The 61,038-nt window shown below is 31.1% G+C and overlaps 7 protein-coding genes, 1 long non-coding RNA gene and 1 pseudogene across 11 annotated transcripts; 6 read left to right on the forward strand and 3 right to left on the reverse strand.

The window, feature by feature from the left end:
• Positions 1–6,743: 6,743 nt before the first annotated feature.
• On the reverse strand, positions 6,744–7,316 carry LOC102660618 (uncharacterized). The gene is made up of 2 exons (XR_001385656.2): positions 7,180–7,316; positions 6,744–7,103 (listed from the first exon to the last, which is right to left on the reverse strand). It is a non-coding gene; the product is annotated as an uncharacterized lncRNA (long non-coding RNA).
• A 7,101-nt stretch (positions 7,317–14,417) lies between these two features.
• On the forward strand, positions 14,418–20,054 carry LOC100804810 (agamous-like MADS-box protein MADS2). The gene is made up of 8 exons (XM_003549530.5): positions 14,418–14,798; positions 17,965–18,043; positions 18,120–18,178; positions 18,318–18,417; positions 18,673–18,714; positions 18,800–18,841; positions 19,623–19,762; positions 19,897–20,054. The coding sequence occupies exons 1-8, from the start codon at positions 14,614–14,616 to the stop codon at positions 19,979–19,981; spliced, it is 732 nt and encodes a 243-aa protein (XP_003549578.1). The 5' UTR covers positions 14,418–14,613; the 3' UTR covers positions 19,982–20,054.
• Positions 20,055–22,013: 1,959 nt separating this feature from the next.
• On the forward strand, positions 22,014–26,221 carry LOC100812661 (protein GAMETE EXPRESSED 1). Of its 3 annotated transcripts, none has more exons than XM_006600540.3 (7): positions 22,014–22,297; positions 23,715–24,232; positions 24,344–24,931; positions 25,010–25,136; positions 25,212–25,398; positions 25,476–25,623; positions 25,703–26,221. In XM_006600540.3, exons 3-7 carry the CDS (start codon positions 24,780–24,782, stop codon positions 25,947–25,949), a joined length of 861 nt encoding a protein of 286 aa, XP_006600603.1. In that variant the 5' UTR covers positions 22,014–22,297; positions 23,715–24,232; positions 24,344–24,779; the 3' UTR covers positions 25,950–26,221. The 3 variants fall into 3 exon arrangements, with proteins under 3 accessions (XP_006600603.1, XP_040867039.1, XP_040867040.1); XM_041011106.1 differs by lacking the exon at positions 22,014–22,297 and adding an exon at positions 22,965–23,394 and having other exon boundaries at positions 25,703–26,198; XM_041011105.1 differs by lacking the exons at positions 22,014–22,297; positions 25,010–25,136; positions 25,212–25,398; positions 25,476–25,623; positions 25,703–26,221 and adding an exon at positions 22,953–23,394 and having other exon boundaries at positions 24,344–24,777.
• Positions 26,222–27,374: 1,153 nt separating this feature from the next.
• Positions 27,375–28,889, reverse strand: LOC100813199 (60S ribosomal export protein NMD3-like; annotated as a pseudogene).
• Positions 28,890–31,286: 2,397 nt separating this feature from the next.
• LOC100805348 (truncated transcription factor CAULIFLOWER A) lies at positions 31,287–40,327 on the forward strand. Of its 2 annotated transcripts, none has more exons than XM_041011107.1 (8): positions 31,287–31,658; positions 35,078–35,156; positions 35,898–35,962; positions 36,048–36,147; positions 38,549–38,590; positions 38,961–39,002; positions 39,102–39,211; positions 39,880–40,000. In XM_041011107.1, the coding sequence occupies exons 1-8, from the start codon at positions 31,474–31,476 to the stop codon at positions 39,923–39,925; spliced, it is 669 nt and encodes a 222-aa protein (XP_040867041.1). In that variant the 5' UTR covers positions 31,287–31,473; the 3' UTR covers positions 39,926–40,000. The 2 variants fall into 2 exon arrangements, with proteins under 2 accessions (XP_040867041.1, XP_003549579.1); XM_003549531.5 differs by having other exon boundaries at positions 31,290–31,658; positions 39,973–40,327.
• Positions 40,328–43,768: 3,441 nt separating this feature from the next.
• On the forward strand, positions 43,769–45,267 carry LOC100527308 (adenine nucleotide alpha hydrolases superfamily protein). The gene is given in 3 exon segments (NM_001251002.2): positions 43,769–44,091; positions 44,611–44,696; positions 44,796–45,267. Coding segments are annotated over 3 exon segments (687 nt in total). The 5' UTR covers positions 43,769–43,778; the 3' UTR covers positions 45,084–45,267.
• A 1,224-nt stretch (positions 45,268–46,491) lies between these two features.
• LOC100805886 (hexosyltransferase GAUT11) lies at positions 46,492–50,111 on the forward strand. Its single transcript, XM_003549532.5, has 2 exons — positions 46,492–46,917; positions 48,281–50,111. Exons 1-2 carry the CDS (start codon positions 46,762–46,764, stop codon positions 49,733–49,735), a joined length of 1,611 nt encoding a protein of 536 aa, XP_003549580.1. The 5' UTR covers positions 46,492–46,761; the 3' UTR covers positions 49,736–50,111.
• A 2,041-nt stretch (positions 50,112–52,152) lies between these two features.
• On the forward strand, positions 52,153–54,441 carry LOC102661272 (protein BREAKING OF ASYMMETRY IN THE STOMATAL LINEAGE). Its single transcript, XM_006601359.4, has 4 exons — positions 52,153–52,286; positions 53,329–53,654; positions 53,750–53,907; positions 54,107–54,441. The coding sequence occupies exons 2-4, from the start codon at positions 53,364–53,366 to the stop codon at positions 54,213–54,215; spliced, it is 558 nt and encodes a 185-aa protein (XP_006601422.1). The 5' UTR covers positions 52,153–52,286; positions 53,329–53,363; the 3' UTR covers positions 54,216–54,441.
• A 1,607-nt stretch (positions 54,442–56,048) lies between these two features.
• Positions 56,049–60,028, reverse strand: LOC100806411 (protein MICROTUBULE BINDING PROTEIN 2C-like). The gene is made up of 5 exons (NM_001369215.1): positions 59,823–60,028; positions 59,454–59,537; positions 57,563–57,913; positions 56,814–57,032; positions 56,049–56,454 (listed from the first exon to the last, which is right to left on the reverse strand). Exons 1-5 carry the CDS (start codon positions 59,979–59,981, stop codon positions 56,284–56,286), a joined length of 984 nt encoding a protein of 327 aa, NP_001356144.1. The 5' UTR covers positions 59,982–60,028; the 3' UTR covers positions 56,049–56,283.
• Positions 60,029–61,038: the final 1,010 nt, after the last annotated feature.

Here is a 61,038-nt window from a genome sequence, read left to right on the forward strand (position 1 = left end):
ACAGGTTAAGACAATGTTTTCAACCAATATTTTAATTTCAATTTTTATTTTTCTCTAAATCCTTTTACATTTTTTAATATTCATTTTTTCTTGAAACCTTAGTTTTTCAAATCTTCATTTTTTCTCAAAACTTTTACTAGTTTAGTCCCTATTTTTTATTATTATCGAAATTTTTATTAGAACTATTATCTAAATACTATTGGAATTATCATTGGAGTCAATATTATCAAAATTCATTATAAACCCACAATGAAGGACCTACCAAAATGATAAAAGGCTTTCAAAGAAAGAATTATCCATTTCCTTAAATATATGTGTAAGATTATTTCAACCAAAACAAACACAAATTTTATAATTAATAAATGTGTACCCACTTACATAAGTTATTTATGTTTATTTCAACCGATTATCTAACATATCTCATGAAAACATCTTATAATTTACACAGAATAAATTAATTCAATCTTATTTGCACCTTAATTTTAAAAATAACTTATATATCAAAGTACTTACACTTACGTGATAAGTAATTAAGTATTGAATAAGATCTTATTCAGAAAGATCTTAATTAAATTGTTGATCCAAACCAATCCCTTGACATGTAATCATGACAGTTTGTGTACATGCCGAGGTAATGACCAACTTTGAGTCTTTCCTTGAGCTAACTGTCTAGACGATGCCAGCCATATTGGTCAGAGTCTTGGTATTGCTAAGTCGAGATGAGGCAAGTTGAGAAATCAATCTAAAATTGTTGTATAGTTTATTTTATTAGTCAATATTAGTTATTAATGTTTTTAGAATAAATAATATTTGTATAGTGATTGTTTAGACAATTCTTTTTATAACGCTTATAATAGGAAGATAAAATAATTTGAATTTTTTCAATAAGCTAAAATCAACTTATATATTTCACTTCTATAGAATTTTTCTTAACTACTCCAAAAACTAAAATGAATAAGTTGATTTTAACTTATACAAATAAACTTATACAGGATAAAATCAATTCATTTTACTTTCTTATTTTCTTAAAAATATTTATGGAGTAATTTATCCCAACATAGTCCAAAAAATAAATAATTAACGTTGGGTCCTTGCCAAAATTTTAAAGGTTGTTGTTATGTATTGTATCTTATTTTTAATTCGATATAATATAAAAAAGTTACTTTAGTCATTGCGCTGTAATTAAATTAATATGGAGTTTTTTTTATCAAATATAAAAAATGAATTGAACGTAGATATTTTCTGTTGAGACAAAATTATAAGTGATACTTATTTAATTTGATTTTATATTTTATTGTATTTAAATTCAAGCATATGGTATTATAATAAAAATGGTAATAATAACAATTAAAACAATTATATCTAAGATAAACAAAAAAACACAATTATATAAAAATTGATTTAAAAGTTGAAAACAAATGTCAGCCAAAAAATATATTTCAACCTTCTATAATAAAGAATAAGATCCTCGATGTGACATATTGTGTGTGAAACATTCAATCCTTAAAAGTCTAACAATAATATATTGTGCACGTAACATGTTTTTTTAGGTTGGTTTGATCTCATAAATAAAGTAGATACTAACATTCACAATCAAAATGGTGGGGAACTCTCCAAGGGCGGTAATGTGGGTCTTGACTTGGTGGGTTGGCCTTAAAAAAATGGTGAGACGAACTAAGTAACTTGTTAATTCATATTATTATGTCCTACTTAATCCGTTGGTCTATCATACATATTTTTTTTTAAAAAAATATTGTAAATATTAATAAGTATTATCTAGTCTTTACTTATGAATATGTTTTAAGACACTAATCTTTAAGTTTTGGGTTATTATTTTATATTTTTTTATATTATTAAAAAATCAAAAAATATATTTATTATTATTTTTATATTATTTTATAAATTTAATTCATCTACTACTAATAAATAAATTTGGATAAACAATTAATATATTTTACGTTCTGACTAAGTTTGTTCATTATAGTTAATTTTATGAAATAAAATATTATTATTTTTTTTTTCATTTTTGACAGTTTGATCCACCAATTCACCAAGGGCTGAGTCAAAAGTTTCAATTTTAACGGACTAGTGGGCTAAAATAGGCTCGATTGGCCCGCTCTGCTAATGGTCAGCACTTAGCATGGATATGAATTCAGAATGCTCATAAGTTATGGCATTGCAGAGGCCATGCTAATTAGGATTTCCTCGTCTGCCTAGCAATATTGAAGCTACACGTTTATCTCGATTTTTTTTTCCCATGGTCTGGTGATCCTACAATTCAAACAAGTACAATTTGTTCATAAACATCAACCGTCAAAATTAATACCTACTTTCCAAATTATATATTTTTCAAGATTTCCAATATCTGATATGGGATACCTACTTTCAAATAATTAGCCCTCCAGTACCCAAAATTACAATAAGATGAACTATCTCATTCCTTACAATAAAATGAAGATTCATAATTAGTGGCGAATTCAAGACCCTAAATCAATGAAAACAAATTATAAAAAATAAAATCAGTAACTTCAATTATATAAATATAGATAAAATAAAATATAAAAATATAAGATTTTATTTATAAATTTAATAAATTTTAAAAAATAAAGGGATGCAAGTACACTCCATTTGAATATAGGTCTGCCATTGTCCATAATGAATTTCTAATGAAGCAATGAAGTAATCTTCCCTTGCAATGCTTTGCTTAATACAATTGCTGATTTCATTGGGAGTGAATCCAAATCATTCTGATGCAAACAATACTCAGAGATGTTAATTAAATCTCTCCACTTCGAGTAGTGAATGAATTGAGGAGGAACATGTTGCACTCACAGTCTATGTAATCTACTAAGTTTGCCAATAGTGGGTGATGTAATTCTAAATCAGATGCATGTAAGATCTCTTTTAAATACATAAAATGAAGCGAGATAAACTCGGATCTCTTCAAATACACATTATCAGTATATCTTGAAATCTGCAACACCAAGTGTTTGGATCAGCTACCCTGACCTTATGTTTCTGAAAAATTGAAGTGAGATAAACCAGAGTAACCTCCCTCTACGTTTCTCTCACAGGCAGGACATCATGGACTCTTGAGTCCTTAGTTTTAACCAATTACAAGAAACCTATAATCAAATGTCAAAATCTAAAGGGAATAACTCAATTACACGTCATGCAACACTTTACAAGTCGTATTTAAATCAAAATTATAGCAACGAAATATTGTTGAAATAACAAGTGAGTAAAGAAGTCACACGGAATAAGAATAAAAAAATTAAGCAACATATAAATGTAAAGAATCCAAATTTCCTATTAAAATCTAAAGATTTTGGGTTTGATGTGATTTCAAATTAACTTATGTGCTTTACTGTTAATTGAGATCTCTTGAAACTCTCCATTATGAGACAAAGTTATCTCAACCGTGACAAACCCAACATGTATATGCGTTTCTTTTTGGTAGTTCCTTAAATAACCTATTAGAATAAGAGTTTAAGTTGCGTGAGTTTGCCCAAACAATTGAAATTTTTTGTCAAAAAATTTTGCATTTCCAGGCTATAGTTGAGTAACCTCTTTTCTACGGAGAAAGAATAATTTATCCGTACTGCTATTTTGGAGAATGAATTCCCAATCGAAGTACCTGAAAAAAAAAAGTTTTATTTGTCGAGTGTAATCAAACATGTCCGATAAAACTAATGGAGATGGTGACTCTAGTCCCTTGCATATTATATGCAATTCAAATAAGCAAAATTCAGTTAGAGAAATAAATCAGAGAAGTGAGAATTAAAATTAATTACCGCAAAATAACGAAAATAACAAATTAAGGAAGGTATTTAAGACCACCAAAAGAAATAAAGCAAAAGGAAAACACTATTTTGGTGAATACTTTATGTTTCCAGGTTTATATTACACGTAGAATCAATGTTAGATTATTGCATTGGTGCATTAAAATAGAAAGACTTTAGACAAAAGGGTCTTTTAGTGTGAAGAAAAGGAAAGGAAAACAAAATTACTTAAACAAGACAAAATGCGCTCTTTGTTGGATAACATGTCTGACTAGCTAGCCAAATAATTAAACATACCATTACCTGTGCTTCTTGTCCTATCGATTCCATCTAAGATGTCCTTAACCGTTGTTTCTCCTTTTTAAAACAGATGACAAAAGTATAGCTCCTAAATAGCACTTTTAAGTAGGAAACTAGGTTGCATGTGTTGGTTATAAGTTAGTTTAAAACAGGCATAGTATATATGGTATATATACAAATACAAAGTGAATGATGCTGGATAGACATTCTTGTACTAGTCATATATACAAAAATAAATGTATATGAATGTAAAAATCACTTTACACATGCAAAATATCCCTTTGATCCGGTTTCAAAGGCAAACGATACTAACTATATTTGAATTGCATCATAGAAAAAATAAACTATATTTGAATAGCTTGGGCATAAATAGTACACGTCCTACTTGCAAAAACCTATTGCCTTGGCAACTGGATCGATATCATAATTATCTGCGAGAATTGGGTGCACGTGGACGTGGTGGTATTAAGTATAACTAGTGCCCCATATGTATAAAAATTAAGTGGGTCATTTAATATAGCAATAGCATTTTGTATGTTGAAGATGATCATGAATTGGAAAGAGCTTCACATGGCCGACCCAGATGACGATAATGACAGTAAGTGTAGCCGTATATATCTCTGTCGTCAGTAAGACTGATGAAACTGATAAAAAGCAGTAGCACTATTTTTCTTCATATTGGAGAGAGAGAGATACGGTGTTGTTAATTAGCTGTCGGGGGGACCCCAGTTCTGAAGGTTGTAGATGAAAGGTCTATTCCAAATAGGGACATCCATATGGGGCCCTTCTTTATACGCATGCTCAGACTGAGAGTGCAGATCATTGTTTCAAATTATATGAAATTAAGGATGGAGATGGAGCATTTAGATTTTAGACTCTAGCGCTGAAATATAAAATATCTCACTTCGAAGCATTGGATTAGTTCAAATATTAAAGTCTTAATCATCATGATCAACACTCCTCTCAATATATATATATATATATATATATATATATATATATATACATATTGACCTGAAATAAAGTTACTATGCCACTATGTTATAACATGATAACATTATTTCTACAGATATAACTAATGTCAGTATAACAAGTAAACATTATTTACCCATTGTCTTAAAGTGATTTTTTTATTATGCATGTTTTGCAATTTAATCCTTAAATAAAAATAAGATTTTTATTAAGTTTTAAAATTTAATCGTAAGATCAATATGTTTCCCAGATACTTTGTAAGACTGATAACCTCCTAGGGTTCTAGGATCAATATCCCGTGAGATTGATATTTCTTATGATCGATAACTCCCATGACTAATATAAAAAATGAACTCCTCAACCCAAAGGAGCATCAGTCTTTAGGAACATCAATCTTAGGAAGTATCAGTCTTAAGAATTGTTTTGCAAATTTTTCAACAAGGTGAACTGTTTTTTAATTTTAAGAACTTTTTTAGACACTGTACTTAGCCCAACAGTAAGTCGCATTTACTTTTTATTTTCTTTTAGGATAAGTTTATATATATATATATATATATATATATATATATATATATATATATATATATAATATGATTTATATATGTGAGAGCACTTTTAGGTGAGAAGAACAAATAACATTCATTAAATTATGATTAAAAATAATAAATAGTTGTGATTAAAATATTTAAAATAAAATTTAATATAATCTTTAAATCTCTAAAAAATGTATCAAATAAATAACATTTTAAAATATCTTAATTATAATTAACCTATGCAAACATTGTCGTGATTATTATCAGTATCTCTCTTATCATCACCGTGGTCTCTCTCTATATAAAAGTAGGAATTCTACACTGTACAAGTTGTCCAGCAAAATAATTACATCAAAACAGAACCAGTGTACCTTAAAACAGAACTTGAGTTCCTTGTGTATGATCTATCCATATTTCTACTACTATGGTTCATCCAAAAATCAACTAGCAAATAACTCCGATTTAGGTATGTATGCACCGAATCAAATTCATATACTAGTCATATTTACTTCTTATAACTAATATTTTTGCTGATATAAGTGGATTAATATTTTTGCTGATATAAATGGATCATATATGTAATTGTGGTCCACCTAGAAGCAATTATTCTAATAGATCTCACTTGAAATATTTTCACTACAAGAATTTTAGAAATTAGCTATAAAAAATTAGTAGCTCATTTGTAGTTAACCTCTAGTAAAAAGAATTAACTACAATTTAGCTACAAAATTGCTATAATATTATTGGTAGCATGAAACAAGTAGCTAATTAACTATGAAAAAAGATTCTACTTAATTTGTAGCTAATTTTAAAAAATTATAGTTATTTTCTAGTTAATTTGTAGTAATATATTGTTTAATTTTCTTTGTTCCAACTATGTTACTAGGTTATTTTCATAGTAATTTTGTAGCTAATTTATAGCTAAAATTTTCTATATCTATAGCAATTTAAAAATTATTTCCTAATTAATTTCTAGCTAATTCATAGTTAAATTGAATATACATATATATATATATATATATATATATATATGTATATTTCCTAGTTAATTCCTGACTAATTCATAGTTAAATTATATATATATATATATATATATATATATATATATATATATATATATATATTTATTTAAAAGAAAAATTTATAACATTAACAATAAAAAAGAGAAAATTTTGTAATACTTGAAATGTATCCGTTGAGGCAGAGCCAACAAACTTAAATTTCACTCCCCGGTAACAAAACACCTCCGTTAGAGATATTTAAACACATATTAACATATTCAGAAAAAACCATACAAATAGTTCTTTTACTTGAGTAATTTGTATCGTTTTTTTTGTCATAACATGACCGGTAAGCATGCTCTGATATCATTTCTTCCAACGGTTCCGCGACTTGAATGTCTCCAACTTCTGAAGAGTGAAAGACCCTTCTGCCTCAATCAATTGTTTAGCTTCCTTGGCAATAGGATCATATCTTGGCATATTAACAACTCCAACTTTGCCTCTTCAATCAAACTCTGCATTACATTGCATTATATATATGTAACACTAACTGTCCATAAAATTTGGAGATGCAATTTTGGAGACTTTTACCTCATCAAAATTTGGGAACTCAATCTAAGCAAGATGAGAACATGGTCTTGGTGTCTCCATAAATAATGGAGGTCCTGATGGATATGAATCATCGGGGAATAACCCTGTAGAAGTTGATTCTTTATGCTAGACAATTCATCCTGGTAAATACGAAAAAAAAAATGTTATCTCCACATACTTATACACCAGTACACAGCCTACATATTGAGCCCACAACCCCATACTTTCACTAGTATTATTTTCTAAATGGTCCACATGTTGTGCATACTTCACAAGTATTATTTTCTAAAAGGAAAAATAATATATACTTCAATAATTTCCAAAACAAATGTGTGCGCATGTGTCACTGGAATACATACAGAGAACAAAAATGTAAAAAATTGAACCAAAAGCAACCATTTAACTTCATATGTTCAATCATTATTAAAGACCGGATCAGGCATTCAATTTATTATCTCATAAAGTTCCACATCCTTGCTAATCAGAAGTTCATTGGTGATACTGTAGAAATTATTAGTAAATACCATGTTCATGTATCACACGATAAAATGCATTTAGCACTCGTGGACATTGACTTGATTAATAGCAGCCTGGGAAATAATCTCCAGTCTCCATTAAATCTATCAAGAGACTATATATATGGATGATATATATGCAGAACCTATGTGATATTGATATATTTTTTCTTCGTTTATGAAAAGATGAAAACTTCTGTCAAATTTTTTACTACTGCCACTAATGGAAAGAAGATATAGACTTTCACCAGCATCTATTTGATTTTTCTGCCCAATCCAGTCAACCTAATGTGTAAAAATCATTAAAATATGATAAATAAATGGGGATAAAGTTATATAAAAAAAAAAAACTACTTAAGCATAATGCAGAAACTGTAATAGTACATGTTCAGGATATGCATCATCACCATCAAAATAGAACTCTGGTCTTAGACCTTTGGTTGGATCAAACCCAGGTTTTATCTGTGACACAGTACTTGTGAGTATTATGAGAGCATCTATATCTAAAATTAAGATTTGTTGATACTCCAACATATGTACATAAATCCTGATTCTACTGCCATGGTTACAAAGCAACCAAGGTAAGTAACAAGTTGTAAAAGGAAAGAACTAAGGTAAATACACTCAAGGCAGTTTCACACTTAAGCCAACAACATTCTTCAAATTATAACGAGTTTTCCATTGACAAAACTAAAAAGAAACTAAAAATTATGTATCGGAATCAAATTATAATGCATCTTTGTATCTGAAATATTTGTAACGCATCATCACGTCAGTTTATAGAAATTTGATTGCATGTGGAACTTAGTGAGCAACTTATGCCAATGGTAATCAGTTTTTTTCGTTAAAAAATTGTATCCAATCAAAACTACTTGCCTGCAATTCAAGGGGCAAACAACCATGTAGGGGAAGGATTGTAGCATCAATGCAAGAACCTTCCTCCGGAGCACAAACCTTGTCTACTAACTTAGATACCAACTTCTCTATGTCATCCTTCATGAAGATCATTTGAAACTTATTCAATCATCACATCATATCAGAAACTAAGGAATTTCGGATACAGGTTAATTCTTGAAAACAAATGCGTACGGACACCAAAAAAGGGAAAGAAATCTCAGGAAACTTCAAATAAAAAAAAAGGATTGTTTCCCCTAAATAAGTTATAATCAAAACATGCACTAAGATTTACATTTTGGAGTAGAAAAGTATAGGGTAAATATAACAACAAAATCATGCACCAGATATTAATTGTATAGTTTCAAATGATAAGACTAACTTATTAAACTATCTTCAACCATAAAAAATGACCTGCAACTGGAATTGCCGGCAAGATACAATTGGAGTAAACACTAACCAGCAATCAAATAATCACCACCAAGCAATCATTAAACTAGAAGGAACTTTACCGAGAATTCCGATAAGCTATGCAAACAAAAAACGAAAGATAACCGCATAGTTACGTTGTTATATAGTGTCACCTTACGCCACCAGGGCAACAAACCCAACCTACCAAGATGAAAAGTTAGGCACCAACTGCTTTCACCAGAGTTTAAGTCCTCATACAATTTTTACATCACACTTGGAACAGAGTCTGAATTTGATATTTAAGGATATACTTCCTCTCTAAGGTTGAAAAACATAAAGCAACTCATACTTTAGATATCAACCTCATAAAGTTTCTTTAGACAGCCTGTGGATTCAATGGGGAAGCGCCTCGACAAGAAAAACAACCTACATCATTCTGAGCATGTTAGTGTTCAATGACATAGCAAGGATTGTGCCATTTGAAAGACAACAACTTACCTTCCACCATACAACAAAAATCCAAGAGCAGCAAAGAATGATATAACTGCAAAAGAACATTAAAGCAAAGTTCACAATACTAATTAAACAACGTAATATTGTGGAAATTTAGCCGTTCTTTCCTTCTGGTCAATTTTCAAGACTTAGTCACTTTGGCACTAGACAAGCCACATAATATTGTGGTAATTAACACTTCATGAATAAGTCCCTGTTTATTGAATTGAGAATGAAACACATCAGCTACTGCATCATGATGTTTAAATATGTAAAATGCTCTTTTCCTTTTTCTCAAGCAGTCCTTGATGAGCAGGATCTCAGAGGTTATATATTGACATATGAATAAATTATTAACAGTTTAAGCGATACCTTATAAGATAGCTCCAACTTGTCCTCGTACTTTGTGTTAGCTAATGTATAGTTAATTAGCTACAAATTACCTATGAATTTTATTCCTAGTTAAAATTTCATGTGATATAGCATTTCTTGTGCCTCATTGTACACATGCTTATTTCTTCATATCAATTTTTTTTTAAAAGCTAATAGGAAACTTTCATTAAAGTTCTTCATTATCAGATTGAGTTTAGATCACTCTAACACCATCAAAATCAATAGTCAAAATCGATCTCTCTTTAAAATTAATTAAGTATATACAATTTTTTAATCCCAATTCTCTTATTAATAAATGAATATAGCTGTTATAATTTGTAATTAGTAATTAAATTTATTGAGATTAAAATAAATTTCCTTCATTTGCATAGTTTGGTTTCCCGGCCGGTTCAAATATTTCTCTCCTTCTCCCGTGTTAACATTTTGATAGCCCACCCTAACATCCTAAGGCTAGAAATAGTCTGGTTGAAATTCTTGCTCTTCACTTGTCTACTACACACACGCAAAACCGCTAACATGAAAATGTCAAAAGTAAGTGTAACGTGAATCTTGCTTTGCAATTACGTGGATCAGATTTGTAATACACGTGATGTGAGCTGCTTTGCTCCTACATACACACTTTCAAAATCTTTTGCCTCTTACACTCACAAGTCACAAGCCCTATTTTTTTTTTTTTCATGAATCGAACATAAATACTAGAAAAGTTATTATAACTCACACATTCTAAAATATAAAAAGAACTTACGTGTGAATTATTTTGTTTGATAGGTTTCAAATGTTTTGATGAGGGGCAGTTGGGTGTTAGGATATCCTATCCTTGACATATGTATATTTTGTGATTGTGTAAGGGTGGGTATCATATCCTCTCTCTTAATATTTTTACTATGAAAATTATAAAAATGACCGATATTTGAATAAAAAAAAGATGATAAACATAATGGAAATTGAATCCAAGAGCAATTAAAATATTAAAAAATATAATATTAAATCGTTTTTTAGTTATTTATGAGACTCAATTTTCTTCATATTTGATCTTATTTTTTATTCATATATTTATTGAATTTCATAATTTTTATGTAAGTAAATCTATTGAAATGATTTTTAGGTTTTGAATTAGTAAAAAGAATTCATTTAAAGATACATTCCAAAATTAAAAATAATCATTTTGACTCACTCTAAAAATGTAAAAAATTAAATTAGAGCTTCCAAAACATAAAAAATCAAACATCTAATTTTGCCTAAAAAAAAGGGGTCAATAAAGAAAATTAAAATTAATAATTATTAATTATGTAATTAATAATCTATTTTATTTTATTTTTTGCTTACAGCTTAATAATCGAATATAAAATATTGGTTTCCTCTTGTAAGAAAGCATATCTTTGACATCGCAAAAAGCTAAATCGAAGAGACGAAAGGTAAATAATGAATGGAGTTGGATATTTGATGATGGAGAAGAGAAGACGTTTCCTCGGAGTACAATACAGTGTTCTGTTCCTTAAAAAAGTTATGTGACTGTGAAGCAGTGAAACGATGAGGAATCTATCAATAACCTTCGGTTTATAATCTGTCTTGTTGTTGACACGTGTCGGGTAGCGCTAACTTGTGTCTTGTCGACACAGCCGTTAATAACGTACGGTGCTGTTTTCTCTGTATGACTGTAAGTGTAAGTTATTGGAGCTTTGCCCACTCAAAAGTAGACACGTCGCATCCACTGTGACTTTTGCGATGACAGTTTTAAGATGCCATCCGTCCTTCTGTTTCATTTTTACATATTTTAAGGCAGTTTTTTTTATTTTTAATCTTTGAAAAAAAAACATGTTTTATGTTGTGTAACATTGGTTGGACAGAGATAAGCTACTGAAGACCAAAGTGCAGCTTGCTTGTGACGATTTTAAAGAGAATTATGTTCGTGTTTACAAGGCACCATCACCCCTAAGCCTAATCCATTAATCATTACCAAGGCACCATGGGGGGACATATGAACCAAACCCACAGGAGAAATAAAAAACCTCTCTACCTAAATCTGTAAGAGGGTAAACCTTCTCTATCATTTGAAAAAATAATTACTAATGAAGTCCATGGAGGGTAAACCTCGCCACCAGCACAAGTGTTTTTCTCCCCATAAATATGACTAGCTAAAAAAGGCATAAACCTAGTTAACTGAAAAGACATTTGGTCTAACTGATCACAACTTCTTTCCTCTTGCAATTCGTTCAGCAATTTGTAATCAAAATACCAAACTATCACTCTCACCGCAAAAGTTACAATGTACAAAGGAATTGAATTTTATGTATGTTTAAAAAAGGAAGCGAGATACCTTTCATGATTATCCCATTTCATGTACACATTTATTATTCATAATTTATCATTTACTTACTTTTGAAAATCATTCACAATCACAAGTAATAACTATCTAATTAATATCTAATTTTTTGAGATGATAATTATTACATCTAACTAAAATAAAGACAATTAAGACAAATGGTGCAAAATGTCTTTTTTTCAACTATTATATGTTAACACTAAAACAAATACATGTGTAGAATTATTTTGAATTTCATTTACAATTTTTTATATTCAGTTTTTTACGCCCACTTATATATATTTTTTTCATTTTATCCCATTTAATTATTATTATATTTATAATTTCTTTCTTTTTTTTCTTTCCATTTCTCTTTTCACTTCATACGTATACACCTAAGTTGCCTTAAATTACTATTATATGATAAAATACATTTTTAATCCTTGAATTATTAAAAAAACGAGATTATTCTCTGTATTTTTACTTTGATCAATTTGATCATTGAACTTATGAAAAATAGTGGTTTTCAATTTGCCCCTTCTCACAAACGGTTTTCACCCCAAAGAAGGATGAAAAATCATTATTTTTGTAAAGTTTAGAGATCAAATTAATCAAAGTTAAAGTTTGGGGACTAAAATCAAATTTCACCCAAATTACAAGACTAAAAATCTATTTTATTGATTGAAATTTGTATTCATTTAGTAGAATTTTATTTAAAAATAGTTTACGTACATAAATTTACTAGCCAAAAGTAATAAAAAAAATCACACATAAATTACACCTACTAAATTATTCTATAGAAAATTTACTACTTTAACAATTCATTTATTTATTAGTATGGAATTTGAGTCTTATGAATGAAAAAAAAGTAATTGATTAGACATAAGATTCTACTAAAGTTAAAGCTAATTAGATTTTTTGAGAGAGATTAATGATCAACAAAGTCAATAGATATATTCTATAACAATAACATGATAATAAATAAAAATGAGTGATTGCAAAATTGATTGTAAATGAAATTTGTTTTAAAAATGTTATTTTATTAAAATTAATTTGAAGTAAAGTAATTTATATTCAAATATGTTTGTTCTAAAAGTTACACTTTTTTCACTTTCAACACAAAAGTTACATTTTTTCCACTTCTATTAGAAATTTTGTAATAAAAGAATAAAATTCTCATTCACAATATAAAAAGTTACCTCATGTTTACTTTTATTTAAATTAATTTTGGTTAAAATTAAATTTGAGGTAAAATGATTTATGTTTAAATATTTTATTTTAAAATTAAATTAGTATTATAAATTCAGTATAAAATTTTATATCTAACACAAAAAATTGTTTCAACTCCAAAAAGATCTTTAGGCATATAATCAATACCTCAATATATAACCAAACATACGAACATCCATAATTAAATAAGATGATATTTCAATATGATTTTAAATAATTCAAATCTAAACATACCCTTCCAGTTGCTTTTAGGAGCAAAAGCTAATTTAGTTTGAGACAACGAGACATCATTTTTTTTTGTTGTTGTTGATAAATTGCACGTACGTTTGATTGCCTCCATACTTGAGTTTGTCTGCCTTCAATGCCTATAAAAAAATAGGCTACTTAATGCAATTATGCAACAAATAGCTCAATTAAGCCTCCATACTCTAAAACTTCTTTATTGTCCTGCACCTAAGAAGTAAGAATGCTCCTTTTTTCCCCTTAAAAGAAAATAAAAAAAGAAAGCAAACAATCAAGCTAGAAAAATTGATGTTCTTTCTTTTTGCTAATAAAAAAAGAATGATGTTCTTAACCTGACACCTGTATCTCATGTGTGCCAATGTTAAATCTGGTTGGTGATGAAAGTGAACACAACCCTACTTACTAAATATTTCCTATTCAAGCATAACCAAAGTCCAATGAAATAGTAAATATATGTCATGCAGTTAGACTAATAAAGTTTTGGATGTGGCCAATGTGATGCATCATAATATACTGTGGAATTGTGGGAAGTTAATGACCTAGCTAGATATTTTTTTGGCAACCTATGGACCCCTATATAGTTAGTAGCCTAATAACAATGGCCAAACAAGGATTAAGTTCAACTTTTTGGGGTACTAAGATAAGGTACAAACGAGATATTTGAGAAAGTATGTCAAATTAGTATGCAAGCACAAAAAGTTTCCAATTTTATTGTTTAGCTGATTAAACATATATATTATAGTGGCTATACGGCAGAGAGATGAAAACCAAACATCACAAGGCAACCTTTTTCAGGTTTCATCTTTTATTTCCTCTCTTGCACTATTGTTTTATCCCTTTTGGTACCCTAAGCAAAGAGACCATTTAAAAAAGCACTCTCATCTCTTAACCAATACAGGAAAGGGAGTTTCCAGAGAGTGTGTGTTAAGAGAGGTAGAGAGAGAAACAAAAAAGATGGGAAGAGGGAGAGTTGAACTGAAGAGGATAGAGAACAAAATTAACAGGCAAGTCACATTTGCCAAAAGGAGAAATGGGTTGCTCAAGAAGGCTTATGAGCTCTCAGTACTTTGCGATGCTGAGGTTGCCCTCATCATCTTCTCCAACCGTGGCAAGCTTTATGAGTTCAGCAGCACCTCAAGGTATTTATACATACATATATAAACTCTATTGGATGTGCTTATGTGTGTGTCATGTTTTTTTCGAATGAGTGCATAAGTGCAAACATGTTGGCAATGATTTTTCTTTTACGCACAAGTGTTTTTGTTAATTAATTTGGAGCATTTTTTGTTCAAGATCTGTGCTTCAGTGCTTCTTCTTCTCAACCTCTAACTATTTGCTGATTGATTCAAACTACATATAATTAAGTTTTCATCAGCTTACACCCAAAATTAAAAAGATCTTTTTTTGCCTTCCAATATATTATTCCATCTTTGTTTTTTTTCCTTTTTCCTGACTTGTGGGAAATGTAAAGTTCCCATCTTTCCTCTCTGCTTTCTTTCTACAATTTTATAGGCAACAAACGAAGTTGTTTTATTTAATTCCTATACTTCATGTGAAGATCTGAAACTCTATCTTTTTACCCCTCTATATGAGGAATGAAGGAGTGTCAAAAGTGGGAAAATTTTCGTTTTTGTATCTTTCAGATGTTGTTTTGAAAAAGCTTTGCTGCTTCTTCTATTTCAGATGGGACACACATACCCTCCCGGACTAGGGCAAGATCATTTCTGGAATAGAAGAGTGTAAAAATCATTAATCCTTTGTTTTAAAAAAAATTGTATGAGCTAATGTGAATTTGGCTTCCTAACTGACCTCTTAATTTTTTTTGCCAAAGTTTGTTAAATTTATTTAACTTGGTTCGTTTTGATCATTACATAAAAGAAAAACATGAACTGGCCTAATAATAACCAATTGATTCAATTTTTTTTATTTTTTATTTCTGATTAGAGACAGTGCATTAACCGTCCAGGTCAGGATTTACTGTTGTGATTTGGTGTCAGAGATGGGATGTTTGATACGAAAACCTGTTTTACTTTGCATTACAATTTAAGGATTGCTCAGACCCAGAGAGAAAGAGAGAGAGTGTGTCCTTTAGCTTCTAAGGCTGTAAATCAACGTCTATCCTCAAAACCGTTGTGGAATAGCTGGTTTGATATGCAAAACTAAAAGACAAAAACACTTTTTTTTCTTCTTTCAGAAATTAAATATAGTGGTTAGTGACTTAACATGGTTCAAATGAAAGAATAGAAGATTATATATAATTAATTGAAGCAAATAACGAGTAATCAAACTAAAACTCCTACATTTAATTTATACTGTCTTGATCCCTTTGACTTATCCATTAATCTATACATTTTCTTCCTTCCGCTTCATGTTTTCTTCAAAAAATGACCTTGTAAATCAAGCTTTGTTCTTCTTTTCTTCTAATAGAAATCTCTCTCATACACTTCAAAGGTTTTGATGGTGTTGTACTAAGTTTTTCTTGATCGTTAGAAATTAGCTTTGTCTTAGGCTTCACGACTTTGTGGATACATATGAATGCAAATTGTCGTGTTCTATCTAGATGCGTCATGGTTTTCAACTTTTCAATAGTTATTAATTAATGTCTCCAAAACTTTAGTGTATAATGGTTATTGTCATTGTTTTTATGACCATTGGGTCATTGTATGGTCTCTCAAAAAACGTAAACTAAGAAGATATTTGAATTTGACGGTTACCTGCTGCGAGAAATTTAAAAATTGTCTAATTAATTAACTGTTCGGCCGTAGATAGGGAGAATTTACATGCATAAAGTTGCATTGGTTTACATTCTTGACATATTGAATACATGTTCTTGTTCATAATATTTCCAGTTAAGAATATTTTTGCTTTAAATTTACTTGGTAAAAGGTTTTGCATTCCTTTTTATCTCTTCCCAGCAATAACTTTAGTTAACTTTGTGCACAAAATCCTGCGATCACTTTTTCAAGAGACGATATACTATACCTTAATTTTGACCTTAAGATCATTAAATTAATTATAATGTTTAGTTTATTTTTCACTGTCGATTATTTTTATATTATAATCAAATTATCACAAGCGTTTGAAAAATTAGACTTATTTAATTATGTGATTAATAACACGGGATTGAGTGAAAGTATTTTTTTTACCCTAATTAACAATAGATAAAACAAAAATCATTTTACAATATGCCTACATGTTGAATAATTTGGATTTTAGCATTTTAGGCTCTTTAGCATATGGTCAGCAGGAGACGTTAAAGGTAGAAAAAAAATTAAAAAGACTGAAGCAGTATATAATGTAATATGTTTATAATGTGATCCATAATCTCTAGCTATTTAACTAAATGTACACATACAAATCAAGCAATCATTTAGATAAATAATATAAAAATGTCGGCTAAAATGATGGCTTGTCTTCCAGTCAATATGTCATTATTATTGTTAAAAGAAAAATCCTATACGACAACAATACCAGAAATAAATCAAGAAAACATGGAAAGTATAATGCAAGAATAAGAATACTAATTAGTTAATTAAAGCATATCAAGAAGTTTTATCGATCTTGAAATGCAAGTATAGGAAATGTATCGATAGTGATGTTTTTAGCTGCTAAAAGGGACAGCATACTTTTCCTTTCAAATAATTTGATTTGATTAAAAGGAATATTAAAGTTTAAACCGTTGGATATTCTAATAATACTCACAACCTTTTGTTTGCTTGCTCTGTGTATATATTTGTGCCAATTGATTTGTAGGCAATGCCATATCATAATTGTTGTGATTTGTGTTGCTTACTTTTGATCAACTCACGCGTGTTTACATTTTCCGAAAAATTGAAAGAAAAGAGAGAAAATTTGCTATGATTCTATTATTTGATAAGACCCTTTGGAATAGCTAATCCCTAGTAAAGCTAGACATTAGCAGGTCACAAGGTTTCAAATTCTTCATGAGTGTGTGTAGTGTATCTGTTGACTTATTATAAGGGCCTACAGATCATACTAAAATGTTTTGTTCGCATATGTATGAAAACTTTTGTAGGAATTTATAGATGGTTTGCAGTTATGGTTCCACTTCCATAGTCATTGAGTGGCTACCAATTAAATTAACAATGTTGCATACACACACATGCATTTTTCTCTGCTTAATTAGGGTTTAGGGTGTAGACTGTACAGTATTTTCTCACTCCAAATATGCAGTTTTCAAACTTAATTATTATCTTGCAATTTTTCGTTCAAAAAATTATCAAAACTTCTCATTTACAAAGCAATGATCCCATATGCTGATTGAGTTGTTTCTTAATGACACAGTATGATGAAAACACTGGAGAAGTACCAGAAGTACAGCTACAGTGCACTGGAGACCACCCGTCCAATTAATGACTCTCAGGTAATTAAGTCTTCTTTTATATCAGCTATTAATTACAAGAAACAATTTTCTTATACAAATATGCTACTATTGACAGAACTATCAGGAATATTTGAGATTAAAAGCAAGGGTAGAAGTTTTGCAATGTTCTCAAAGGTAATTAACTTACCTGCTATGTTTTCAGATTTAAAGTTGATATTCTATATATTGTGTCTTTACTATATATATATATATATTGAACATTAAGAGTCTATTGTAAAAAAAATAAAATATTAAGATTCTAAATAATATGTAGGAACCTACTTGGGGAAGATCTTGCCCAAATGAATACAAATGAGCTAGAGCAGCTTGAGAATCAACTGGAGACAGCACTGAAGAATATTAGGTCAACAAAGGTAAGCTTCAATTTCAATAATCAGCATTCTACGTTATTTGCACTTCTCAAATATCAGTTTTAGTACAAAAGAAAAGGAGGTTTTGGGGATGTTTAATTATTTCTAAAGTATATTACACTTGTTAAATTTCTTGATTAGCTAGCTCGGATTAATTAGTGTTCTTTCTCTTTACAAATGCTTTCACATCTCTTTTCTGTTTTCTCTTTTATTAATTTCTTAGATAGATTTTAACATATATTTTACAATATTTTTCAGACTCAATTCATGCTTGACCAACTTTCTGATCTTCATCACCGGGTAGGTTCATGTTTTTTATTCCTTAGAACATTCTGATACCGTCCTATTCTTTGGTGTAACCTTGGCTTTTACAAATTCAATGCAGGAAACATTGCTTATTGAAACCAATAATGTGTTAAGGAGTAAGGTAATAATTATTTCCAAATCAAGTGCAAATTTTTATTTAAAGTTTTGATTAGATTATTAGTTGTACCTTGTACATACTCATTCGTATAGGTGATCTGATCAAACTTCAATTTTTATTTGGTGAAGCATTCTCGATATTGGCTAGTAGCTAACTAGCCTTGCAAGGATATGAAGAAATGAGCTTTTTTTTTTTTTTATATCAATATTAGTGTATTACCTAATTTGGAAGGTTCAACATAATATTAGTTTCATTAATTTCAGGTTTTTATTTTATTATGACCTTTTTCCCCTGGTAATAGGACCATAGTTACCTTGACAATAACTTACAATCCATGAATACTGATTCTTATTAGCTTGAAATATTAGTTCTTATCATTATGAAATCACTTCAGGGTATGGTAAGCTAACCGGAGGGTAAATTTATGTTATAAAATCTTTATGATAAATGAATGAGGATTGTATCTAGTAGAAGGGATTGCACCCTTATAATGTGGTGAATCACGACTTCTATTGTAACAAGGAGGCGCCTTCATATTTCACATTTAGTGTTTAATGCCTCAATCAAATTAATTGTTTCTCATAAAAGATACGTGTAGAAAAAAAAATAAAAATCTTTGATATTTACTGATTTACAATTTAGTTTTAGCTGTTAAGTTTTTTTTCATATCCGTAAAAATTAAAAAAATATTAGAAAATTTATAATAACTCGTGTATTTGTTCAACCAACTGATTTAAAATCTTGTTAGGTTGCTTTTTGATAAAAATAATCTCTGTTGAAACAGTTGGAAGAAACTAATAATTCACAAGTTCAAGTAAGTCTAGCTTTGGAAGCTGGAGGGCCTAGCATCCAATACACCAACTTTCCACCTCAATCAGAGGGGTTCTTCCAGCCAATGGGAGTGAATCCCACCTTGCAAATTGGGTAAAGTCATTACACAAAAATTAATTCCCAAAAATATATACTTTTCTGCATAAACTTCTCAATTTTTTTTACTTTAATATGCTTTATTCCTTTTTGTAGTACTCTATCTACAAAGTGTGTTTTATTGATTGCAGGTACAACCAGACTAATCCACATGATGCAAACGTTGGAGCTTCATCCTTAAGTATGCATGGATTCGCCTCTGAGTGGATGCTTTGATGATATTGAATTTACATATGTGCCATAAAGAACAGAAAAGAAAACTAGTCATGGATGTGTTGAACACTTCCATATAATATATATATATATATATATATATATATATATATATATATATATATATATGTTTCCGTTTCGTTTTGTTATGCATCATTTATCAATGTTTGAATAAATAAAAATTGCGAGTAGTATTGTCATAAAAAAATTTATGAACCTAAAACGCTGTATATTTGTATTGAAGTTAAAACATGAAGCCATCCAATGGGTCACTGAACTTGGTTCATAAAATGTTGTGTTTGAACTTGATTGTAAAACCGTCATTGATGGCATTTTGGCAAACTCTATCTAATGATTTTTCTTATTTTTATGTTATCAAAATGTAGATTTGCTTTTTTTCCTTTTTAAAATTTTATGGTGAATTTTATTAGGAATCAAACCAATCATGTCCCTCACAGTTTAACTAGGACATCAAGATTATTAGCTAGGAAACATGTTTTTGAGCATATTTCCAGTTGTACTCACTTTCTTTTTCTGAATGAAATTTAAGCTTTTATGCTTGGGATGAGTACCACTATCCTTTGATATAATTAAGTTTGAATCTATATTATTTTTCATATTATCTGAGATAAAAAATACATTTACTTCCTTAAATGTTTCACTTTCTTACCTTAATTCTTTCTCTATAATTTTTAATACCACTAAACTATGTCTTATATCTCATTTTTGCTTTATTTAATTACAATGGTAAGCTCATTATAAATAGTTTTAACAATAATAATAGGGAATAAGTTAAGAATGTATAAATAAATATAATTTATCCTTGCATCTACTTATTTTTTGACTTTTTCTTTCATATACATACTCAACCTGAGACAAATAAAGCATTGACTTTATATAGAGAGAGAGCATGACTCTTGTAAGAACAAATATTTATTTGAAAATATAAAAACAACAAATAATAACATTTTCTTTTCTTTTCTTTTTCTTATGTGGATCGCACACTCCATTTTTCCTCAATTGATTTTAACACTCGATCCTCTTCCTCAATCACTTTCGACTTACTCTCATGACCTAGCTCCATCCAATTCGTTTCCTGAGAAGAAGCTCAATGGGTTAGACAATTTCAAATACTAAGATGTTGTCCGTATGACTTTATGATCAAGCCGTCAATTCCTTAATGCCTAGGATCAATTCTTAACATGAATTTTTATTGAAATTCTGACATTTTAATAAATAAAAAAAGAAAAAACCTGTACTCGTTTAAAAATAATATGAAAAATGAGTAATTATTTTTATATAATATACTATTATGACTACAGCCCTACCATTAGGTGGTTTCATTGTTGTTAAAATAAGATTCTACTTAGGATCGGAAAAGATATGAAAACTTGTAACTCGAGGATCATTAATTATGCAAGTGACCTATCAAATCTTTTTATAGAAATTTGTAACATCAATAATTAGACCATGCAGATTAAAAATGTTTTTTCATATATAAAAGAAGAGATTATTTGATTTATTTCCATATCCATCACAATATATATATAATAATTCAAGTATCTATTTTAAATGCATATCCAATTTTTGCACAAGGATTCTATTTACCTCTACTTAAAACACTTCTATATATACATATTTCTATTACTATTATTCTTTAATTTATTATATCATATTTATGATGTGTTTGTTTAAACTAAAAAAAAACTTTAAACGTTTTTATACAAGTGTTTTTTTAATAAGAAGATATGATTTGTTTCTTTAAAAAAATATAAAAAAAACTATTTATTTTAAGTAAAAATAGTTTAAGAAAATACATTAGAAAATCATAAAATTGTTTATTTTATTTTTAAAAAAATATTTTAAAAAATAAGCTTAAATAAACTAGTCCTTAATGTTTTTTTTTTATTATTTAGTGTATTATGTTTGAAATAATTTATTATATTTTAATTTTTTATTACTGTTATTCAATTATTCTTTAATTTATTAAATTAAACGTCATGTTTGTACACAGAAAAAAAAAATAAGAGGAAGCAGATTGGGTGGTTGAACAAAATAAACCAGCAAAGGAAGTTGGTCGTGGTTGTTCTCGAACGTCAATTGGGGATGCGAGGTACAAAGGGTGGCTCGAAAAGAGTATCGATTCTGAAACGATGGAGAAAAAAGGGGTTGTAACGGTTACGCGCCTTTTCGGACCGAACGCACCGTTTTATTGGTTTGTCTTTTGAACCGTCAAAAGTTGTGTCCCATTGTTTCCTTCCTCCAATATAACGTTGACAACTTCAATTTACAGTGAAACGCGCTCTTTCCTTTCTACAGGTTAGTTTCTCTCCCTCTCTCTGTGTCTGAGAATAACAGCATATCTAGTGTGCCATTCACTCATTCAACATTTATCTTTTAGAATTTCAATTCCAGTAAAACTTAATCTTACAAAATCGATTTTATAAAATGAAAATTATTGTCTGCTTATATATATTATTTTAACTTGGAATTTTTGCTGCTTGACTTGAAATTTCGTTCATTTGTGTTTTGTCTCAAACTTTAAGGGCCCTTTCCTTCTTTTTGGTTTTCATTCGGGCTATCATTTTTTGGTATTGCAGCGGCAAAACGGTGCCACAGTTGAGCGATATTAATTTACTAGTTATTTAGCCATCAAATTCAAAATCCAGATTCTAAATTCATGTTAATGCATGATAGCATAAAAAGATACGAAATATTTATTTTTAACAGTTTCTTTTCTTTTTTTATTTGGAAATCCTTGATACTACTTTATGTAATTCAATAGTTGTCGCTGTATAGCAGTCACTTTATTTTAATTGAAAAGAATTATGTAACGGGTGTTTGATGTTGGATGCTTTCACAGTTTTTTTTTTAATATTCCTTTCTATTGCTTTATTATTATTGTTTAGAAATACTAAATTCGGTCCTATATTTTCGTAGAGAATGATAATTGATTGATACGATCCCTTTCATGATGTGAAGTTGTAAAATATTTTTTAATGGATTATTTGAAATCTAAAACTGTAACTTGCGATTCGTAATAACAACTTCGGTGTGTTACTTTGTTTTGTGCCGACTTTATATTTCTTGGTTCCCAAGTTTCTCTTTCCTTATATATCTCTTTCAAGCATTCCGCGTTATCAATAATGTTTATAGTTTTGCTTATGCTAGAATTAGAAAACCACGATAAGATTTAATTAGCCATCTTCACTCTCTTCCACTTGCCCCAGTTGATTACTACTTTAGGTTCGAGACATCCAACCAAAGGGTCTAAGGGGTTTGGCATAGAAAACCAAACCAGTAATGTAAATTAAGAGTTTCGATAGTCTCCAAGCTCTTCAATGAAACATTAGACTGGGTGTTGTCCAGAACAAAAAAAGAACAAATAATTATCTGCAATTAAAACAAAATTGAATGTAAGTATTTAGGAGTAAATTATATTAAAAACCAACCATCATAATTCCTATTGTACCTTTACACCCTCTAGAAATTATTTCATATTCATTCTTGTCCCAAACAAACATTTTGATTTTGTGGTCCTTTGTTGGTCAAATTTATATCTTAATTTCGACATGCCAAGCTTATATGGCATGTTTTAGCTTCTCAATTTATTTCATATTTTGGGTTTCATCCTTTATTTTTTTAGTGATTGTGGAACATGATCTCTATAAGTTATGAAACATATTGTTTTTGGTAGCAAAAGTTGATTAATTTTATGGTGTGTTTGATGATGCAGGCTTGATCATTGCAGAACTTGGCCATAAAATTCTGATAAATTTCTCAAATGGATCACGGGAATCATCTTCTTGTTTTTACTTTGCTCTCTTTCTTATTAAGAGGTGAGTCATGGGGTTGGTTTTCATCATCTAAGGAGACTCCCTCTAGTGGCAAGACTCATGCCGCCAATGAAGGCAATTTTAGTGCTGAGTTCTCTATCGAGTCCTTCAACGACCATAAGGGAGTGAAGTTAATAGAAAATGCTAAGAAGAAAATGATTAGCTCAAACTCATGTTGGCAAAATGCTTACCAACATCTTTTTGCTGGATGTTCTGAAATCTTGGCTGTTGATGAGAAGAGGTCTAGATTGGCTTGGCACCTAAGTGATTGCTTTCAGAGGGATTCTGGTAGGTCTCCTTTTCCCCATTGTGACCCCAAGTCTTCCATTGTTGTATGCTCAAGATCCTTAGATGACCTTGCCCATAAGGTTTACCTTGAATTCTACCTTGAAACCAACACCATTTGTTATCAGTTGCAGTTAAGTGCAATTTCTTTTCCCAATTCATATTTCTTTTCTTATTTGTGTTTTTTTCTTTTTATTTTGATTTGTTTGTTTCAACTTGACTAATGTTTTATATACTTTTATAGGGCACATGCATTCAAATATGAAACTGAGAGACTTGTGACTGAATTAAAAACTTCAGCCCAGTATGTTGAGCACAAGCTAGATAGCATTGAAGAGAAATCAGAATATCTATTACAAGGCTCAAGACAGATTCATGATTCTCTTGATTCAATTGGTAGCCACACAAAACAAGTAGTTCAAACTGCTAATTATCTGGAAGGTCACATTGATTCTGTATTAACACATTCGAGGAGTGCTTACGAGCAAACTACAAAAATTGCACTATCACAAACACAATTAAACGAAGGGAAAGAGAATATGAAGAGAAACTTGGAGGATGGGTTAGCGATGCTCAAAGACTCTTACAATTATTTGGGCAAAGAAATTGAAAAGTTAAGAAATGAAGCCATTGACATTGAGAATGAGGTAATTAAAGTAGGAGATGCTATGTGATCAAGGATGGACAACCTGAAAAGCAAAGCTGAAGATATTGGGAATATGGCTGGGATTTCCATAGATAAGCAACAACAACTCTTAGAAGGACAATCCACAGCGCTTGAGGAACTAAACTCATTGACTGAGTTTCAATCCAAAGCACTAGAAGAGAGCAGGTAGCTAAGTTAACTCTCATAATATTTGAATTCAGAAATTATATTTGAAAATATGTTGAGCTCCTTGGTGTATTGCAGGAAAACCCGACAATATTTTGCTGAATATGGGCATAGACAACATGAAGAACTTATTCAGCGTCAACAACAAATTCAAGGATTTCATGATCGTTTAATGGAAAACTCAAGGGAAATATTGTCTTCTCAGGTTTGCAATTTCTGGTAGACTATTGGTTTTATATAAATGAATTTTTAACAAGGAACTACTATTTTTACTTTACAGGAATCTTTTGAATCAAAGCAGGCTTCCATGTTTGTTGTTTTTGACAGGATTTTTGCTTTGCAAAATACCTTGTTACTTGAATCAAGAATGATCAAAGCTTTCTTCGTTTATTCCATTTTAATCTTTGTCATCTTCATGTTGACAAGTACAAAGCAAACATACAATATCAGGCCATTCCTATATATTGGTATGTATACCAATTAGTGTTTTTAGTTTATAAACCTCTAATTAATTGTTTGACTAAATATCATTGGCTTTTTACAGATCTATATGTTATTCTCTTTGTGGAAGTACTCATTATCCGTTTAACAAGTGATAACATTGAGCACCAAAGCTCGATAATAAACATTGCCAGATTATTTTTCATGGTAGCAGCTTTAATTCAACTTCTACATGCCATTTTCACTTACAAGTAAGTGTACAAATATTAGAAGTTGGCTATTCAAATGTAAATTTTATATCTTGTAGAATTGCTTGTTGTAATCATGCAGGAATTATGAGACCTTGAACCATCAAATGCTGCTAACTCTGATAAACAAGGTTAACAGCATGCAAAAAGAAAAGGAGTTGCCATGGGACTTGTATACTGATTATGAGGGTTGGTCGGAATGGATAGATGCCGATTTACCCGATGATGTGAATTGCCTTGATGATCCTGACCATATACAAGAAGTTGCAGAGAATCCAATCACAGTTACAAAAAATTACAATCTACGCAATCGCAATCTTTTTCATTGATTGTCTTACCACCCCAATACTAATTTAGTAATTAGAATTTTGATGTCGTCAGTGCATGTTGCAACATCCTGAAATTTTAACCTTTAGAAGAGAAACATGTCAGGTATCTTGTGTCCTGCTAAGGGATGAATGCTTGCTCACTATTGGAACTTGTACCCTTATAAGCTCAAATAGGTTTATGGATCTGTATATTTTAATTTTAAATATTCCTATGAACATAATTATTTATACTTTCAAGGATTATCAAATAATTTTCTAAGGTATTATGCTTATAATTTCCAAATATCATATGAATACTTCCTTGCCATATAAATACTGTATAAATTGTAAGGCTTAGGACATTGCTTTCTGCAATCTTCTGCAGTAAGGCTTATCAAATACTTTCAAGGATTATCAAATAAGTTTCTAAGGTATTAGGTTTTTGAACTCTGCAGTAAGGCTTAGGACATTGATTTCTGCAATCTTCCTTGCCATATAAATACTGTATAAAATGTACAAATTCTGAATAAATGAACCCACTCTGTTACATTTCTCAGCTTTTATAGTAAAAGTTGTGCACTATAAATGGGGCGAAACTCAAATTCAAGTTCCTAACGCTAGCAACAACAGCACCAACAGAGGTGAAGATGCTTCACAAAATTCTTTCAGCCAATACTACGTTAATCAAAGTGAGGACCCTCTTCGGTCGTGGTTAACAATTACAAGATAAAATATGAATTACATTGAGTGGATGAATTGGGTCAAGTTTGGCAAAAACGGAAATGATAAACTTTCTCTCTATATATTTATTTCAGTTTAACTAATAATTTGTATATGCTACTGAGCACTGAGATTAATAATACATAGTTATTTTAGTTTAACTAGTGGTCTCTAATATTATTGAGATTGTCTACAAATTTCTGACAGTTATTCAATTGTAAGACGTCTTTTACCAAGAAAGAAATTTTTTACAGTATAAGAACTACAGCAATTATGGACAGTAAATTTCTATCTAGAGACTACTAATTAAACTAAAATAATTATACAATAGTTAATCTACAAGCTTAATAATATTTTTTATGGTTTTAAATTAAAATCTTTTAAAACAAGTGACAAAATCTGGTGGACCATCAAATTAATCTAATGATGTAAAATTTGAGAAAGTCACGGCGACTTTATCTCCACAAAGTCACAATCCACCCCTAATACAAAAGGAGCAAGACATTTCAGACAAGCTGATAAAAGAATGCTAACACAAAAGCTATCTATTTATAAGTATTGTTACTACTGCCTGCAAAACTACCATCTTATCATTCTTTCAATAAACAAACCATCAGAGATTGCAAATTAACACAGAACAAAAGTGGGAGAGGGTCAAAAAACCTTTGACATGAACAAAAAACCAAAATTCGATAAAATACTATTCAAGATAGAAGAAGATTTTGTTCATTCCGTCATGTTATCCTCTTCATCTTCATGCTCACTCAGATCAAGATCAGCCAGCAACTCCTCCAATGGAACAGAAGATTCATCACCATCAGATGGCTTGTACTCTTTATTTCAGTACAATGATATGTTGAACCTCATTTCAGGGTTTTCTTCCAGATCTTGAATGAATTGTTCATATTCTGAGACCATTTTACCTTGATCAACTCTACCCTTATCATCAACCTCCATCTCAAGTGATTTAAGCTTCCATGAACGAGGCTTCCCACGTTTCTTTTGGTGCTTCTCTTCATAACTCTTCTTTATTAAAATTGCTTCAGGAATGTGTCCTTTGTACTTGTCCAATTCCATGTCATTACTATTAGCCCCACACAGATCATAACCAAGTGCATAATCACCAGGATTCAAAAGATGGCCAAGATGAGTCTTGATGTTAAATATCGTGTCGTTCTTTCCAAAATCTGAAATACGAGCCACTTGAGCATCTGCTAAACGATATTTCGTGTCACCAATAGTAACCTCAGATGAAACAGTCTCCACATCCAGCACAATATATTCCACCAATTGTCTGCTAGTAAGTAATGACTTGAAGGATGCTCTCCAGTACTGATCAGCATCTATGAAACAGTGCCTCAAGGTAAATGGATCAAGCAAAGCAATGCTGTTGGTAACCTTAGTGCAAATCACAAGTGGACCAATATTTCCCAAACCAGCAGCAACTCTAGGAGGCACACAGATTAGATCCTCACGGCAAATAGGGCTGATTTCAACAGAAAATGTATATTTGTAGTTGTAGTTATTACTCTTTGGATCATGAGAAACAAGCTGCTTATCGTGATGGCTCCTTAATGGAGCAACTTTCCCTATAAACTAAACAAATTTGACTCCATGACTTCGATTAGAGAAAAAGAAGTCAATACCTTGTTCCATCTGCTTGATTCTTATAGCAGTGGCAGCCGCACCATGCTTCAGAATCAGCTGCTCCAAGTAAAAGAAAGTACGCCGGTGAGAAACATGTTGCCTGAGTTGCACAGCAGCAACCCACTGGTCAGGATTAGCCTGGACCCTAGAACAAGATTCACACATATGCTCTTGTTGAACATACTCCACAGGATAAGATTGTTCAAGTATTGCTCCATTAAGAACCTCCTTCTGAACCTTGACCTTGACTTTTACTCTCCTGGAATGGGGCTCAGTCCAAATAAACTCAGCATGCACCAACCTCACTTTATTCGAATTCAAATTCTTCTGCAATTTCTTTAAGCAAAATGTCAGCAGCTCCTTTGACTCCAGCTGCAGCTTGACCCAACTTCTTGGTGGTTGCAAGTAACTCTCACACTCAGGGCAATGCACCAGTACTAGACACTTCAGCAGTCCTTCTGTAATATCGACTTCCGATCGCAGACACTTCACACACATCTTAGCAGCATTTGGTTGCATTGGAATTCCACATTTGCAGCACAAAACACTGCCAATTGTTTGGTTAACCATGAACATACCAGATTCCTGTGCCATGCCTGATGAACCAAACATACTTCACTGTTCCAATTTTTTTATAAGAAAAAGAGCATGAGCACACGTAAAAGGATTAAAGGAAAGCTTTCAATTGGAAAATTAAAAATAAACAAAAGAAAAGGACCAAAGCTAAGCATCGAGAGAGGGGGGAAAAACTAATAAAAGAGGTATTCAAAACACCCGAAGATGAAATCATCATAGTAGAAGTAGAACAGTAAGAATGAAAGTAACAGTGAAGTCATTGAACATAACATGCACATTAGAAGTAGAGGTGAGTTCAATATTGAACATAGGAATCAATAGAGTAAGAAACCATAATTCTGTGCAGCAAAAGAAATCATAATCACTGGGAGAGAGAGATGCTTACGGTGAGGGAAGACATAGGGTGAGCAAAGGCGCAAAGGTTTACTTTAGTTTAGACGTGTGTAATTTGAACCGCGTCAAATATGAAATTTGTTTGTTTTATGACATGACTTAGCCCGAACTCATCGGGTTAGCTAATGGATTTAATTCTATTTTGACAACTCTAATATGGATCGGGTTAACTAATGAGATTTAAATTCATTTTGATAACTCTAATAATATTCTTTGGAGTATATTACATGAAAAAATAATAAATAAATAAAAGATCACTAAAAGGATTGAGTTGACAAGTTAAAAATTCAGTAATTTTGAAGAAAAATAAAATGAGAAAAAATAATTATGTATAAAATATTTTACATAATTATTCAATTATAATTTATTATATATGTAAATTTGTTAACTTTTAAAACATATTAAAATAATTTCAACAATAACTTATGATTAAATAACACTATAAATCTATTTTACAACTGTAGTATATAATTTATAGGCATTAAACTCAAATACAATACACACACAAGCATAAAACTCATTAAAAAAAGTAAAAAAAAAAAAAAAGACGGAATCTGGATACAAATTGGCATGGAAAAATTAAGAGCATGGAACCAAAAGAAAACACAAGAAAAGGATTTCTAGGTACTCATTCAATCACAAAAATATGATAAGAAAAAACAATGAAATGAAAGACTTGATGTGCTGGAGAGCTAGAATCTCACCTTGCAAATTGGGTATATAAAGTCATTGCACAAAAATTAATTCCCCAAAATATATACTTTTCTATATAAACTTCTCAATGTTTTTACTTTAATATGTTTTATTACTTTTTGTCCCTTTTTGTAGTACTCTATCTACAAAGTGCATGTTTTATTGATTACAGGTACAACCAGACTGGTCCAAATGATGCAAACGATGGGGCTTCATCCTTAAGTATGACATTTTGGCAAACTCTACTAGTTTTTCTGATTTTTATGTTATTCTATCAAAATGCAGAGTTGCTTTCTTGACTTTTTCTAACTTTTTGGTGAGTCATCGTAAAGATTGGTGAGTTCTATTAGGACTTAGGAGTCAAGTGAATCGTGTCGCTGATAATTTAGTTAGGACGTTAAGATAATTAGCTAGCAATCATGTTTCTTAACATATTCCTATTTGTATCACTTTCTTATTTTGAATAAAATAAGTATCTTTATCTATAAAAAAAAAATTGAAACTTTAAGCTTTTATGCATGAGATGAGTACCACTATCCTTTGATATATTCAGGTTCAAATCTATGGTTTTTTTCATATCATTTAAGATAAAATACATTTTACCTCCTTTAATTTTTCACTTTCTTAACTTAATTCTTTCTCTATATTTTTTTAATATCACTAACCTGTCTTATATCTCATTTTTGCTTGATTTAATTACATTGGTAAACTCATTATAAATAGTTTTAACAACAATAATAATAGGGAATAAGTTAAGAAAGTATAAATAAAATATAAATCATCATAACATCAATTTGTTTTTTGATTTTTTTTCTTTTCAAATGCATAGTCAACCTAAGACAAATAAAGCATTATTTTATTTTTTTTATGAACCTGGGATATTTTTCAAATGAGAGTCGATAACTATTTTTTTAGATATTAAAATCTATTCAAGATATTAACCTCTCTTAAAAAAACATTTACACCACTAATTCAAAGATCATTTTAGCCCTCTTGCTGGTTTATATATATATTACTAGAATGTTTATAAAAGATAAAAGAAGAAAAAAGGGAAGAATGGTTATACTATTATTTTATCCGTATAATGTTTATATGAGATGTAAGAAACTGAGTGGGGGCGAGGCGCGCGGAAGAAACGGTGGGGACCAGTCTAAGTCTACTAGGACAGAACAGGGTCTCTGGCCAATCACAACTCGACAACGTATTTGACGAAACCAAGCAGGTTTTCCAAAACCACGTTTTAGACCGATCAGCGGTTTCTATATCTTTTATCCACGAATATTTATTTATACAGTAAGTTGTAAATATACTAAATACTGACCAATGATATTTCCCTTTTTCAATACAAAAAAAAAAAATGGTATGTATGCTAAAAAAGCCTTGACTAATAGTCCATACCATAATTTTCCTCTTTCCTCTGTGCCTCGCTTCTTCTTGAATCCATGCGCATGAGTTTGAAGAATTGTGTTAGCGGTGAGGTGAGATATTTCAATATTTGATAATTGATAGTATATATATGGGGAGGGGAAGAGTGGATTTGAAGAGGATCGAGAACAAGATCAATAGGCAAGTGACTTTCTCCAAGAGAAGGTCTGGCTTGCTTAAGAAAGCGCGCGAGATTTCTGTGCTGTGCGATGCTGATGTGGCTCTCATCGTCTTCTCCACTAAAGGCAAGCTTTTCGACTACTCCAACGAACCTTGGTACGTCCCTAGCTCTTTCTTTCTTCTTTGCACTCATGTATCTCTATATCTATTCTTCTGGGTTGCCTTCAACTATGCAATTAGTATACATATATGTTTTCCTTGTTTCTGAATGCACTAATATTATTGCTCTAGTGTTTTCTCTTTTCCTCGACCATGTAAATGTGTACAGTGCTCAATTTCTCATTAGGATTTCGCCTTCTATTCTTCCCAAGATTGTCAACATGCAGTAGGTTTAGATTTCTTGTTTAGTTAGACTTAATTTTTCAAGGGGGAAAAAAAATACCGGAACTTTTTCATGTCCGTCGAGTGTGTACGACTGTAGTGTTTGTTTGGGGGGACAAATTATTAGATAATTTTGCATCATTTTGTATTGCTCTAACCAAATTTCAATTTACTGTAAAGAATTAATAATATATGACAAAACTTATGGGCAATATCATATGTATTGTTCGTGTTTTTTCTCTAATTAAGAGTCTTACTAATTAACTTCTACTTTTATAATATTGATTAAGAAATTAAAATAATAAAATCTTTATTGTGTATAGGAGATAATTTTGAATATTTCAATAAAAATATTTTTCTGTTTAGTTCGTTAATAACGTTTTAAAGACACAAAATTATCATTTATCATTTTTTAATATAAAATTATGGAGATGAAAATTTTCAAATCTAATTAAAGAACAATATCAACAACACAACAATACCTATAGTAATGCTTCTAAATTTTGTTATTAATAATACTTACTTACACGTGATATGAAGATTAGTTAAGATACATAATTTCCCACCACCTAATCAAGAGGAATATTAGTAATACACTATCTCTAATACATATTTTGTTATTGATTGAAATTTTTTGAAAATTATAAAATTATGAGAGAATCAATAAATATAATGTAGGATCCATCTTTTTTGTAATTTTCAGAAATTTTTAGACTCTCTTTCAACTCAACGGGATAAATTCACTTATTTCACACAATTTTTCTGGTCCTGCCTAAACCAATAAGAAAGATTATTGCTAACATTTCTCCCTAATCAAAGTAAATTTACTAGAAATAAAAGTAGTTTTTTTCTTATAACAGGTTCAACCTCATTTACCAAGGAAAAAAACCCTTAATTATAACTTCTCCATATCAACAAATAATAAAAAGTAATATAAATACTAATATTAAATAGTTTTTTTTTTCTAAGACTTAAAACAAGGACTTGAAATGCCTTATATTTCAGCCGGCCCTGCCTAATCATTTTTATTTTGGGACTGTTAATTTGAGTATATATATGGTGTTGGTAAAGTCACTTAACATGTTATTAGAAGAATCGGGTCCGCAATAATTCAACTCTAACCACTTGGTTAAAAAAAATCTGATATAATGTAACTTGTTTAAAAAAACTTAAACAAAGGACAGGTAATAATGTAATATAATTTTGTTATCTAATTTTGAAAAGTAGAATGGATCATGCACTAGTAATATTTTTTTAATTGGTATCAAGTATTTTTTAATAAGATTTTAATTTTATTTAAACAGATAAAATTTAGTATCACTTGTATCAATGAGTTATTGATTTATACCGTATTAATTTTTTAATGGAGGTGGAGGCATCTTCATCTGACATACATAAGCACACCATCTCTGAGTAAATAGACCAATCACTGAAAACTGAAATGCGCCGTATTGCATTCAACATAGAAAAGGCAGAAACAATACAAAACGCTGGTGTTAGTGCTGCCAATCAAATTAATATTCGAAAATTAATATCACGGTCGAGAATACAACATACACTGTATCAGGGAATGCAGGGATTCACTTCCTTTTATTTATTCATGTGGTATCATCTTATAACAATTTTTTGACAGGGAGGGAAAGAAATCACAAGTTCCTTTCTGTTTTTCAATTAAGATAAAATTTCTTTAAAATGCTCCTCCTTTTTAAGCTGGTGTTTTGAACTTAACTTTACCCTTTATATTCCAAGTTACTTATATATGTATTCAGATGGTTTTCTATGGGAGAAAGGGATAAAAACTTATTCATCATTAGATTTTATTATAAATGTTTAAGATATTAAAACACATGTAATATGAATTTTTTAAACTCATCTGATTTTTTTAAATGCATGATTACAAGTCATAAAATTTTGACAATATATATAATATAAACTTGTTAACTTACGCTCACTTTTTCTTTTAAAATAAATTAATTAACAAGTTACACCTTACATATATTTTAATAAATTTGTATTTGTAGTTTGATAACTTATTTATTTTAAAAAATAAGTGGGTATAAATTGAAGTTAGAAAATTTCATACACATCTATTAACATACACTTACTTATTTTTTAGAAGTTAGTTAATAATTTACTTCTTGCATTTTAAGATTTAAAATTTATAGTTATAATTTAATTTAATAACTTATTCATTATAAAAAATAAATAGGTATAAGTTAGCATATATTTTATATATGCCAAGTAATTTGTGGGCTTGTGGCTGCTTAATGAGTAGAGAACTATAAAGCTGACAACAGATAGATGAAAAGCACAAAGGACATGCATGGACAAATTAGCATAAAATTACACCATTCTATTCTATGTAATCTAATTATTCAAATGTTATTAACAAAAAAATCTAATGTAAATTGTTATTGAGTTTCTAGTATAAAACTAACTCATTATAATTTTAATCTATTCCAACATTTATTTTTTATATTAACTCTGATAATCTCTTAACAAATTAACAACGGAAATGATTTTGTTAACATTTTTTTCATGAAACAGTAAAAATCTGGACAGCTGTTTGAAATTCGTTTCAAACATACCTTCACGCTTCAGGTTGGATATGGGTAAAGATTGAATCAAAATAAGTAAAAAAAAAAACCCAGCGTGATTCAGTTCTATACAGTAGGTGATGCATAATAAATAAGAAAAGAAAATCACTTAAAATTCGTTTTATTTTGGTTCAACTTCAATTAATTCTCCCATATATAGTTTTCGTTGATTGATTTGTGAATTTGATGCATTTATTTACCTGAATTTGATCTTGCCGGGGAAGTTTAAAAAAGAAGACATTAAGCAATTCGGTCTTTTGCTTGAATGCAAAATGCTACTACTACCTTATGAGTAATTTGAAAGCCTTTAGCTTGCTAGCTATTAGGAGTAACACAGAGATAGCAAATGCTAAACAACTAAGTTTTTTTAAAAAAATATTTTTTTGGAATGCTAAAAAATACACTTCTAATGTTTTTTAAATGCGTTCTCATACATTCTAAATAGATTCCTTCCTTCATCGCCCGCTAATTCAATTATCAATTAAAGCTATATATATATATATATATGTTTGCCTTCCAATGTAGTTTTTGTTTAAGGTGATGCAATTAATATATGAAATCTTTGCTCACTGCTACTTTAATTTCCCGAGTCAACAGTATGAAAAGAATTCTTGAACGGTATGAGAGGTATTCGTATGCGGAGAGACAACTTGCTGGAGATGATCAAGCACCAAATGTAAGCCTTCTATTTCTTCTGGATGAACTTTTAACTTCCTTTTTTATGTTTTATTATTGATGTAAATCGGTCCTTTACTTTCTCTAAACCCTCCCAGTGGAGGGTTATTAGACCATTTGTCCCTACTTAATTATATATTTTACTTGTTAAAACAAATTATATACATTCATTTATTACTTATTTACTTTATGAAAAAATTCTTAATTTGGTTCTTCAAAGTTTCATTACATTAATGGTTTTCTAAAATTAGTTCTCACAAACTAATCCGTTGAGTTAAGTCATAACTTCCTAAGATTTTATAACCAAATTAGTTTATCTAAGATGTGATCTGTCACCAAAATAGTCCCTAGAAAAATCTTTATATTACAGCTTAATTTAGTCTTGGATAAAAACGAATGATAGTTTAGATTTTTGGTTAACTAATTTAGTAGCAAATTAAATCTGCTTGATGAAAAAATCTTTGAAGAGTCAATGTGATAAAATCTTTTTTTTTTACTGGATGTGATAAAATCTTCGAAATATTAGTTTAACGACCAAAATTTTATAAAAAATAATACGAATGGGTTTAACTTTAGAAGATCAAATTAGATATTTTCTAAAGTTGATTTAACTATCCGTAACTTAGAAAATATCTGCATGCACTGTTAGGAAAATTGATTTAATTACAGTTTAATTATCATAATTTTGTATCCATAACTTTAGAAGATCAAAACTGATGTAATTATCTGCATGCACTGTTAGGAAAACTGGGTTATAGAACACGAAAAGCTCAAGGCTAGGGTGGAGGTACTACAGCGAAATCAAAGGTATTGATATATTATGGGCAAGAGCTACTTGTGTTTGTTGTGTAATAAAACATGCAATGACGACAGGTTTACTGCTTTGTTTCAGGAATTTTATGGGAGAAGATCTGGACAGCTTAAATCTTAGAGGACTTCAGAGTTTGGAACAACAACTTGATTCTGCTCTCAAACTCATTAGATCACGAAAGGTAAAACTATATATACAACCAAGATTGTTTTGGTGATGTCATTCATTCAACAAATATAGCGTTATTATAATTAAGTTTGATTTAATTACATTTTTTATCCTTATCGTTACAACAATATCTTTTTTTATTCCTATAGTTTAAAATATTTTATTTTAATTATTATAATTGTAATTTTTATTTTTATTTTTTGTCCTCATCGTCTAGACTAATGTTGTTTTAGATGAACCTAGATTAAGGTCTTGCTGTTAATTGTTGAATAACATTCATTTAAAATGAACGTGATATGATGATGTTCCTCTTTTAATCCATGTTTACCTCAAACGGTATTAGGTGACTTTATTAGATGGCGAGGACTGGAAGATAAAAAAAGTTGCGACTATAGCAATAAAAATGAAATGTTATAAACTATAGTTAAAAACTAAGAGTGAAGGTTACTGCAACTATAGGTATCAAATAGGTTTTTAAACCTGTAAGATTTTATTACATTTCAATTATAGAGGTGTAGAATATATCCAAATTATTAATAAGGGCAACTAATTATAATTAAATCCTAAACTACAGCAAGATATCCTCCTAATAGTCTATGAATCTCTCCTGATACGACTTGATCATGGTTTTCTTAAATGTGTACAAAATTTCTAAATACTGCATGCATGAATATGGCTTGATCGTGATTTTTCTAAATACTTGCAAATATATAATTACATGATTATATGAGATTCTCTTGTAGTTAGTGAATGAAGATTTCGAATGTCTAACTTATTCAATTGATAATTAAATTGTTATTCGACGAGCTTTGGTCAAAGAGATATAGAATTTTTTTCAGCTAGCTCACAAAAACATTTCTAGTCTTGTATCTAAAGTCTAACTAAACAATATTTCATAGGGACTTTTACCTTTATTTATAGTGGATGGGTGCGATTTATCAAGTACCTTGCAATAAGTACACATTCACGGTTCACCCCATAATTGAATTAAAACGTAGATTAGCTTGAAAATGAAAAGTTCGAGCAACATTTAAAATATACTTATGTTTTCTTTCGAACAACCATTCTGTTGCAGCTGGGTGTCAATCATGAAGGTTTGATGAAACATTCTATTTTAACAAAATAGATCTTCACGACCTTGAATTCAGTACCATTAATTGTCACTTCTCTCAATTTTAACTTTTCCATTTACTTACCATAACAAAATTCGAGAGTTTTCTTAACTTGACTCTTTACTGCAATTAAATATAATGATATGATGAGGAAATCAACCACAATGGTGTGTGTGTGTGTTCACTGCGTGAGAATAATATAGACCACAATAATATAGACCACATTTTTTTACTCAACCACATCAATCACTCCTCGAATCATGGTCCTATTTCCCTCATAATTTGTAGAAAAGGACAAAAGGTGATTGCCCAATGTGAGTCATTTATCAATTGGGAGACAAATATAAGATACAAGTTAAAATAGGCACATAGATAACATTTTTAAGACCAGGCCTTCCCCAAAAGTTATTGTTCCATTCTTATTTACAACTGCATTTCTTCCCTTAGATAGCCTAATAGGACAAGACAAGATTTTTTAACTATTGCTTAAATATATTTTTATACATGTAATACATCACTTTTAAATTTTATTATCTAAAAAATATTTTTTATTTTAACTTATTATCTTATCTTTTTAACTTTTGTTTTATCTCTATCGTTAGATTTGATCTTTTAAACGTGATAAGTTAATGTAATATCATCACAATATTGATTAAATGATGATGTAATAAACTAATAAAATATCATGTTACAAACTTCAACCAACATGTATCAAAAATAAAAATTTAAAAATATTAAATAATAAAACAAATATATTATAAATATGAAAAATATATTTAACTCTTAAATATTATTTAAGTTGCTTAGTAGTACTAAAGTTCTTGTAGCTGTTGGTCTATTACTCAACTCAAGAAAGGACCAACACTTGTCTGTGACTCCCTTTGTATCGTGTGCTTGATGCATTTGTACAGCATTGACAGTGTAATGGAATTTCTCTTTCTCCCATTTTTGTGCTAATTCTTGTGTGGTGCCGCGTGTATAGTCAAAGGTGTCTCCACTTCCCTTCTTACCCTTCTCAACCATGATCACGCAAGGTCAAGTTGTCGTGTTGGTTTCATACCAAAACAAGTAGTATAGTTGTTGTGAACGCACCTTTCAATAATATTGGTGAAAATATATACAAATCATAAAGATAACAAACTCCTTAAATTACTAGAAATCTCCAAATTGTTTAAGCCTAAAATCTCCTAATGACTTGATTGTGATTTCCTAAATATCTATAAATATATAATTACATGAAATTCTCCTAATATAATTTGAAATGAATTGAATGTCATTGTAATTCTTGGTGTTTACGTGCAGAACCAAGCCATGAATGAATCTATTTCTGCGCTTCAGAAAAAGGTGGGGTCTTTCTTGCCCTTTCATAAATGGTAGTGAACAATGTTTCTTTTTCTATTTTTTCCCTTAAAAAGAGGGGTGAACGATTGGCTTGAAAGTAGTACAAACATCATATCCAAAAATAAAGTATGAATTAATTCTCTACATTTTCAAAGAGTTTCTTGAGAATGTACTATTTTCTAAACTTCCTGGGGATGAACACTGGCTAATCATTGTTTTTGTGAGGATTGTAAATTGCTGAATATCAATTGATACATGTATTTCTAACCTTAATTTTCAGTAACAATATGCATGAACACATTGTTTTCATTGACCAAAAGTTTTGGATCAGCTGCCTCCGGTATAAATGATGATTTAGTATTCCATCATGCAGGATAAGTCACTCCGGGAACACAACAACTTGCTCTCCAAGAAGGTAATGACGTTTTTATTTTATAATAGCTCATTCAGTTTGTGCAATTTGGTTTTCAAAAATCTCACAGTACATAACAACAATGGTTTGAGTGAAAAACAGATAAAGGATAAAGAGAAGGAGCTGGCCCCACAAGAGCAAGATGGACTGCAAAATAACATGGATGTGACCTCTGTCCTTGTAACTCAACCACCGGAGTCCCTGACAATTGGGTTAGTATCTTTTCGTTTATGCATAACTGAAATGCTCCAAACTCTATTCATAGAGTGTGTGTGAGTATATGCATGAATTCATTTTTGTCTTTCATTTTGTGCTACTTTGTGTATATACCAATTACCATCTCAGATGCATGAAACCAATTAAATAGGATGAATGGTGAATCTTTCACTCTTTTTTTGACCATTCAATTATACTTGTATTTCTTTTTTTTTTCTTCATCATATATCATTTTGATTTTACAGTTTTAGTGTTTAACCCATTTATATAAGGGTATAATGAAATATGAAGCACAAATGAGTGTGTATGACTCATTATCTTTAATTTATTTGTTCTGTTTTGTAATACACCACTTCTTCTATACATTTATTATGAAACAATTTTTTTCCTTTTAATAATTTCTATGGAAAATGATAAATTTACACACCATTTATAAAGTGCATGGATGAAAAGAAAAAAGAGATAGAGAGAAAAAGAAAAGAAAAAAAAGTGATGAGAAATAGAGATGTGAAGAAAAAAAGAGAGAGGTAAAAATAAGATAAAAGAGTGAGTGAATGTTAATAATAAATAATAACTCTTTTCTATTGTGAAGTGTCAAGTGATATTTGATACTTACAAGGGGTGTAAAGAAAAATGAGGTTTATTTTAGTTACTGTTTAACTAGGAACTGGATGAAAAAGGTAAAGCCAGTCAGCAGTTACATGCAATAATGCATTCAAAACTCATTTTAAGTGATCACCTAAATGACTTGATGCAGAGGCTTCCCAGAAGCCAAATGTAATGAAGAAACTCCAACGTCGAGTCGACCTAAAACCATTCTTCCCCCTTGGATGCCTCTTCCTACAAATGAATAGAAAGCCTGTTAACTCTTGTTAAATACGAATACCACTTGTACAAAGACTAGCTATATACATCATCAGGGGCATTTGATGGTGACTATACCACCTGGATTGTAATCTCTGTGTGACGTTTCTGACTGCATTTTAATGCAGCTGCAAGGTATATTAAATGTACTACATATAAATATAAATGATACTGATATAAAATTGAGTTTGAATAAGGGTTCAGGTTTTGACTTATATCCAAATGTATAATTCATGATTTGTGCTCTCTTTCATTTCTGCATAAATTCTAAATAACACTCGTATTATGTAGTATAGCAGCTGAAATATGCTTTTGCCATATTTGTATTAACAAATATAAGGACTAAACAGAAAAAACTCGAGCAAAATATTCTTTTCAACACATATATATTAAACTTTAAATTATGATTTAAATAAAATTGAAAATTTTGAGAGTGACTAGCCTCGCTAGCTAAGTCACCTCCTTCCTTTGTCTCTGTTAAATATTTCAAATGCCAAGTTAGATTTTTTTTTTCTTTCTCTTTTAACGTTTTTATAATGAAACTATTTTTTCTCTTAAATATATTTACATTACAAGAAAATCTCTAGTCAGCGCAAGTCAAAACTAACTAATAAAATTGATGCTAAATGTGATTTTAGCATTGGATTGCTTTGGTATTGGAGTCAATACAAGTTTACTCTAAGCAAGTTTTAACATTCACATTGACATGACCTAAACTAAATTACTTAAAATCTTTGAACACAAAGTAGGACCATTTCTCTCAATAAAGATTTCTACTTTGATTTATCATATTATAGAAAATTAATCTTTCTGCTAAACCTAACTCTTATCAGTAATAACTTACTAACATTTTTCCTAAAGTAATTATCATTTTAATTTGTTTTAAAATTACTTACTATTTAAGAACACGAAGAAAACATTATTTTTTAAAAATTTATTTCTTATCTATCGGTAAAAAGATAATATAGTGAGGTAAGTTCATTTTTTTAAAAAACTTTACAATGGCGATAATAAAATTTTAACTCAAGACTTACATAAACTCCTATCATTAATTTGTACCCCAAAAAACTCATATCATTAATTTAATCCTAACAAATTTATATTCTTTTAATATTAGTAGATGATTAAAATTCTGTTTTACCGACGTGGTATCTCTTCAGCACATAATCAAGGATTTTATCATAAATTTGTGTATATAAAAAATACTCTATTAAAATAGTTCAAATTCTTAAATAAAGGGAGTTGCTTGGGTACAGCAAAAATGCTCTATTAAAATCAATGTTTTTTTTTTCTACTATCCGTATTGGGCCGACAATTCGTATGGATCCGTAGGTGCCCATATGATTTTTTTTTTCAAAAACATAATTTAGTTTAAAATTAATAACAAGAATCAAACTTGTGTCTCTCAGGATATTAATAAAACATTCAAACCAAGCTAATAGACACATTATAATATAAATAAATAATATCGCTATATATAACACTAAAATTTCTAATTTATATTTAATGTACATATAAATTTACATAATAAATTTTGTGATGATTATTTTTTATCTAATAATTAATTTGTTTATATATATAAATTATAAATAAAAATCATAGGTTTAATAAGTATTTATATATGTAAAAAAATATCAAATTTATTTAATTATTAATTGCTATAAAAAAATATCTAAATACATCATTCAATTAAATATTATATTTATTTAATTTTTAATCATTATAATAAACATCTAAATACATCATTCAATTAAATATCAAATTTTTTTACTTTTCAAAATTTGTAAATAAATTAAATGAATAAATAATTTGTAAAAAAATATTTTTAAAAAAATTAAAAGATACGGATTGATAATTTTTAAATAATTTTCAATCTGTATGTTCTCATACTAATCATCCATCTATGTATTCTCATGCTTTCACTGTGTTGTTAGATGTCCCAACCAACAAAAATGCTAGATATCTCAACCAACTCCCTTAAATAAATCTCGTACAATATCTCAAAGACATTGCATTTTAACTCTTTTTTGAGCCCACAAACTCCATAGTCCATACTCCATACCCATTGAGTCAAGCGGCCACGGGTTGGAAAAGATTCACATAAGGTTAAGGCTAGTTTAAGGGTAAAATAATTAAAATTTAAGCCTTAGACTCACCAACAAAAAAAAAAGTTATTATTATATTTTATAAAACAAAAAAGTTACATATATTAACATAAAAGTCACACTTTTTACTAAAAATATTTACCATATAATTCTCTCATTTAAAAAATTCTCTTAAAATATATTTATGTCTCAATCATGGTGCATAAAGTTGGTTTGCAGGCAAGCCTAGTAAAAGAGGACCGTGGTGTAGGCCAACGTCTCTGCCGCCGCCACAACAATATTAGACGAAAAGAAGTTCACACAATGATGTGGTGGCAACTGTCAACTACATTTGGAATCTCCCCATACAAAACAAGTAGAACTGTAAGCTCTGGTCAGTGTTGATGACGAGTTCAATTCGATGAAATGAAATTAAAATAATATACAAATTAAATAAAATTATTTAAATATTTTATCATTCAATTTATACTAACAATAAAAAAAATATTTTTATTTGGTGTCCACATTTCATCAAACAATTTTATCCTTAAATCACTTCTTATTTTTAAATTTTTCTTTTAACTATATTAACTTTTCACTATTCTTATATTGTTAGCTTTTTTAATTATGCCATTTTTTTATTAACTGTTATTTTGTTTTATTGTATTTTATTATTTTTCATCAATTTAAATATAAATTAAGAGTAACGTCACGTTTTCTTTTAAAATAAATTTTACAGAATGCGGCTCGATATAATTGTTAAAATTAAACTAGAAAGAAAGTAATTTGTTAATTAATTAAAGAACAAAACAGACTCAAACTAATTATATCTAAAATTTATGTTCACAAAATTAATGAGGATTAGATTTAACACAATCATTTTGTTCTTCACATAATTATTGCAAGGAAAACTGGGTTTAGTGTTTAATCATGTCTTAAGTATAATTATCTTGTATGAAAGATATTCACGGAAATAATAATGAAAAAAAATCCTGTCTACCAATTTTTGGGAGCATAATTATCACTTACTACCACAGTCAACTAAGTTTAACAACTTCCTCATCATTTCCTTACATAGTACTATATCTTCACATCCAATAATGTAGAAGGATATTTAATGTTTTGTGACTTTTGGGACAAAGGAATCACTGGACTCTTGAGATTACGTGGTTCCATGTTTCAATCTTCCTCTAAAATTCTAAATGAACGTGATCTCCATTACTCCTCAAATTCAAACATCATTTACTTTAATTTAATGATTAGTGCGTCCAAGTCTAGTTTATTTAATTTTTCTTTTAGTGGCTAATGACTAGAGAATTATTCTTCCACGCGTGTGGAAACCATTAAAGAAATTGTTGTCAACATTGTCAACTCCCGTCCATCATCCAAACTCTTGATGCATGGCTGGCACGTTCCAGAATTTGCCCCACCGAAGACATCACACAGAAAAAGCCAAAGAAACCATTAATTTTCATTTGAAAGAGAAGAATCACAAGTTCAAAGTCAAGGGTGTATGAGTGTGAGACAAAGAAACTGGCCTTCATTGAAGTTTTTGTTCCTCAATAATGCGTGTATATAAGGACACAGTTTAAGTCCTTTGGAACTAACACAAAACATGGGAAGGCCACGCATTCGGTTGTGTTTTGGTCGCGCCACGCCTCGTGTTCGAGCCTTTTCTGCATCTTCTTTTCGATCCAAGTCCCCTTCCTCCTCCTCTGCCTCAATCAAATGTGAAAACAGGACTGAGTTTTCAAGCAACGGAGGCCACGAAGCTGGCAGAGACAACAGGGGTGAAACGGGAAATAAGATACTGGTGGTTGTTGATTCTAGCTTTGAAGCTAAAGGGGCTCTTGAATGGGCACTCTCTCACACTGTTCAGACCCAGGACACTGTTGTTCTTGTTCATGTAGCCAGACCCACAAGGGAAGGTGAGAACTAATAGTACTATTCTTTTCTGTTTGCACCTTATTCTAAATTAGGATGCACTTGGACAGAAAATTTAATCATGGATAAAATACTTTTTGGTTTCAGTTTAGTCTTCTAAGTTAACTTTTTTTTTTACTTTGATCACTTGAAGTCTTTATTGGATCAAATTGATTCTTTCATCAGTTTATTAAACTAATTTGATAGTATGTAACTTACCACGAAAGATGTCACATCAGTGATCCTTTATTATGTCAAGTTTAAAATTAACACTATAAGTACCAAATCTAGCGAAAGCATCAGACTAGTCTAAAAAAATACAAAGATAAAAGTAGAACTTTTTAAACTTAGAAACCAAATTAATTACAAATAAAAGTGTATTTTAGTCTTTAATTAAATACGTATGAGACTTTTATGACATGAGAGCTTATTAGTTTGATTATAAGCTAACAAGAGAGTGTACACCCAAAATAATTATGTACAAGGGAAAAAAGCTAAATTGTGTTTTTGATTGCTATTCCCAGGAACTGAATCTGGTTCGAAGTTTAATGTGAAGACTTATCAACTTCTCCTTGACATGAAAAGCATGTGCGAGATGAAGAAACCCGGGGTAAGTTTGGAGGAATGTTATTGTTTTTATGGTGAATTGGACATATATGCATCTATGTAGGACACGAAGTAACACTTGGTGAGTTGATGGGTTTTTCAGGTGGTAGTGAATGTGGTGATGCTTGAAGGAGAGGAAAAGGGTGTTGCAATAGTGCAAGAGGCAAAGAAACAGAGGGTGTCATTATTGGTAGTGGGACAAAGAAAACAATCCATCTTGGGGTGCATCATGCGGAGGTGGGTACGAAGAAGGGGAACAAGACCTGGGATTGTTGAGTATTGTATACAGAACTCTCCTTGCATGACCATTGCGGTGAGGAGGAAGAATAAGAAACATGGAGGCTACTTGATTACCACCAAACGCCATAAAAACTTTTGGCTTTTGGCTTAATATGAAATGAAATGGGATAAGGAACATAAAGTATTAAGGTTGTTGAAATTGGTTACTAAAAATTCAATGTACTTGTGCATTTTGGAAATGGTCATTTTTAAGTTGCAAGTCATTGTGCAGCTACAACACTGTACTATGGGAAGTGACTAAGACATTGTACAATGGGAAAATGCAGTTTAATTACAATTTACAAGGTACTGCTAGTGTCGTATTTTTGGTTCGTGAACAGATTAAAAGGTTTAGGTTACTATTTCGACGGTGTCAGATACAGGGCATTGTCACAAAGTAACATGCAACATTATGTGCAGTAGTACGATGGAAAATAAGCTACTCTCATTTGTCCAGAGATTAGTCTTTGAGAACAAATGGAGTATTTGTGTTAAGAAGGTTTCGGTTTGAATTGGACTCTTAACATAATCATAGCTATAAAAGAGTGGATTCCATCCCACCTAAAAGATATAATTGAATATTTGGATTAAAATTTTATGATCGAAGGAAGTTAAAATCAAGAAATGGTGGGTTATTGGAAACTAGAGAATATAAAGTTAGAAACTCAGATGCAAAAAAAAAAAAAAAAGCAATCAAACATTATTTGGTTGTTGAGCAATGGCAATGAAGATAGTGCCGAATGAAATTAATAAAATGGAGACAAATTAATTTGTTATAGGCTGGGTGCCCAGGGTAAAAGGGGCCTGACCCAACAGAGCAGGGTTATGACTTAACTTTTTCAGTTGAGTGAGGTCCTATGCCAACAAATTGGACCAACATTAGGGCAAGGATGGACTTAAGATTTTGGACAAGACAACTCAACTCCCTTTAAATTGTTGGGAGGCTTCGCTGAATGGCTAAGCTTAGGGTTTTTTTTTCTCCACTTTTACATATATTCATGTTTTCCCAATCCATAGTTAAGATTAAAAATGAACAACTACTGAGCTTCTGTTAAGATGCCATGCCATCTCAAAAGACAGCACATTCGATCATGTGAGGGCATGCCTTCCTGGTGGCTCATAAAGGTTCATGAACTAACATTTTAATAATGCCAATTAAATCTTTTCCATATCACAATTAAGCAATTTTAGATTCTTGTAAATATTTTTTTATGTGACATTGACTAATATTTTAGACTCTTTACATGAACTCTTCAAAAAGAAAAGACTCTTTACATAAAAATGTTTGTATGTGAAATTAACATGGTGACTAATTTGACATACTTACATAATCTCTTATTTGTTATTTTAATTCATAATTTTATAATTATTATGTGTAGTTTTAAAATATACTTATATATTAAATATAAAAATAATTATAATAAATAGTTATTTGATGTTTATATTAAATATAAGTTTATAATTATTATGTGTAGTTTTAGAATGATTTATTTTTATTGTAAGAAATAACAGTGTAGAGTAGAGCGATGCTAATAATGTTTGGTATGTATGTATGTATGTATGAGGCTGGCTAACAGGTGAGAGTCAGACACGCACACGCGTAGGTTTAATTTCATCTCTCAAAGAAATGAATCCATTGAATATTTGTATCCTTGCTTCGCTTTGCTTGCATGCTTCCTTCCCCATTCAAATCTCTCTCAGTTGTTTGTTATTTAATTGAATTTAATTTTGTGATCGGAATCGGAATCGGAATCTGAGTGGATGTGGATTGGGTGGTGAACCGGTGAAAGATGCGACGACGGGCTGCCGAGTATCGGCGCCCGGCACGACGGAGGTTTTCATATTGGATCTGGCTTCTCCTTGCTTTCTCCTCCATCCTCGGATTGCTCCTCTTCCTTCTGCAGCACAATCACCACCACCAAGATCCGCTTCATCATCCTTTGCCCGTGAGTTTCAACTTTTCTCTTTTCTTTATTTCCATTCCCAATCACTCCTTTACTCTGCCAATAAGCACACACAACCCCACCAGTTACTCATTAGATCCTAATTTTATTCTTATTCACTACCTTCGCTTCAATCCTTATCATTTTTCAAAGCGAGTTTATAAGAGTGTATTCGTTCTTCAATTTTAGTAGGATAAGTTTCACAATGCACATCAAATCAAACCAAAGGTGGATTCGTATTTGTTGCTCATTTTAGAGGACCTGTATCGACAAGTAGCAGTAGGAACGTAATATCTATGGCTGGATGAATTTTTTGGAGGGAACCTCTTGGACTCTGGCTTTTATTTAGCATGTTTAAACAATTTTTCATTTGTATTTTTGGGTTTGGGTATACTGGAATTTGTGTTCAATCCTATTGGAAATGGGAGGTAAAGATAAATGGTTGTGGTTAAATCAGCCAAGAAACCGATATTCAAGGGACAAGGGTAAAAAGAGTTTTTTTTTTTTAAAAAAAATTTTGATAGGGAAGAGACTGAAGAACTGCTACTCTAGGTAGAAATTGTTTAGTTAAACAGGCACTAATTACTAGGTTTGTAAACTGTTCAGTATTTACTTGCACATCATTCCCCTTGCAACTGTTCACTCACATGCATGTCACCCAATCTTCAGAAATTGCTATATTATGGAGTCAATTTCACATGCAGCCATAGTTTCTCATTTCACCAAAACCTGTGACTTGTTTCTATCATTCTACTTTGCAACATCAACCTATTTCCCATTTTACTGCCTTTTGTATGACGTTTATTATTATGTATCTCCTGTTCAATTGACCTGTTTCCAGATATCTAGTTATACCATCTGATCATCGTTTCATCACCTCTAGCTATTTTAGAGTTATTATGTTTGGTTTTATATCATCATCCATTATTATGCTAGTTATCTCTAGGTCTTTCAAGCCATCCAGCAATCAGGAAAATGTCTAAAACCAGGACATGCTATTCAGGGAATTTCTTATTGAATATGTGTTAAGTCTGGATAAACTTATCAATAAGCACTTATAGGAGAAGGAAATGCAAAGGCAAAATAAATCAAACTTCTCTCATAAGTAATAAATTGAAATCAACTTATGTACCTCACTTTTTTTATAGTTGAGGTGCATAACTTGCTTTTAACTTATGAGAGATGTTTGATTCATTTTACCTTCATTTTTCTTCTATAATTCTTCACACTACTGTGACAGCTATTTTAAGGTTCATATTCTCAGTTACTGTTGCTACTCTTTAGTTATTATCACTTTCTGTTGTTACAAGTATTCTCTTATCTCCCCCTTTTGGATACTGATGGAGCATGTGACTTCCCATTGCAGGAGAGAAATGCAAGAGTTGAACATTTTGCTAAGGAGGGCTTGAATTTTACTGAAGAGATTTTAAGTGTAGCATCATTTTCGCGGCAGTTAGCGGAACAAATGATCCTGGCCAAGGCTTATGTGGTTATTGCCAAAGAACACAACAATCTTCACCTTGCCTGGCAGCTTAGCTCAAAGATCAGAAGTTGCCAGCGTTTGCTTTCGAAAGCTGCCATGACTGGTGAGCCCATCACACTGGAGGAAGCAGAGCCAATTATTAAAAGCCTTTCTTTTCTAATGTTTAAGGCACAAGATATCCATTATGACATTGCAACCACAATAGTGACTATGAAATCACATATTCAAGCTCTCGAAGAGCGGGCCAATGCAGCAATAGTTCAAAGCACTGTGTTTGGTCAAATAGCAGCCGAAGCAGTACCTAAGAGTCTTCATTGTCTAAATGTGAAACTCATGTCTGATTGGCTAAAGATGCCATCCCTGCAAGAATTCTCAGACGAGAGGAAAAACTCCCCACGGCTTGTGGACAACAATCTATATCATTTCTGCATATTTTCAGATAATATACTGGCAACATCTGTAGTTGTAAACTCAACTGTCTCTAATGCAGATCATCCAAAGCAATTAGTCTTTCACATTGTCACTAATGGAGTCAATTATGGGGCAATGCAAGCATGGTTCCTAAATAATGACTTTAAAGGAGCCACCATAGAGGTACAAAACATTGAGGAGTTTCATTGGTTGAATGCATCTTATTCTCCTCTTGTCAAGCAGCTCCTCAATCCTGATTCACAAACCATCTATTTTGGAGCATATCAAGATTTAAATGTTGAACCCAAAATGCGTAATCCCAAGTATTTGTCTTTACTGAATCATCTCCGGTTTTACATCCCTGAGATTTATCCGCAACTTGAGAAGGTTGTCTTCCTGGATGATGACCTTGTTGTCCAGAAGGATCTTACCTCTCTTTTCTCTCTGGATTTGCATGGGAATGTGAATGGTGCAGTTGAAACTTGTCTTGAAGCATTTCATCGTTACTACAAGTATCTCAACTTCTCAAACTCAATTATTAGCTCGAGGTTTGATCCACAGGCATGTGCATGGGCATTTGGTATGAACATTTTTGACTTGGTTGCATGGCGGAAGGCAAACGTGACCGCAAGATATCACTATTGGCAAGAGCAGAATGCTGATGGGACTCTTTGGAAGCTGGGGACACTTCCTCCTGCTCTTCTTTGTTTTTATGGTTTGACAGAGCCACTTGACAGAAGATGGCATGTTTTAGGATTGGGTTATGACCTAAATATTGACAACCGCCTCATTGAAAGTGCAGCAGTTATTCACTTCAATGGGAACATGAAGCCATGGTTGAAGTTAGCTATAGGCAGGTATAAGCCACTATGGGACAAGTACATAAATCAAAGTCACCCTCATCTACAAGATTGTGCCACAAGTTGAAATGCACTACTTCTCAATATCTGATGGATTATGCAATCTCAGATTATTTTATACTCTTGATCTGTGGTTGCCTTAATGTAGAGTCAGAAGTAGAAAATTTTGACTTCGCTAGGAATATTTTTTCGCCCCTTCTCTTTTTCTTTTCCCCAATTTTTCTTTTGAATTAGTCTTGAAAGAGAACAGAATGATTTCTTATACACTACAAAGTTGATATGCGTTAGGTGAAGAGATGTGGGAGAATCCATTTTTGGCCGGTGCGGCTATCTTTTCCCCTTCTGCAAGTGGTAGAATGATTGTTCTTTAGTAATTCTTGTAATAATTTATCAGCTCTTTCAAATAGCAATGTAATCGAATGAAAAACATTTCTTTCCCCGTCTCCCTCGTGTTATTTGTTAGAGAAATCTTACAGTAGTAACTCCCTGTTGCCAGGTGACCAGATCTTTATTTGCTAAACCAACTATAATTGGTTGGTTGGGTGTTGTAGTCCTTTAAGAACTAAGTATCATTGTCAAGGAAAAGACAAACCAATTCAAAACTGAATCTAATATCACTGTTGATTTTAGGCAACTGCTGGAACAAGACAAGGATTGAGGAACAAACCTGGAAGAAAATTTTAATTAACACAATAGTAGGACGATGACAACACCGGTTACCATTTCAATTCCTCGGTTTTAATTTACATGATAATAACAGAACTGGCTAACATAGCATGTTTGGAACAACGTCGTGGATCACATCCGACACTCAAAAACATGTCAAATCACTCAAATGATGATGCAGACCTTATTATATAATGATGTCAAAACTGTGTTAACTACTTTGTTTTATTATTATTATTATTATTTATATAGGCGTGTTATATTTTTTTATGTTTAAATTGTATTTTTAAACTGTGATTCACCAATAATAACATTATAATTATTACTAAAAAAACGTTATAATCGTTGAAAACAAAATTTTTAAATATAGCATACTTTCAAATATAGTTAGATTTTCATCCTTAAAAATATTAATGGATGAACAGAATGGTTTTCCTTAAACAGGTTTATTGGGTTACAAGTGTGAAGTGAAGTCTCATAAATGAGGACCCATTGATATAAACCTTAAGATTTTGGGTTAGAATGTAACGTTAGATCTCCTTTAATAAACTTTTTCTAAATAGGGAATCTCTTCCACCGAAGGTACTAGTTCTGTCACTCATTATTATAAGTTTGCGTGGCAAGGAATTTTAGACAAAGGTGGTTTTTCACAACTTTTCCTGTCAACAAGTGATACATTCAAATTAATCTGATCCTATCTCATCATTCCTAAATTAACCAGTGGTTGGAGAAATAAACCACGGCAGATAAGTTTTTTTCCCTTTATCTTACCGCACCAAAGCTAACATTTTATCACATAGCAAAACTTTTCAGCAACTTCTATTTTTGAACTTAACTTATCATTTACTGCTAAATTTCAAACGTAGATTAATTTCATCACAAAATGGACAACATAATAGTGACACTTGACACGCAATGAATTCTGAAGTTACAAAGAATGAATGCTGTCATCCCCCTTCTCCCAACACAAAAAATAAAAAATAAAATAAAGGAAAACAAAAGGAAGCACGTATCACTGGTAGATACTATAGAGAACTAAAAAAATGTAAAGTGCTGTATGATATTCTTTGATTTTAACGGTGCCATATGGTAAATGATTAGTGTCATATTTTAATTATTTTTGGAATTAAAATATTAGCATTTATTTTTTTATTTTAATAATTTTTTTATAAACTTTTCTTAATTTTAATTATTTTAAATATTGTACATTTATAAATATTTTTGTTTAAATATGGAAGATTCATTTATATATTTTTTTATGTTTTTATGGTTATTTGTTGAAACCAGAAACCAAGTTAAGATGAAGAACACAAATGATTAATTTATAAAAATTCAAGATGTCACTTGCCTGGACTAGCAATCAACTCTGAAAGAACCAACTCGCTTGGGTGAGTAGGTCTAGCACCTCGAATCATTTTGTACAAAAGTCATGCATAGCAAGGAGAAAAGGGCAAAGTGCAACAACCAAAGGAAAAACCAGCAAGCAAGGAGAGAGAAGAGAAAAAAGAGTGGAGTTGGAGTTGTGACGTGGATTGCATTCTTCATCATTTCTTAGTTTCTTCACAGGATTGGATGAAATCTTCTTATGTATCACTTTTGACCAGTAGAGCGAGAGAGATGGCGTTGACGACCGTAATGAGGCGGGAAAACAGCTCCGCAATTCATAGTGCTGCCGCCGTCCATTATGGAAGCTTCCGTTTCCACGGTGCCTTTCCAAGTCAGCACAGATCCTCTCCCCGCGTTAAACAACGGAATGTTCTCCAACTCCCGAACCTGCATCACCATCCACATCAATCATACATACATACATGCATATCAACAAGCCCAACCACGTCGAGAGAAGGCAGTATGGCTTTGAGAGCTTTGACGCCGATTTGGAGGCAGTGGCGAAGGGCCTCCTCGCGCGGCTGGCGACGCTCCGGTGGTACAGAGAGCGAGATGTCGTCAATCAGGTTCCCTTCTTCATCTCTGTACCTCAACTGCCTACACTAAGTCGTTATCATATTCATACGTAATATGATACCTTCATTTCATCCTGTCAATGTTTTTTATTTTTTTCTCCCCACCATGCCAAATATAATATCCATTTATAGTGGACTAATAAAAAGCCCACAATTTTTTATTTTTTAATAAAAACTATAGGGCGTCAAGTCTCAAATCTCAATATCAGAAGTTGATTATTTTTAGCTAACTCTAAAATCATCTTCTTACTAATTTTATTATTTTCAAACATTGAATCAAGTTAAGAAGTTACTAAAATAAATTTGTCCCAAACAAACTTATAAACTAATCAAATAGTTTATAAATTACTAGAATAACTTACTAAACACAATTTAAGAAGAGAAATAATGCACATACAATCCTTTAGTTATTTTTCTGTAACAATCCATAATTTATTTCAGAAAAATGAAACATTTGATAAGGAATTTAAGGCTCAAATTATGGCACGCCTACTCGTAATTTATGTTAATTTATCGTAGCAATTAAAATAACGGTATGTAATGACGTTTTTCTAGTATTGTTTTCTTTTTAATCTCTGGCCAATTGAAAATGAAATGAGTATGACAGCCCGGTTTATGTGAAAAATTTGTCACCTTTTCCAAGTTTACAAACATAACTGAGCCATTACTCATTGAGGATTGTAAATTGTAACTCCCTTGGCCTTAAATGAGTCTTTCAAAATTCAGATGCTAAAACCTAAATTCCTCTCTTTTTTATCTTGTGTCCGTGAGCCATTTTGCCATTCTCTATAACGGTATTCTGATAGGAAAAAAAAAAAAAAAGAGCTAAACAAAGCACACAAAGATGAGTACAATGGCATGGCTAGCCAGATCATTTTTCTCGGTTTGCTGGTTGCCCTTAGGTAAAGTATGAAGGCTAGTATAATTTCAATTTTTTCTAGATTAATATTTTGTAGCTTTTACAATTTTCTTAAACTTTTATTTATCAACCCCATATGCCGTATTCTTACATAATTTCCTTAACTCTTGGCAGATGATCATGAACTGACTTCATCCCCTCACGGGACAATGAAAAGCTTGGCATTTGATAAGAAAAACGAAAAAAGTTTTAATAGTATTAGTAACAACGATTTGTCACGGCCAAGCAAAAAAATCCACAGCAAGGAGAGACTTTCAAACAATCCAATAATAAAGGATAAAGATGATGGTGGGGTTCCCATTGGAAACAAGTTTGATTGTTCAAGTTGGTCACTCTCCGCGGATGAAGATTACATAGTGTTTTGCTTTGGAAAGGATGTGGCACAAGGTGACAAAAGTGTTAATGAAGTGCATAAAAATTCAAGGCCAGTGAATCGCAAGGTATGCCATTTCATCAAAAGAATTAGTCGCCCAATTGGCCTTTGTTTGATAAATTGAATTATTATATTCCCTGTTACTTCGTGTGACTCAAGCAGCTGAAATATGGTGAGAATGAAGAACAAGTTAGAGACCTGAACATTCATGAGAAAATATCAAATGCTAATCAGCACCACAATGATGATGACATGAGAAGGGCAGAATCAAGTAACTCTGACCAATCTGAAGGCAGTAGAAGTTCTTTTGCATTCCCTGTGTGAGTGAATCATGTTTTCTTTTTATCAGCAAATGTTAATTTGTTAGGATATTAGTTCCATTAGTAGAAGAGATCATGTTAGCATTTAGTTTTTTGTTGGAATTTTAATTCAAGCATGAATGTATAATGATGGCGTAAACGTATTACATGTTGTCTAATGTTGTCAAGGACTTGGTTGTTTTCTTTGAAAAAAACACAGGTTAGGTTGGGAATGGATTGGAAGCCCTGTACAAATGCCCAAGTCAGAAGGTTTGCACCTAAGGAAGAACAAGGCTCGAGCTATGCGATTTGAGTGTTGTAGATTCTGATGTGATAACTGCACATGCATTCTTTTATTTCTGTTTTGTTTTTGTTTTTTTTTTACTCCTCAAGATTGAATTCTTTTGTCCAGATAGTAGTCGTTAGCAAATGTCACTTTTTGTGTGCATAGTAAATCAATAATACTGATCAATATTGTTCAGAATTTCTTCCCATTTCATCTTTAATTTGCTTGAAAATTCACTAGTTACATTCCACCACTTGATCTATTTCGGAAATCTTTATCGGAAAACTTCTTCAAGTTCATAATATACCAAAAGGTTCAGACATTTAATCCTGTATTTATGACTCTAACGTGTGCTTTGCATGAAAAAGGTTTGATTCCAATTACTTTAGTAATTTCTCCAAATTTACAATTGACAATATAATGATAATGATATACACAAAAACACTAGAGTTTGTATACTCCCATAATAGAGTAATAATTTTCTTTGAAAACTTGGCCTAGTCAAAGATTTTATCAAAAGAAAACTCAAAATAAACCCACTAAGCTAGAAAGGAGAACTGAATAGAGTGAATTTTAAAAATTTCTTTTTATTTCTGCTTTCCCACTTTTTTAAGTGCAGGACTGACGTTTTGTTTAAGAAAGTGGAGCTGGATTGTGCGCATGTGATCGAGATGAAATCGAAGGGCTTTTCTGCATCTTTATATGAATGGTCACAGGGGAGAAGCAACGGGTTCATGTTGGAAGGGGACTTTTGAATTTTGCTGTACAACATAAAGAATCAATTAAATGGTGATCAAACCAAACAAATGACAGTTAAAGAAAATTATTTTGATGTTACCCCAAGCAATTAAGTGGAAGCTGAGACAATACCGTGTTAACTTTAACAAAGACTTAGTTGAGTCTATAACCTATGCTTGGGCTAAAGTATAACTAAAGGACATGAACATTGACTTTACAAGAACAAGGAATGATAAGAATAGTAATTAGTTCAATTTCCATCTCATTTTGTTATCTCTCTCCTTTCTCATTATATTACTTGTTACATCTATCATTTTCCCTTTCATTCAATTCTTTTAAAATGGGATTGATGTTTATAATTTGAGTTTAATAAGAATAGTTCAAATTAGTTATAAAATTATAAGAACTTTACGGATAGTGCATGAAAAATAAACTTATAAAATAAGAACTTTTAATTCTACATTAATTATTGTGATATAAAAGTAATATAACACGTCAATGTGAACTAATTTCTGTATGTGAATACACATAATTATTCTACACGCGCCCAATTTAAAGACGGGCCAGGCTTAAATCATTGTACCGTGAATAAATACCTCTTTCGTTTTTTTAATTATTGTTTTTTTGACTGATAAATACCTCTTTCGGTTATCCAGTTTTAAAAACATTAAATACAAGAGCCAATAGATAAACGTCAAATGGGTCGACTCGAAGGGGAAAAAAAAGTTTAATAGCTACTTACTATCAGTTATCACACTAGATCATACTTAAGGTTGCATTTAATTTCTTTCGTTCAAGAAAAAATAAATATTATCAAATTTCAACTTTAAAGTAGAATTTATACTAAGAAGCACAAATATATCCTGTCCACATAAGACAATATAGCTTAATAAATGGAACAAGATCCCCCACCTTGTGAGTATAATGTATGAAAGTAGGGGAACCAGAAGCCAACTTGGGTACAAGAAGTGGCATATATTACATACATACACAATTACTACTGCTTTGGAACAGTTCGCAGATGTGAAAAATAACCACTGCCAATCAGAATCAGCTTCTAGAAGGAAACTTTCTGAATGCCACTTGAAAGAGAAACTAAAACTCATCAGGTCATGAATTGATTAACTCTTCTGCTTTTGGAAAACCAGATTCACAGGTCTGTTAAAATTCTGAATGCAGTTAGACCCGCGAAAGAACACATTTTCACTTCATTGAACATGCTCGTTTAGTATTTCAGCACATAAAATGGCATAACTTTATATATTTGTTCATAACAGGCTTGTACAAATCAATCTCACACACAGGTTAAGTGCCTCACCATTTTGACTAAAGGGACCTAACTTGTAGCTCATTAAATAAAACTAGTAGTGATATTACAGGTTAAAATTTTTGGATTTGAAAACAAGTGACTGAAGATGTAACCTAGCATTGGCAGCAGCAGCAATAGATTCCTCATCTCGTTTTTCCTTGGAAACAGAAACAGCAGCCATATAAGATTTTCTTGCTTCTTCCATTTTCTGCAATTCCATCTCGTCCAAATCATCCTGTTCAACCAGATGTTTACTTGAAAAGGTCAACATCCAAGGATTAGATATTTCTACAAATATACTAACAAACTCTGTTCTTGAAAACAAAGATATACATTAAATCCAACAAATATAGTCTCATACCATTCAATGATGCAGTTCTTTACCAAATACCCTCTTGTTAAGAGAAAAGAAGTTACAACCTTACGGGAAGTACGGATACAATCTACAAATGCTAAATCACTGATAAACAAGTGGAAGCCATGCACATTGATAAACAAGATATTCATGTGTCATGAACCAAGAAGGCAATCTAAATCATAGTGCTAACATGCGGAAAAATATGCTGTATATTTGAAAAATATTCATAAACTCACAATACTAGGCAGGTGACTGAAATCATAAGGCTTGACGTCATAATCATCAGTGTATTTAGCAGTGTCAGTTTTTGACAATCCTTCCAGTAATAACGTGAATGATGTAATATCTGCTTGCATGGAACCTAGCTCATCTTGGAGTTTATCTACTTTCTTGTTGGATGTCATCGCTTCCCATTGTATCTTTTCAAGAGCAGCTTGCTTGTCTGCAAGCTTAATCTGAGGAAAAGGATAACCGTTAATGCGTGAGAAGAAACATTTTACCCCCTCCCCCAAATGTTATCTATCAGAATCTAAGATTGGAGAAAGCAGTATAAGATATGAACACAACATTTTAATTTCAGTGCATTCAGATTAAGCTTTCATAAAATCCAAATAAACATATAGTAACAATTTCAGTAGGGCAAAACACATCAACTTTTTAACCATACAAAACTTCTAAGAAAAACACTAATGTTAGGTAAAATCAAAAAACCGAAAACTGTAAAAAGTTAAACTCATTGCAATTGTGAAGCCTTCCAACATTCTCTAAGCATATGCCTACTAAAATACACTAAAATAGAACCCAACTTTCCACAACCGTCAAAACTCGAAAATCCATGCCCATCATGTTCCAGAGATATATGAAGTGTATGTATTAAGTGAATAGGTACCATTAACTCTAAGAGATGAACTCTGCTCACATTCTAAATGGTTTAGAAAGTCCCTGGGCCAAATTATTAATTAAAAAAAAAAAAGCAGATCAGTACCTTAGCATCGGAGAGCTGTTGTTGAGTATACTTCAGTAAAGATTCCTTTTCTGAAGCCTGGTGTTTCAGTTCATCAAGTTTTGCATTGAAAACATTCATCTGGTCTCTTGTGTTTTCTGCTGACTTTAAAAGTTCATCTTTCTCCAACAATTTCCTCTGAAGTTCCTCTACCTGCTCCTTCAACATGCCTAACTCTTCTATGTCCTTTTCTGAAGCCAAAGTTCTTGAAGAAAACATGGAATAGTTATCAGCATCATTGCTGCCATTTTTTCCTTGTTCTTTTTCTCCGTGGTCCCTTTTCTTTTTGGCAGGAATAGATGGGGCAACATTCCTACTTTTTGAATCTGTTACCTAAATGATTCAGTACAATGATCACAGCAAAGAAATGCCAGTCATAATGCATTGTGCACAGCAAATTTAACAGTTATATGAGAAATTATTCTTTTGAAAGAATAGTTTCAGACTTCCATATGAACAGAACAATAACAATAAGCAAGTTCAATCTAGAGAAAGAAAGTGATACAGATATTTATAGAATTGAACTTGAACCTTTGGAAGTAGGACTGAAGCATATAGTACTTGAACTACATCATACAGAGTACAGACAATATATGGACACTCAGATAAACATCCATATTGGAGTAACAAAATACTACACCCACCCCCCCGGTGTCATACTAATGGGCCTACCAATCCTTCACTTGAATTATCTAACATCACTAAATCACACTATAAACAAGAAGAACTTTCTGCAAACCATCTTACTGAAGGTTTCCAGTCTAAAGTAATGGAAATTTATTGTTCAATCCACAATGAGTGAATCAAGGTGGTAGCATTTTCAACCCCCTAGGATGAGAACATGAGTTTGAATCTCAGCTTCTTAACAAAGCAGCTGCTGCAGAGAGGCAGTATAACCATTGTGCTCTGACAGTCAAACAGGGATTAGTCTCCCGGGCAATTCAAAAGGGCCAAATCAATATGGATACATGGGCTCACCAAAGGGGGAAAAAATACTTTTTACTATTCAAACAAAGTGTTTTAATTAAGTGATGAAGCATGTAAAAGGTCATAATACACATGCACATATTCTAGAGATTACAATATGAAAAAAAAGGATAGTTAGCAATGCAGTGATATTTTTCACAATACACAAAAGATCGAAAATTATTATATTTCATATTCAATGTCCAAATAGCGCTAGTACTAACATTATCATTTCAAAACAAGTGTTGAAGAGACAAAATAGAGCACATAAAAGTTGTCACTCACAAAATGTCATTTACATGAATAACTATCATATAACATTACCAAGTACCAACGTCCATACACAAGTAAATGGCTAGGTATTAATTTATGATTATGGAGACATGTGCAACATGCATTTAAAGAGCAATAGAAAGTATTCAATGTGGTATGATAGAAATATGCAGGACTTTTATGGTATTTGTGCTTGAGAAGGAAATAGCTTAGTTCCACAACTTTTTCATATTTAACCTCCATTATAGCTATCACTCAATACACAGAAACACAATCAGAGTAAGCAAAACATGTCACACAAGGATACTTACATTAATATTAGAGACTCAAAACTAGGGACATCTTCAAACCTATATTGATAACTGAAACTGAAGTCTAACCAATTCAAGTGAAAGTTTAAATTTAAACAGAAAGAGGTAAACAAGTAAACAACAAAAAACAAGTCTGCATCATTCCAAGTATCACTCCATAAAATCTCAAATATTGCACATTATTATATCAAATGGAAGGAAACCCCTAAACTAATTGCTTCCACGATTCAACATATTGAGCAAGATTTATGAACATTACAAATAAATCCAATGCGAATGAAAAGTTTGAAGAAATTCAAACCAAAAAATTGTCCGGGTCTTACTCTTTTGGACAATGATTCTCTGGTGGGTGTCTTGGTGTAGATCATGGAACCACGCCGCGTGAATGAACGGCTTGCTTTACGATCCTAATCATAATTAAACAACACATAGTACTGAAGATAATTAAATTGAAATTCAAGAGCATCAGTTATCACAAGATCAGCATAAAATAAAAAGAGAAAAAATCACAAGTCACTAGCCTTCCTTTCAGTATGTTGTCAACACACAAAGCCAACACAGTAGAGTCCAAAATACATTATTCCCATTTCCCAAGTTGTTGTTTTGTTTCCTTTTCCTCTTGCAGATAAATAAAATTTTAAAAAAAAATCTCTTTTTTTTGCGTTGCAGTGAAAAGGGTTAGAGGGGTTTACGATGAGTGACTGAACGAGAGGGACAATCTCGACGAGGTCGTTGAAGAGGACGCGATCCAAATTGGTGTTGGGTGCCGCACCGGACTGCTCTTTCACTGAAAGCCATGAATTCGACTCACCCAACTCCGAATTCGCTTGCAAATCCATGAAATGCTGCATTTTTCTTTCTCGCCGGAGAGAGAAATGACTCTGAGAGACTGCACTTTGAAAATGCCTCACTCTCCTTTCCTTTCCAGACAAAACAACGGATATTAAAATTGAAATGACCGATCTACCCCTCTACCATACTTTCATAAAGTACTAGTAGTGTAATTTTAAAACACGGATTCTGATTCGACCGTTCATGCAATCAACCTGGTACTACCCAACGATGTGGTTTTGTAATTACAATGTGATTTTTTATATTATTTGTTCAATAGGAGTGATTATGCTTAATTATCTTAAATACTTGATGATATGATTTAGTTTATGGGTAATGATTCTGTTTTTTACTTTTTTTAAGATAGATATAAATTTTTCATTTTTTTAAATTGACACGATGGTTCGATTATTGTCCAACAAATGATTGCACGGATCCATTTTTAAAATTATTTACTAAAACGGAAATTTCTATTTAATTGGCCTTTAATGTATGAAAGTAGCGTTGTGGTGTGGCCGGCTAAAATTTCTCCGTGTCACTTCAACTGCGCTTATGGGTTATAACTTATAAGCATCTTAGTTTATTTCCTTGGAGATTCTAGGATCAGCTCTTCTCATTAAAGCAGGATTTCAATCTTCCAACAAAATACGGTTGACTAGAAACCATTGCAAGTAATTTGACAGTATTATAAGAATTTGTAGAATTTTATAGGGATTAGTTGTTAAAATGTTAGTTGAAGTAGTATTTCAAAAAATTGTTAGAAATTATTAAAAAAAATTATCAAACAACCAAATTAATTTTTCAATCAATAAAAAAAATTAAAAACTAACTTAAATATTTAATTGAATATAGCGTTAGACAAAGAGGAAATAACTGGTTTTCTTCCTTAAAAATAATAGGAAGTATCTATATGGATGACAAAAGAGAAGAGGAAGGATTATAATTTATTGTATCTACACTTGCGCCTCTCTTCAACCTTGTGTAATATACACGTAAAAAATGAGGTATACTTTTATATTATTATTCAATCATAAATTATTATTTTTATATTTAAATATAATTTTTTTCAAACTTATT

The sequence above is a fragment of the Glycine max genome, chromosome 17 (assembly GCF_000004515.6).
Source record: "Glycine max cultivar Williams 82 chromosome 17, Glycine_max_v4.0, whole genome shotgun sequence".
NCBI lineage: Eukaryota > Viridiplantae > Streptophyta > Magnoliopsida > Fabales > Fabaceae > Glycine > Glycine max.

Bases quoted from the DNA above. Each gene is read 5' to 3' on its own strand.
- LOC100805886 (XM_003549532.5), top strand. From the start codon at position 46,762: ATGCGACGACGGGCTGCCGAGTATCGGCGCCCGGCACGACGGAGGTTT. The intron at 46,918-48,280 runs GTGAGTTTCAAC...TTCCCATTGCAG, and splicing joins CGCTTCATCATCCTTTGCCC to GAGAGAAATGCAAGAGTTGA.
- LOC100806411 (NM_001369215.1), bottom strand. From the start codon at position 59,981: ATGCAGCATTTCATGGATTTGCAAGCGAATTCGGAGTTGGGTGAGTCG. The intron at 57,914-59,453 runs GTAAGACCCGGA...TGAATCATTTAG, and splicing joins GAGAATCATTGTCCAAAAGA to GTAACAGATTCAAAAAGTAG. The intron at 56,455-56,813 runs GTGAGTTTATGA...CTGGTTGAACAG, and splicing joins TCAGTCACCTGCCTAGTATT to GATGATTTGGACGAGATGGA.
- LOC100805348 (XM_003549531.5), top strand. From the start codon at position 31,474: ATGGGGAGGGGAAGAGTGGATTTGAAGAGGATCGAGAACAAGATCAAT. The intron at 38,591-38,960 runs GTGGGGTCTTTC...TCCATCATGCAG, and splicing joins TTTCTGCGCTTCAGAAAAAG to GATAAGTCACTCCGGGAACA. The intron at 39,212-39,972 runs GTTAGTATCTTT...GACTTGATGCAG, and splicing joins CCGGAGTCCCTGACAATTGG to AGGCTTCCCAGAAGCCAAAT.
- LOC102661272 (XM_006601359.4), top strand. From the start codon at position 53,364: ATGAAAAGCTTGGCATTTGATAAGAAAAACGAAAAAAGTTTTAATAGT. The intron at 53,655-53,749 runs GTATGCCATTTC...TGACTCAAGCAG, and splicing joins CAAGGCCAGTGAATCGCAAG to CTGAAATATGGTGAGAATGA. The intron at 53,908-54,106 runs GTGAGTGAATCA...AAAAAAACACAG, and splicing joins AGTTCTTTTGCATTCCCTGT to GTTAGGTTGGGAATGGATTG.
- LOC100804810 (XM_003549530.5), top strand. From the start codon at position 14,614: ATGGGAAGAGGGAGAGTTGAACTGAAGAGGATAGAGAACAAAATTAAC. The intron at 18,179-18,317 runs GTAATTAACTTA...AATAATATGTAG, and splicing joins GTTTTGCAATGTTCTCAAAG to GAACCTACTTGGGGAAGATC. The intron at 18,418-18,672 runs GTAAGCTTCAAT...AATATTTTTCAG, and splicing joins AGAATATTAGGTCAACAAAG to ACTCAATTCATGCTTGACCA.
- LOC100812661 (XM_041011105.1), top strand. From the start codon at position 23,763: ATGGATCACGGGAATCATCTTCTTGTTTTTACTTTGCTCTCTTTCTTA. The intron at 24,233-24,343 runs GTTAAGTGCAAT...ATACTTTTATAG, and splicing joins ACCATTTGTTATCAGTTGCA to GGCACATGCATTCAAATATG.